The following is a 52,391-nucleotide window of genomic DNA, read 5'->3' on the forward strand; positions in this document are numbered from 1 at the left end:
ATAGACTCAGTACTGGTACACCGTGTGTTTATAGTCATGTCATTACCTGGTACCCCTGCACATTGACTCAGTACTGGTACACCGTGTGTTTATAGTCATGTCATTACCTGGTACCCCTGCACATAGACTCAGTACTGGTATACCGTGTGTTTATAGTCATGTCATTACCTGGTACCCCTGCACATAGACTCAGTACTGGTATACCGTGTGTTTATAGTCATGTCATTACCTGGTACCCCTGCACATTGACTCAGTACTGGTGCACCATGTGTTTATAGTCATGTCATTACCTGGTACCCCTGCACATAGACTCAGTACTGGTATACCGTGTGTGTATAGCCATGTTATTACCTGGTACCCCTGCACATAGACTCAGTACTGGTATACCGTGTGTTTATAGTCATGTCATTACCTGGTACCCCTGCACATAGACTCAGTACTGGTATACCGTGTGTTTATAGTCATGTCATTACCTGGTACCCCTGCACATAGACTCAGTACTGGTGCACCATGTGTTTATAGCCATGTCATTACCTGGTACCCCTGCACATTGACTCAGTACTGGTATACCGTGTGTTTATAGTCATGTCATTACCTGGTACCCCTGCACATAGACTCAGTACTGGTGCACCATGTGTTTATAGCCATGTCATTACCTGGTACCCCTGCACATTGACTCAGTACTGGTATACCGTGTGTTTATAGTCATGTCATTACCTGGTACCCCTGCACATAGACTCAGTACTGGTATACCGTGTGTTTATAGTCATGTCATTACCTGGTACCCCTGCACATAGACTCAGTACTGGTATACCGTGTGTTTATAGTCATGTCATTACCTGGTACCCCTGCACATAGACTCAGTACTGGTGCACCATGTGTTTATAGTCATGTCATTACCTGGTACCCCTGCACATAGACTCAGTACTGGTATACCGTGTGTTTATAGTCATGTCATTACCTGGTACCCCTGCACATAGACTCAGTACTGGTATACCGTGTGTTTATAGTCATGTCATTACCTGGTACCCCTGCACATAGACTCAGTACTGGTATACCGTGTGTTTATAGTCATGTCATTACCTGGTACCCCTGCACATAGACTCAGTACTGGTATACCGTGTGTTTATAGTCATGTCATTACCTGGTACCCCTGCACATAGACTCAGTACTGGTATACCGTGTGTTTATAGTCATGTCATTACCTGGTACCCCTGCACATAGACTCAGTACTGGTATACCGTGTGTTTATAGTCATGTCATTACCTGGTACCCCTGCACATAGACTCAGTACTGGTATACCGTGTGTTTATAGTCATGTCATTACCTGGTACCCCTGCACATAGACTCAGTACTGGTATACCGTGTGTTTATAGTCATGTCATTACCTGGTACCCCTGCACATAGACTCAGTACTGGTATACCGTGTGTTTATAGTCATGTCATTACCTGGTACCCCTGCACATAGACTCAGTACTGGTATACCGTGTGTTTATAGTCATGTCATTACCTGGTACCCCTGCACATAGACTCAGTACTGGTATACCGTGTGTTTATAGTCATGTCATTACCTGGTACCCCTGCACATAGACTCAGTACTGGTATACCGTGTGTTTATAGTCATGTCATTACCTGGTACCCCTGCACATTGACTCAGTACTGGTATACCGTGTGTTTATAGTCATGTCATTACCTGGTACCCCTGCACATTGACTCAGTACTGGTATACCGTGTGTTTATAGTCATGTCATTACCTGGTACCCCTGCACATAGACTCAGTACTGGTATACCGTGTGTTTATAGTCATGTCATTACCTGGTACCCCTGCACATAGACTCAGTACTGGTACACCGTGTGTTTATAGTCATGTCATTACCTGGTACCCCTGCACATAGACTCAGTACTGGTATACCGTGTGTTTATAGTCATGTCATTACCTGGTACCCCTGCACATAGACTCAGTACTTGTACACCGTGTGTTTATAGTCATGTCATTACCTGGTACCCCTGCACATAGACTCAGTACTTGTACACCGTGTGTTTATAGTCATGTCATTACCTGGTACCCCTGCACATTGACTCAGTACTTGTACACCGTGTGTTTATAGTCATGTCATTACCTGGTACCCCTGCACATAGACTCAGTACTTGTACACCGTGTGTTTATAGTCATGTCATTACCTGGTACCCCTGCACATTGACTCAGTACTGGTATACCGTGTGTTTATAGTCATGTCATTACCTGGTACCCCTGCACATAGACTCAGTACTGGTATACCGTGTGTTTATAGTCATGTCATTACCTGGTACCCCTGCACATAGACTCAGTACTGGTATACCGTGTGTTTATAGTCATGTCATTACCTGGTACCCCTGCACATAGACTCAGTACTGGTACACCGTGTGTTTATAGTCATGTCATTACCTGGTACCCCTGCACATAGACTCAGTACTGGTATACCGTGTGTTTATAGTCATGTCATTACCTGGTACCCCTGCACATAGACTCAGTACTTGTACACCGTGTGTTTATAGTCATGTCATTACCTGGTACCCCTGCACATAGACTCAGTACTTGTACACCGTGTGTTTATAGTCATGTCATTACCTGGTACCCCTGCACATTGACTCAGTACTTGTACACCGTGTGTTTATAGTCATGTCATTACCTGGTACCCCTGCACATAGACTCAGTACTTGTACACCGTGTGTTTATAGTCATGTCATTACCTGGTACCCCTGCACATTGACTCAGTACTTGTACACCGTGTGTTTATAGTCATGTCATTACCTGGTACCCCTGCACATAGACTCAGTACTTGTACACCGTGTGTTTATAGTCATGTCATTACCTGGTACCCTGCACATAGACTCAGTACTTGTACACCGTGTGTTTATAGTCATGTCATTACCTGGTACCCCTGCACATAGACTCAGTACTGGTATACCGTGTGTTTATAGTTATGTCATTACCTGGTACCCCTGCACATAGACTCAGTACTTGTACACCGTGTGTTTATAGTCATGTCATTACCTGGTACCCCTGCACATAGACTCAGTACTTGTACACCGTGTGTTTATAGTCATGTCATTACCTGGTACCCCTGCACATAGACTCAGTACTTGTACACCGTGTGTTTATAGTCATGTCATTACCTGGTACCCCTGCACATAGACTCAGTACTTGTACACCGTGTGTTTATAGTCATGTCATTACCTGGTACCCCTGCACATAGACTCAGTACTTGTACACCGTGTGTTTATAGTCATGTCATTACCTGGTACCCCTGCACATAGACTCAGTACTTGTACACCGTGTGTTTATAGTCATGTCATTACCTGGTACCCCTGCACATAGACTCAGTACTGGTATACCGTGTGTTTATAGTCATGTCATTACCTGGTACCCCTGCACATAGACTCAGTACTTGTACACCGTGTGTTTATAGTCATGTCATTACCTGGTACCCCTGCACATAGACTCAGTACTTGTACACCGTGTGTTTATAGTCATGTCATTACCTGGTACCCCTGCACATAGACTCAGTACTTGTACACCGTGTGTTTATAGTCATGTCATTACCTGGTACCCCTGCACATAGACTCAGTACTGGTATACCGTGTGTTTATAGTCATGTCATTACCTGGTACCCCTGCACATAGACTCAGTACTGGTATACCGTGTGTTTATAGTCATGTCATTACCTGGTACCCCTGCACATAGACTCAGTACTGGTATACCGTGTGTTTATAGTCATGTCATTACCTGGTACCCCTGCACATAGACTCAGTACTGGTATACCGTGTGTTTATAGTCATGTCATTACCTGGTACCCCTGCACATAGACTCAGTACTGGTATACCGTGTGTTTATAGTCATGTCATTACCTGGTACCCCTGCACATAGACTCAGTACTGGTATACCGTGTGTTTATAGTCATGTCATTACCTGGTACCCCTGCACATAGACTCAGTACTGGTATACCGTGTGTTTATAGTCATGTCATTACCTGGTACCCCTGCACATAGACTCAGTACTGGTATACCGTGTGTTTATAGTCATGTCATTACCTGGTACCCCTGCACATAGACTCAGTACTGGTATACCGTGTGTTTATAGTCATGTCATTACCTGGTACCCCTGCACATAGACTCAGTACTGGTATACCGTGTGTTTATAGTCATGTCATTACCTGGTACCCCTGCACATAGACTCAGTACTGGTATACCGTGTGTTTATAGTCATGTCATTACCTGGTACCCCTGCACATAGACTCAGTACTGGTATACCGTGTGTTTATAGTCATGTCATTACCTGGTACCCCTGCACATTGACTCAGTACTGGTATACCGTGTGTTTATAGTCATGTCATTACCTGGTACCCCTGCACATTGACTCAGTACTGGTATACCGTGTGTTTATAGTCATGTCATTACCTGGTACCCCTGCACATAGACTCAGTACTGGTATACCGTGTGTTTATAGTCATGTCATTACCTGGTACCCCTGCACATAGACTCAGTACTGGTACACCGTGTGTTTATAGTCATGTCATTACCTGGTACCCCTGCACATAGACTCAGTACTGGTATACCGTGTGTTTATAGTCATGTCATTACCTGGTACCCCTGCACATAGACTCAGTACTTGTACACCGTGTGTTTATAGTCATGTCATTACCTGGTACCCCTGCACATAGACTCAGTACTTGTACACCGTGTGTTTATAGTCATGTCATTACCTGGTACCCCTGCACATTGACTCAGTACTTGTACACCGTGTGTTTATAGTCATGTCATTACCTGGTACCCTGCACATAGACTCAGTACTTGTACACCGTGTGTTTATAGTCATGTCATTACCTGGTACCCCTGCACATTGACTCAGTACTGGTATACCGTGTGTTTATAGTCATGTCATTACCTGGTACCCCTGCACATAGACTCAGTACTGGTATACCGTGTGTTTATAGTCATGTCATTACCTGGTACCCCTGCACATAGACTCAGTACTGGTATACCGTGTGTTTATAGTCATGTCATTACCTGGTACCCCTGCACATAGACTCAGTACTGGTACACCGTGTGTTTATAGTCATGTCATTACCTGGTACCCCTGCACATAGACTCAGTACTGGTATACCGTGTGTTTATAGTCATGTCATTACCTGGTACCCCTGCACATAGACTCAGTACTTGTACACCGTGTGTTTATAGTCATGTCATTACCTGGTACCCCTGCACATAGACTCAGTACTGGTATACCGTGTGTTTATAGTCATGTCATTACCTGGTACCCCTGCACATAGACTCAGTACTGGTACACCGTGTGTTTATAGTCATGTCATTACCTGGTACCCCTGCACATTGACTCAGTACTTGTACACCGTGTGTTTATAGTCATGTCATTACCTGGTACCCCTGCACATAGACTCAGTACTTGTACACCGTGTGTTTATAGTCATGTCATTACCTGGTACCCCTGCACATTGACTCAGTACTTGTACACCGTGTGTTTATAGTCATGTCATTACCTGGTACCCCTGCACATAGACTCAGTACTTGTACACCGTGTGTTTATAGTCATGTCATTACCTGGTACCCCTGCACATAGACTCAGTACTTGTACACCGTGTGTTTATAGTCATGTCATTACCTGGTACCCCTGCACATAGACTCAGTACTGGTACACCGTGTGTTTATAGTTATGTCATTACCTGGTACCCCTGCACATAGACTCAGTACTTGTACACCGTGTGTTTATAGTCATGTCATTACCTGGTACCCTGCACATAGACTCAGTACTTGTACACCGTGTGTTTATAGTCATGTCATTACCTGGTACCCCTGCACATAGACTCAGTACTTGTACACCGTGTGTTTATAGTCATGTCATTACCTGGTACCCCTGCACATAGACTCAGTACTTGTACACCGTGTGTTTATAGTCATGTCATTACCTGGTACCCCTGCACATAGACTCAGTACTTGTACACCGTGTGTTTATAGTCATGTCATTACCTGGTACCCCTGCACATAGACTCAGTACTTGTACACCGTGTGTTTATAGTCATGTCATTACCTGGTACCCCTGCACATAGACTCAGTACTGGTATACCGTGTGTTTATAGTCATGTCATTACCTGGTACCCCTGCACATAGACTCAGTACTTGTACACCGTGTGTTTATAGTCATGTCATTACCTGGTACCCCTGCACATAGACTCAGTACTTGTACACCGTGTGTTTATAGTCATGTCATTACCTGGTACCCCTGCACATAGACTCAGTACTTGTACACCGTGTGTTTATAGTCATGTCATTACCTGGTACCCCTGCACATAGACTCAGTACTGGTATACCGTGTGTTTATAGTCATGTCATTACCTGGTACCCCTGCACATAGACTCAGTACTGGTATACCGTGTGTTTATAGTCATGTCATTACCTGGTACCCCTGCACATAGACTCAGTACTGGTATACCGTGTGTTTATAGTCATGTCATTACCTGGTACCCCTGCACATAGACTCAGTACTGGTATACCGTGTGTTTATAGTCATGTCATTACCTGGTACCCCTGCACATAGACTCAGTACTGGTATACCGTGTGTTTATAGTCATGTCATTACCTGGTACCCCTGCACATTGACTCAGTACTGGTATACCGTGTGTTTATAGTCATGTCATTACCTGGTACCCCTGCACATAGACTCAGTACTGGTATACCGTGTGTTTATAGTCATGTCATTACCTGGTACCCCTGCACATAGACTCAGTACTGGTATACCGTGTGTTTATAGTCATGTCATTACCTGGTACCCTGCACATAGACTCAGTACTGGTATACCGTGTGTTTATAGTCATGTCATTACCTGGTACCCCTGCACATAGACTCAGTACTGGTATACCGTGTGTTTATAGTCATGTCATTACCTGGTACCCCTGCACATAGACTCAGTACTGGTATACCGTGTGTTTATAGTCATGTCATTACCTGGTACCCTGCACATAGACTCAGTACTGGTATACCGTGTGTTTATAGTCATGTCATTACCTGGTACCCCTGCACATAGACTCAGTACTGGTATACCGTGTGTTTATAGTCATGTCATTACCTGGTACCCCTGCACATAGACTCAGTACTGGTATACCGTGTGTTTATAGTCATGTCATTACCTGGTACCCCTGCACATAGACTCAGTACTGGTACACCGTGTGTTTATAGTCATGTCATTACCTGGTACCCCTGCACATAGACTCAGTACTTGTACACCGTGTGTTTATAGTCATGTCATTACCTGGTACCCCTGCACATAGACTCAGTACTGGTATACCGTGTGTTTATAGTCATGTCATTACCTGGTACCCCTGCACATAGACTCAGTACTTGTATACCGTGTGTTTATAGTCATGTCATTACCTGGTACCCCTGCACATAGACTCAGTACTGGTATACCGTGTGTTTATAGTCATGTCATTACCTGGTACCCCTGCACATAGACTCAGTACTGGTATACCGTGTGTTTATAGTCATGTCATTACCTGGTACCCCTGCACATAGACTCAGTACTGGTATACCGTGTGTTTATAGTCATGTCATTACCTGGTACCCCTGCACATAGACTCAGTACTTGTACACCGTGTGTTTATAGTCATGTCATTACCTGGTACCCCTGCACATAGACTCAGTACTTGTACACCGTGTGTTTATAGTCATGTCATTACCTGGTACCCCTGCACATTGACTCAGTACTTGTACACCGTGTGTTTATAGTCATGTCATTACCTGGTACCCCTGCACATAGACTCAGTACTTGTACACCGTGTGTTTATAGTCATGTCATTACCTGGTACCCCTGCACATAGACTCAGTACTGGTATACCGTGTGTTTATAGTCATGTCATTACCTGGTACCCCTGCACATAGACTCAGTACTGGTACACCGTGTGTTTATAGTCATGTCATTACCTGGTACCCCTGCACATAGACTCAGTACTGGTATACCGTGTGTTTATAGTCATGTCATTACCTGGTACCCCTGCACATAGACTCAGTACTGGTATACCGTGTGTTTATAGTCATGTCATTACCTGGTACCCCTGCACATAGACTCAGTACTTGTACACCGTGTGTTTATAGTCATGTCATTACCTGGTACCCCTGCACATAGACTCAGTACTTGTACACCGTGTGTTTATAGTTATTGTTACTTAGTGTATTTATTCCTCTTGTTATTATTTTTCTATTTTTCTCTCTGCATTGTTGGGAAGGGCCTGTAAGTAAGTACGTCACTGTTAGTCTACACCGGTTTATGAAGCATTTGACTTGTGTTGAATGCTGTAGTGGTGCGTGAGTAAAATCAGTGGGGAAGCCAAGTATATTGTATTATTGACTGTATGTTTGTTTTACTCCATGTGTAACTCTGTTGTTGTTGTTTGTGTCGCACTGCTTTGCTTTATCTTGGTCGCAGTTGTAAATGAGAACTTGTTCTCAACTAGCCTACCTGGTTAAATAAAGGTGAAATATATATATTTTTTAAAAGTCATATTACAACCGATGTGTTGTGATAATTGCGTTGTTTGTTCTATAACCTCTCCGTTCATATGCCACCGTGATATAGAGGTCTAAAGGCAGAGACAAGAAGAAGACACAGTGGTAGAATAAATTCAACCACACCTTTGTTTGTTCTATAACCTGTTAGTCCATATGCCACCGTGATATAGAGGTCTAAAGGCTGAGACAAGAAGAAGACACAGTGGTAGAATAAATTCAACCACGCCTTTGTTTCATTACAAAACCAGAGAACATCTGTCTGATGAAGTCCACAAAGCAAATATTGCAGATAACAAACAGCTACATGACCTACTGCAGGGGTCAAGAAATGTAATGTTTCTGACATTTTTCAGACTTCAAAACAACTTGATTTAGAACCACAGAGAATTTTACCGCAAGTCGCCAAAAACGTTTCCTCCACTCCTCGGGCACCATTTCAACTTCAACACTGTAATGAATAATCAGGGAGAGAAAGGTGTAGATTCACGCGCAGAGCGCCGCAGGTGTTTATTTCACCCCCACGGGGTGCGTGCAAGTTGAAAAAAGGTCGCAGTTACAAATGAGAACTTGTTCTCAACTAGCCTACCTGGTTAAATAAAGGTGGAATAAATTAGTTCAGGAGATCTACATGGAGTTTTGAGAGAAGGCGTTCCACCTTTCCAGTCCAACGGCCTGGTGTAGTATCATCTAGAGGGCCAAAGTAGTGGGATGGGTGTAGGGTTAGATCGTGGTGCAATTTAAATGCCTCCCCCTTTTTTTTGTTAGAAATGTGCAATCTGCACTCCGACCTGCGAAAGGCAGCAATACGCAACACGGGGTCTAGTCAGCCGGAAATGAACACGAAGATAAAGGAGGGATCCGCCATTTCAGTAGCTACGATGAGACCCACTTCTAGTAAACATTGAAGGGGAGGGGGGGTGCATCATTTTAACACATTTTTTTGCTAAATAAGTATTTAGTTAGCTATCGGGTCACTCGTGAGCGAAGGTAAAAACGAGTCCTCTAAAGGTTAGCGGAAAGCAGGGAAAGGGGCGGAAGATGGCGGTCGACAAACGAGATGAGAAAGGTACGTAACGTTAATCGCAGTAGTTTATGGGCTTATTTTTTTGGACCTACACTTGTCCCCTAGCCTTCCCGACTCTAGGATGACTCCCATTGTTAGGGCGGAGACATGAGCATCATTATATACATCTCTCTGGCTGTGTTTCTAACCATCCTTTGTGCCAGGTGATATATATCCCTCCTAAATAGCTCGGGATAATCTTCCTATAAACTCAGTAAGGCCAGCAGGCTCGTCTTTAAAATAAAACATATATATGTGTGTGTAACTGTTATAGAAGTTTTATTGTCCATTTTTGTTTTGTATTTAAACGCCACTTTACACGTGTACATGATACTGCAACAACATTCCCCCATGGGGACAATGAAGTCAGTAATGAATGAAGTTTTGTCAACGACGCGAGTTTCTCCCAACTGTCTTTTTGGAATGGCCAGTCAGTGAGTTCATTTAAATATGCTAATATTAATTTACACAAAGCCAGGTTAACGTTACCACGTTTCGATAGCTAGTTAACGAGTTATAATACTCATTTGGTTACTAGATACTAGTCTTACTGTTATAGCTAATTAGCAAAGAAAACAGCACCACAGTTTCTAAAAACCAGATGTGCGAGACTACCGGGAACGCTGGCCAAACAGACCAGGGCAAACAATGTGCAATTCTGGGCCCCTTAACACCCCATCGCCTATCCCATTGGTTCCTTCATTAACACCCCATCGCCTATCCCATTGGTTCCTTCATTAACACCCCCCTCGCCTATCCCATTGGTTCCTTCATTAACACCCCATCGCCTATCCCATTGGTTCCTTCATTAACACCCCATCGCCTATCCCATTGGTTCCTTCATTAACACCCCATCGCCTATCCCATTGGTTCCTTCATTAACACCCCATCGCCTATCCCATTGGTTCCTTCATTAACACCCCCGCCTATCGCCTTCATCCCATTGGTTCCTTCATTAACACCCCCTCGCCTATCCCATTGGTTCCTTCATTAACACCCCATCCTATCCCTTCATCCCCCCTCGCCTATTGGTTCCTTCATTAACACCCCATCGCCTATCCCATTGGTTCCTTCATTAACACCCCATCGCCTATCCCATTGGTTCCTTCATTAACACCCCACTTGACTGTCCCATTGGTTCGAATGCGAAAATGTATGCACTCACTACTGTAAGTTGCTCTTGATGAGAGCGTTCGCTAAATTACTGAAATGTGTGAACTTCCTCCCCTCAAGCACCCCATTGGTTCCTGCATGAACAACCCCCCCATCACCCCTGTCAACAGAACTATGGGAAAACGTTGCCTGACGGGCGGGGGCGAAGGACACTGTCTGGCGGTCACCCCCGCCTCCGACTAGCACAACACTGTGTGTTAGCTGCTAGCTTGCTAGTTAAGGACACCCTATGTTAGTTAGCATGCTTGTTAGCCAACAGTGTCGACACAGATTTGGTCTCGCCCCTGCCTACTGTGTACCGGACAAGCTGGCTAAGCTAGCACACCGTGTCCTAAGCTCCCACCTGCCCTTGCTGTCATTAACATAACTGCGGGAAAGCAGTACCAGACACGTGGGGACGAAGGACACGGTCTACCGGTGCACAGCCAGCTAGCTACTGTTGTCGCCCCCGCTCCTACTGTTGCCCACATGTAGGAACGCCCTAGAAATGCAGGCCGCAATTTCACCCTTCTAGACCAGGTCGGGGTTTAAGGTTTAGAAATCACAGCATGAGGCTGCATTTATTGTAGCTGGAGGTGTTAACAATGCAAATTTGAGGAAAACGTTACCAATTGGCCCAGGGTCGTCCGGGTTTGGCCGGTGTAGGCCTTCATTGTAAATAAGAACAACTTCTTAACTGACACGTCTAGTTAAATAAAGGTTATATTTTAAATGAAAAAATTAATACAAATAATTTGAAACCATGGATAGATGGGGCGGCAGGGTAGCCTAGTGGTTAGAGCGTTGGACTAGTAACCGAAAGGTTGCAAGTTCAAATCCCCGAGCTGACAAGGTACATCTGTCGTTCTGCCCCTGAACAGGCAGTTAACCCACTGTTCCTAGGCTGTCATTGAAAATAAGAATTTGTTCTTAACTGACTTGCCTAGTAAAATAAAGGTAAAAAAAATAATTAAAAAGATGGCAGCATTCGCGCAAAACTGAAAGCGTGAACCACTGCATTTAACCATGGCAAGGTGACTGGGAATATGATCGAATACACAGGAAATAACTAACATTTTTGTAAGGCAATCAAACAGCCAAAATGTCAGTACAAAGACCGTGGGAGTCGCAATTCAACGGCAGGTAGCCTAGTGGTTAGATCGTTGGACTAGTAACCAAAAGGTTGCAAGGTCGAATCCCCGAGCCGACAAGGTACAAATCTGTCGTTCTGCCCCTGAACAAGGCAGTTAACCCGCTGTTTTGTGAACGTGACCCTTAGCTAAAGTTTAAAAGCTAAAGTGTTTTTATAAAGAGTGCAGGGGCTATTTGAGTTAATGTGCACAGAGAAGACATGGAAAACAACGTCAATGAACTGTCTGGGTTAGTTATTAGTGATGCACCAATATCACAGTTTTGGCCGATACCGATATCCAATATTTTCCTTGCCAAAAAACCCACAATACCGATATTAAACATTTTAGCAGCCTTTTAAACATTCTAGGACAGTTAAATAGTTAACACACACACATGGACGCAGCGGTCTAATGCACTGCATCTCAGTTCAAGAGGCGTCACTACAGCCCCTGGTTCGAATCCAGGCTGTATCACATCCGGTCGTGATTGGGAGTCCCATAGGGCAGCGCACAATTTGCCCAGCGTCATCCGGGCCATCATTGTAAATAAGAATTTGTTCTTTAACTGACTTGCCTAGTTTATAAGACAGTTCTTATTTGATTAACGGTGCTTCGGACCCATCTGTGAAGCTAGCCACAATAAGGATTACCCACAAGTGGACTTTGCAGTTAGCCTTCAAAATAAAAGTATGACATAATTCTACTATTTATTCTTTTGCATCACTGTCAATGACATTCTTTTATTTTGAAGGCAAACCGCAAATTCCACTTGTGCCTAATTCTTATTGTGGCTAGCTTCACAACCTGGTCCGTTCGAGCCTCACTAGCCAGATGAAGCTAGCTGGCTGCTTCTAACGTTAACTTTGGGCAACAGGGTTAAGTAGCTAGCTGGCTAGCTATTTATTTTTCATGAACTGAAGTTCAATTTCAATAGTCACAACAAGTGGCAACCTAGCTAAATCTTACAAGGATTCCTAAATCATTGCTAAGAATAATGAAAAGGACTGCAGTTTTCAGGCTGGTTGTATTGGTGCTAGCTAGGTACCAAGCTAAAGCTAGCTACCCCAGAAGTTTACGGTCGAACAATTTATGCTTTATTACCAACGCGGTATTGTAAAAACATCGTTCGGGGCCGGTGTTTGCAGACTTTTTTTTTTGTACAGCTTTGACAGCGCTACTGTATCTTTTTTGACACGCAAAGATCCAAACAGAGTTCCATAGTATGTATGTTGTGAAGGTGATAGCAGTGACGCTATTACTGTGTAACTCCGGTAGGGCAACATCTGAAAAATAGCGCACTTGGTAGTGTGTACCGGTCCGCGACCAGTCGGCGAAAGCCAACATCACCCTCGACAGAGAACGGTTGATTGTCAAGGGCAATGAATTCCATTTTCTTGGCGTTAATGGATTTCGCCTTTTGAGTTATCTTGCTGAAGTGTTCTTACTCTTTCAAATGACCGCCGGACTTGTTGACTGGTTGATCCACACAGCAGACGTTGTGGGCGAGGTTAGGAATGCTGTGTTGTACTGCTGGACCTGTTGACTACTCGATCCACACAGCAGACGTTGTGGGCGAGGTTAGGAATGCTGTGTTGTACTGCTGGACCTGTTGACTACTCGATCCACACAGCAGACGTTGTGGGCGAGGTTAGGAATGCTGTGTTGTACTGCTGGACTTGTTGACTACTCGATCCACACAGCAGACATTGTGGGCCAGGTTAGGAATGCTGTGTTGTACTGCTGGACTTGTTGACTACTCGATCCACACAGCAGACATTGTGGGCGAGGTTAGGAATGCTGTGTTGTACTGCTGGACTTGTTGACTGGTTGATCCACACAGCAGACATTGTGGGCGAGGTTAGGAATGCTGTGTTGCACGTGTAGCGCTACATTTTACGTGGCGTCATTACTCCATGTACCTTCGTTATATAGGTCAGCTTTGGCATCGGTTTTGTACATCGGGCGTTAAACTAGACATCGGTGATGTTGGTATTTTTAGCTAATATCGGCCGATACCATATGTTCACCGATATATCGTACATCCCAATTTGGTTATATATATTTTTGGTTTTTGCCCTCTGGCCATAGCTAGCTATTCAGTTATTAGTTAGCTAGCTATTAGCTAACTAACTAAGCTACAGAGATGGTTAACAGAACCAATCGCGTCTCATTAGCTAGCTAAAGTTAGCTAAACGAGATCTAGCAGAACAGTGCAACTCGATTGTGCACCCCCTAGCTCTAGCTGAGACCAGAGGCTTGGATGACTTGTCTCCTGTGGCGCTATCTAGTTTGATGATGATAATAATATCTAAAAACCATTGATTAGCCCTCTACGCAGGCAAGAAGGCCAGTCCAAACATCAGCTCACTAGGCCATAGGTGCTTAACTGTTGTGCGCACACTAATACTACTAATTATAAACCACTAATGCTACGTTCCAAATAGCATCCTGTTCCCGTAATCTGGGCTGCCCAATCCAGGTCCTCCTGTTTTTTTCTTTCTTTCTACTAGTAGTTAATTGCACTCACCCGGTGCCCCAGGTCTGAATTAGTCCCTGGTTTTAGAAAGCGAGGATGAAAACCAGAAGTGTGGGCAGCCCTGCTCTACATAGGGCACTAGTTCTGACCAGAGCTCTATGGGCCTTGATCAAATGTAGTAGATTTTCTATTAAACATAGTGTGGTTGAATCTGTCGTCCCAGACGGAGAGCTCAACGTGCTGGATGACATCCTCACCGAGGCCCCGGACCAGGATGATGAGCTCTATAACCCTGAGAGTGAACAGCACGTCAACCAGAAAAAAGGTACCTTTTTTTTTTTTTACCACACAGTTCTGAGAATTGGCAGATTTAAAAGCCTATTGGTTAGAGTCTGTTTGTGCCGTCAATGCTAAATGCACTCATAGTTCCGGTTTGTAATGGCGCTGGCAAGAGCACAAACGGATGGTTGAATGAGGGTGCACACGTAAAATAAAAAACCTGATGCTTCTTACTACTTTTAGCTTTTATTGAATTCAGTATCGAATCCCAAATAGACCCAAGAGCACTAAACAGACCAGGTTAGATGTTGACCTTTTTTAATATTTGAAGATGACTGACTTTTCCCGCCCTCCAGGGTCTAAGAGGAAGAACAACCGAGGGGATAACCACGTGCTGAAGCGTCTGCGACCCACGGCTCACACCACCGCCAGACAGGCTACTAAGAGATCAGCCCCCTCGGCTGGGGCCAGCGGGAAAAAGCCAGTCAACTCCAGGAGGGGACGGCACCCCTCCGAGTACGATACTGATAGTTACTATGAGGACAGGAAGACCCATCCTATAAGAGATGGTGGGGTGCAGAGAGGGGAGCCTCCCAAAGCAGCCCACCCTGACAAGCCCCTTGGCCGCAGGAAGACCCATCCTATGAGAGATGGTGGGGCGCAGAGAGGGGAGCCTCCCAAAGCAGCCCATCCTGACAAGCCCCTGGGCCGCAGGAGAGAGCCAGACAGACACAGGATCATGCCTGAGCTCACCACCGAGGTAGGAGCTGCTTTACCAAGGATTATGGGGGGGGGAGGGTTACTTTAGCATAGCTGCAGGGCTGTTCAATTCTGATCCTGGTGGGCATGAATTGTTTCTACCTGGTAGATATTGGCACTCACCTACTGTCCACAAGTGAAAACCTTCCAGGGTAGCCATTGAACAGCGCATAGTATTTAACTTAATCCATGCCACACATTGTTTCTGTCCCAACATCAAGTAGTAAATGGCTTCATTTTCATCCGGTGATCACGGAAGTTCAACGCTATTTGGCCGGGAGCCACAAGTATATGAGCTTACAATGAAAAAGCAAGATGCTCGGGGACGATGGCCTTTTAGGCAGAGTTGCAAAGAAAGAGACATATTTCAGACTGGCCAATTAAAAATAAAATATTAAGATGGGCAAAAGAACACAGACACTGGACAGAGGAACTCTGCCTAGAAGGCCAGCATCCCGGAGTCGCCTCTTCACTGTTGACGTTGAGACTGGTGTTTTGAGGGTACTATTTAATGAAGCTGCCAGTTGAGGACTTGTGAGACACTCTAGACACACTAATGTACTTGTTATTTCGCTAGCTTTAAATTCCGTAATTTTACTCCCATCTTGCATTAGTGAACTCTCACTCCACTTGCTACACATTGAGCCGCTTTGATTGGCCAACATAACCAACAGGCTACACACATGTAGGCTACCAGTCAGCTACCAGTTTTTTTTTTTTTTATGGGGTGCTCATCATAAAAACAAAAGGCTAAATTGAAAAGTTTGTTTTTATTAAATTAATAATTTGAAATGTTATGTCCTTGTATGTAACATTGTCACATGTTTTATGCCTATAGGAAAGTTGGACGCTACCGGCATCTTCTCACATTTCAAAGTGTTTTAGTCTGTAATTAACATTGTTTTGCGAACAGTAATTTAACAGATTCAACATTTCTACATGCCGTGTTGCGTTATTCAAATGTGTTAACTTTATAACATGAGTGGCGCTAACATGATACAGTCCAGACTCCCAGTGGTTCCCCGGGACAGACTCCCAGTGGTTCCCCGGGACAGACTCCCAGTGGTTCCCCGGGACAGACTCCCAGTGGTTCCCCGGGACAGACTCCCAGTGGTTCCCCGGGACAGACTCCCAGTGGTTCCCCGGGACAGACTCCCAGTGGTTCCCCGGGACAGACTCCCAGTGGTTCCCCGGGACAGACTCCCAGTGGTTCCCCGGGACAGACTCCCAGTGGTTCCCCGGGACAGACTCCCAGTGGTTCCCCGGGACAGACTCCCAGTGGTTCCCCGGGACAGACTCCCAGTGGTTCCCCGGGACAGACTCCCAGTGGTTCCCCGGGACAGACTCCCAGTGGTTCCCCGGGACAGACTCCCAGTGGTTCCCCGGGACAGACTAGAGTCAGAATGAGAGAGGAGATAACATGATACAGTCCAGACTCCCAGTGGTTCCTCAGGACAGACTCCCAGTGGTTCCTCAGGACAGACTAGAGTCAGTATGAGAGAGGAGATAACATGGTACAGTCCAGACTCCCAGTGGTTCCTCAGGACAGACTCCCAGTGGTTCCTCAGGACAGACTAGAGTCAGTATGAGAGAGGAGATAACATGGTACAGTCCAGACTCCCAGTGGTTCCTCAGTCCAGACTCCCAGTGGTTCCTCAGTCCAGACTCCCAGTGGTTCCTCAGTCCAGACTCCCAGTGGTTCCTCAGTCCAGACTCCCAGTGGTTCCTCAGTCCAGACTCCCAGTGGTTCCTCAGTCCAGACTCCCAGTGGTTCCTCAGTCCAGACTCCCAGTGGTTCCTCAGTCCAGACTCCCAGTGGTTCCTCAGTCCAGACTCCCAGTGGTTCCTCAGTCCAGACTCCCAGTGGTTCCTCAGTCCAGACTCCCAGTGGTTCCTCAGTCCAGACTCCCAGTGGTTCCTCAGTCCAGACTCCCAGTGGTTCCTCAGTCCAGACTCCCAGTGGTTCCTCAGTCCAGACTCCCAGTGGTTCCTCAGTCCAGACTCCCAGTGGTTCCTCAGTCCAGACTCCCAGTGGTTCCTCAGTCCAGACTCCCAGTGGTTCCTCAGTCCAGACTCCCAGTGGTTCCTCAGTCCAGACTCCCAGTGGTTCCTCAGTCCAGACTCCCAGTGGTTCCTCAGTCCAGACTCCCAGTGGTTCCTCAGTCCAGACTCCCAGTGGTTCCTCAGTCCAGACTCCCAGTGGTTCCTCAGTCCAGACTCCCAGTGGTTCCTCAGTCCAGACTCCCAGTGGTTCCTCAGTCCAGACTCCCAGTGGTTCCTCAGTCCAGACTCCCAGTGGTTCCTCAGTCCAGACTCCCAGTGGTTCCTCAGTCCAGACTCCCAGTGGTTCCTCAGTCCAGACTAGAGTCAGAATGAGAGAGGAGATAACATGGTACAGTCTAGACTCCCAGTGGTTCCCCAGGACAGACTAGAGTCAGAATGAGAGAGGAGATAACATGGTACAGTCCAGACTCCCAGTGGTTCCCCAGGACAGACTAGAGCCAGTATGAGAGGGGAGATAACATGATACAGTCCAGACTCCCAGTGGTTCCTCAGGACAGACTAGAGTCAGTATGAGAGAGGAGATAACATGGTACAGTCCAGACTCCCAGTGGTTCCTCGGGACAGACTAGAGTCAGTATGAGAGAGGAGATAACATGGTACAGTCCAGACTAGAGTCAGAATGAGAGAGGAGATAACATGGTACAGTCCAGACTCCCAGTGGTTCCCCAGGACAGACTAGAGTCAGTATGAGAGAGGAGATAACATGGTACAGTCCAGACTAGAGTCAGAATGAGAGAGGAGATAACATGGTACAGTCCAGACTCCCAGTGGTTCCTCAGGACAGACTAGAGTCAGAATGAGAGAGGAGTCTACGTGAGACACATTTTGACATAAGTACAAAAAGTTGAGTACCGAACCGTTTTAATGTTCTAGTATCGAGAAGAAAGATGAGCTTTGGTGTACCATGCAACACTAGTCCATCTGTTCTGTAGAGACTGAGGGTTAGGTTACTGATGTCCATCTGTTCTGTTGTCTAGAAGCAGAGTCCTCCCAGCGAGGAGGTCAGCCCCTCTAAGGAAGCAACAGAAGAAGAGGAGGCATCAGACCAGGAGACGGGCAGCACGGCCGAGTCCTCCGAGGGACACCGATCCAACATGGAGGGAGAGGAAGATGAAGAGGAGGGCGAGGAGGAAGAATATGAGGTGCAGGAAGTGGATCAGAGAGCCAAGAATGCTCCAAATGATTACGACATTCGCAGTGAAGTCAGCGACTCCCAGTCTGAGTCTGTGTCCTTCTCTGAGGGGGAGTCTGTTCTCTCCGGCTCTGCCTCTGAGGCTTCAGGTAAAACACACCTGCTCAACATCTGACGTGGGCTATGTTCCAATTTATCTGTCCCTCTTCCCAAGTGTGCACTTGTTCACTTCCCTTCATGGATTAAGAAGGAAATGACTGGAATAAGAAAGTGGTGGGAACTCCCCTCTAGTCTGAATTGGTGTAAGCAAATAATGGTCAATACATTTGTATGAAGTAGTGAACAAGTGTACAATTCAGGAAGAAGAGATTATTGGGACACTCTCTTAGGCTTTATGAAAATTCTGAAATAACACCTTTTACACTTCTGATGTAAAAATGACCCAATGCCCTGACTTTTTTAAACCAGAACTACCAAAAACATATTTAGTAAGGTGAACCTGTTAACGGAAAAGCCCCGGTCAGCAGTTCGATGTGAGTTGTTCACTCCGGTAACCGACACTGCTCTGCCTGTTTAAAAAAAAAACTCTTACATTTCCAGCTAATGATACTGGTTGTCCCTCAATGAATAACGCCTATCATTTCCCATGCAGATGTAGCCTACCGATATTAGAACAGGGAATAGGGTAGGTCTACCTCTCGTTGGCCTCGGCAGATCCGTCTCCCGCACTGGTAGGACAGTTATATGACTTGTAGGTCCGTGTCAGACTCTGTTACATGCAGACAAGTTTGATAAGGCTGAGGGAGAGGACTCATCAATTCAGTCACAACAGATGAGAGGAATAAGGCTGAGGGAGAGGACTCATCAATTCAGTCACAACAGATGAGCGGAATAAGGCTGACGGAGACTCATCAATTCAGTCACAACAGATGAGAGGAATAAGGCTGAGGGAGACTCATCAATTCAGTCACAACAGATGAGAGGAATAAGGCTGAGGGAGAGGACTCATCAATTCAGTCACAACAGATGAGAGGAATAAGGCTGAGGGAGAGGACTCATCAATTCAGTCACAACAGATGAGAGGAATAAGGCTGAGGGAGAGGACTCATCAATTCAGTCACAACAGATGAGAGGAATAAGGCTGAGGGAGAGGACTCATCAATTCAGTCACAACAGATGAGAGGAATAAGGCTGAAGGAGACTCATCAATTCAGTCACAACAGATGAGAGGAATAAGGCTGAGGGAGACTCATCAATTCAGTCACAACAGATGAGAGGAATAAGGCTGACGGAGACTCATCAATTCAGTCACAACAGATGAGAGGAATAAGGCTGACGGAGACTCATCAATTCAGTCACAACAGATGAGAGGAATAAGGCTGACGGAGACTCATCAATTCAGTCACAACAGATGAGAGGAATAAGGCTGAGGGAGAGGACTCATCAATTCAGTCACAACAGATGAGAGGAATAAGGCTGAGGGAGAGGACTCATCAATTCAGTCACAACAGATGAGCGGAATAAGGCTGAAGGAGACTCATCAATTCAGTCACAACAGATGAGCGGAATAAGGCTGAAGGAGACTCATCAATTCAGTCACAACAGATGAGAGGAATAAGGCTGAAGGAGAGGACTCATCAATTCAGTCACAACAGATGAGAGGAATAAGGCTGAGGGAGAGGACTCATCAATTCAGTCACAACAGATGAGAGGAATAAGGCTGAGGGAGAGGACTCATCAATTCAGTCACAACAGATGAGAGGAATAAGGCTGAAGGAGACTCATCAATTCAGTCACAACAGATGAGAGGAATAAGGCTGAAGGAGACTCATCAATTCAGTCACAACAGATGAGAGGAATAAGGCTGAGGGAGAGGACTCATCAATTCAGTCACAACAGATGAGAGGAATAAGGCTGAAGGAGACTCATCAATTCAGTCACAACAGATGAGAGGAATAAGGCTGAAGGAGACTCATCAATTCAGTCAATTCATAACATTGGAATCGTTAGCCATGCAAACCTTTTGGATCGGTCTGGGCTCCCGCGGACTGATGCACTAGCGCCTTAAACATTAGAATCGGGGAACAATGCTTATCTGTGAGTGCTTATATCCTTAAAGCACACTGTCCATTTTTTTTGTCTTTCATTGCTGAAGAATCAATGTATCGATCTTTCTCTTGTTCTGCGTGTTGTTTTGTCGCTGTGCCATGTGCTATGAGTTATTTGCATGTATTTGAAAACTGTGTGGTGTTCTCCAGGTTCTGAGAAAACGCATGAGAAACTGTCGTCGTCGGTCCGCGCTGTCCGCAAGAACCAGAACAGCAAGCTGAAGTATGTCATACGAGACGCCCGTTTCTTCATGATCAAGAGCAACAACCACGAGAACGTGTCCCTGGCCAAGGCGAAGGTATCTTAAAAGGGATGCTGGGAAATTCTAGCACACATATACCAGTGTTCTACTTCCCCGGAGTCAGATGAACTTGTGGATACCATTTCCATGTCTCTGTGTGCAGTATAAAAGAAGTTAGCAATGTTACCGTATCTATAGACTTCCAGTCGTTGCGCTAGCGCTAGTTAGCATTGGCTCGTGAAACTACTACGGACTTTGTATGTCTGTGCGTGCACTATAGAATGCTAGAAGTAGAACAGGGGCCTTTGTATGTCTGTGCGTGCACTATAGAATGCTAGAAGTAGAACAGGGGCCTTGGTATGTCTGTGCGTGCACTATAGAATGCTAGAAGTAGAACAGGGGCCTTGGTATGTCTGTGCGTGTACTATAGAATGCTAGAAGTAGAACAGGGGCCTTGGTATGTCTGTGCGTGCACTATAGAATGCTAGAAGTAGAACAGGGGCCTTTGTATGTCTGTGCGTGCACTATAGAATGCTAGAAGTAGAACAGGGGCCTTGGTATGTCTGTGCGTGCACTATAGAATGCTAGAAGTAGAACAGGGGCCTTTGTATCCCTTTAACTCAGAAGCTACGCACCAAATGGCACCCTACTCCCTACGTAGTGCACTGCTTGTGACCGAAGGTATTGCCGTGGTTAAAAGTAGTGCATCATATAGTGAATACGGCGCCTGGGGAGGTCGGGTGGCGCCTGGGGGAGGTCGGGTGGCGCCTGGGGGAGGTCGGGTGGAGCCACGGACGTAACCATAGTCTCTTAGGAAGACTGTACAAAACACTGTCAAATGCCTTTTGAACTGCAGGAAATGTACCGAGTAAAAGTTGGTATGAAAATGTTTCACCATGTTGAATACAAGCAAAACAGTTGGATGTTGACTTTGTTATTTCCAGGGTGTGTGGTCCACTCTGCCTGTGAATGAGAAGAAGCTGAATGCCGCCTTCCGTTCCGATCGCAGTGTCATCCTGGTCTTCTCAGTCAAGGAGAGTGGCAAGTTCCAAGGTGAAGTTCATATGGTTAATATGTACATACATGTTTCATTCATCCAGCTCCAGCAGAAGTGTCGAGGCTCCCCCAGGACTGGAGTTGGCTTTCCCCATGTTTCATTCATCCAGCTCCAGCAGAAGTGTCGAGGCTCCCCCAGGACTGGAGTTGGCTTTCCCCATGTTTCATTCATCCAGCTCCAGCAGAAGTGTCGAGGCTCCCCCAGGACTGGAGTTGGCTTTCCCCATGTTTCATTCATCCAGCTCCAGCAGAAGTGTCGAGGCTCCCCCAGGACTGTAGTTTTCCCAATGTTGTGTAAATGTTGATCGCCTTTTTGACTCCAGAAAGCGGTAAGATGGCGAGACGAAGTCTCGTGAACTGAATGTGTTGTCCTCCTGTGTGTGCAGGTTTCGCCAGGCTGTCCTCTGAGTCTCATCATGGAGGGTCTCCCATCCACTGGGTCCTGCCTGCTGGGATGAACGCCAAGATGCTGGGTGGGGTGTTCAAGATCGACTGGATCTGCAGGTAAGGCCTAAACCATACCTTTTTTATAATGTGGTAGCTAGAATTCAAATGTAACTTCAGACAAAATTAATTACAGGACGATTTTCCCAGTCTGAAAGATCTCTATGGATAATCTCCATATAATTTTTATTTAACCAGGCAAGTCAGTTAAGAACAAATTCTTATTTACAATGACAGCCTAGGAACAGTGGGTTAACTGGTCTAGGAACAGTGGGTTAACTGGCCTAGGAACAGTGGGTTAACTGGTCTAGGAACAGTGGGTTAACTGGTCTAGGAACAGTGGGTTAACTGGTCTAGGAACAGTGGGTTAACTGGTCTAGGAACAGTGGGTTAACTGGTCTAGGAACAGTGGGTTTAACTGGTCTAGGAACAGTGGGTTTAACTGCCTGTTCAGGGGCAGAACAACAGATTTGTACCTTGTCAGCTCAGGGATTTGAACTTGCAACCTTTCGGTTACTAGTCCAATGCTCTAACCACTAGGCTACCCTGCCACCTCTACACTCTAACCACTAGGCTACCCTGCCACCTCTACACTCTAACCACTAGGCTACCCTGCCACCTCTACACTCTAACCACTAGGCTACCCTGCCACCTCTACACTCTAACCACTAGGCTACCCTGCCTCCACTCTAACCACTCTAACCACTAGGCTACCCTGCCTCCTCTACACTCTAACCACTAGGCTACCTGCCTCCTCTACACTCTAACCACTAGGCTACCCTGCCCCCTCTACACTCTAACCACTAGGCTACCCTGCCACCTCTACACTCTAACCACTAGGCTACCCTGCCACCTCTACACTCTAACCACTAGGCTACCCTGCCACCTCTACACTCTAACCACTAGGCTACCCTGCCACCTCTACACTCTAACCACTAGGCTACCCTGCCACCTCTACACTCTAACCACTAGGCTACCCTGCCACCTCTACACTCTAACCACTAGGCTACCCTGCCACCTCTACACTCTAACCACTAGGCTACCCTGCCACCTCTACACTCTAACCACTAGGCTACCCTGCCACCTCTACACTCTAACCACTAGGCTACCCTGCCACCTCTACACTCTAACCACTAGGCTACCCTGCCACCTCTACACTCTAACCACTAGGCTACCCTGCCACCTCTACACTCTAACCACTACCCTAAAGAGCTTTTAACCCCTTGGTGTTTTGTCATCCCAGACCTGTTTTTAAGACTTCTGCTCTAAACCATTTTTTGTTTTCAGACGGGAGTTGCCGTTCACTAAAACGGCTCACCTCTCCAACTCGTGGAACGAACACAAGCCTGTAAAGATCGGCCGAGACGGACAGGTAAACATTATTGATTAATAATTTATATCAGAGTCGGGGCCCAGTCGCAGTGCTGTGTGCTCCGGACCGCGCATTGGACCCCTGGGCATGGCTTCAAAGCCTCTAATTCACCTCCTATATACACTACATGACCAATAGTATGTGGACACCTGCTGTGTCGAACATCTCATTCCAAAATCATGACCATTAATATGGAGTTGATCCCCCTCCCCTTTGCTGCTATAACAGCCTCCAACTCTTCTGGGAAGTTTTTCCACTAGATGTTGGAACGTTGCTCCCGAGTGGCTCAGCGGTCTATGGCACCGCATCTCAGTGCAAGAGGCGTCAATACAGTCCCTGGTGAAGTGTGATTCATCACTCCAGAGAAAGCGTTTCCACTACTCCAGAGTCCAATGGCGGCGAGCTTTAAACCACTCCAGCCGACGCTTGGCATTGCACATGGTGATCTTAGGCTTGTGTACGGCTGCTCCGCCATGGAAACCCGTTTCATGAAGTTCCCGACAAACGGTTCTTGTGCAAAAGTTGCTTCCAGAGGCAGTTTGGAACTCGGTAGTGAATGTTGCAACTGAGGACAGACGGTTTTTACACACTATACGCTTCAACACTCTGCAGTCCTGTTCTGTGAGCTTGTGTGGCCTACCATGGATCCTGAGTTTTGTTCAGTGACTGTGTTGCAACCGAGGACAGACGATGTTTACGCTCTTCAGCACTCTGCGGTCCCGTTCTGTGAGCTTGTGTGGCCTACCACTTCGCGGCTGAGCCGTTTTTGGTCCTAGACGTTTCCACTTCACAATAACAGCACTTGCGTTTGACCGGAGCAGCTCTAGCATGGCCAAAATTTTCCAAACTAACTTGTTGGAAAGATGGCATCCTATGACACATTAACAGTCACTGAGCTCTTCTGTAAGGTCGCTGTTTTGTCTATGGAGATTGCATGGCAGTGTGCTCGATTTTATACACCTGTCAGCAACGGTTGTGGCTGACATGGCCCAATCCATTAATTTGAAGTTTAAATATATCTGTATCTATCGGTCTCGTCTAATTCACCTCTTTAGACAGAGCCTTCACGATGTATTCACACCCCTTGACTTTTTCCACATTTTGATGTGTTAAAGCCTGAATTTATAAAAGATTAAATGGACATTTTGGGTAACTGACCTACACACAATACCCCATAATGTCTAATTTGTTATTTAGAAAATGTATTAAAAATGAAAAGTTGAATAAGTATTCAACCCTTTTTATTATGACAAGCCTCAATAAGTTCAGGAGTAAACATGGAGTAAACATGGAGTAAACATGTACATAATAAGTAGCATGGACTCACTCTGTGTGCCATAATAGTGTTTTAATATGAGTTTTGAATGACTACCTCATCTCTGTACCTCACACATATACAATTAGTCTGTAAGGTCCCTTAGTCAAGCAGTGAATTTCAAACGGATTCCACCACAAAGACCAGGTAGATTTTTCAATGCTTTGCAAAGAAGGGTACCTATTGGTAGATTTTTTTTTTTTTTTATAATACCAAAAAAAGCAGATATTGAATATCCCTTTGAGCATGGTGAATTACACTTTGGATGGTGTATCAATACACCCAGTCACTGCAAAGATACAGGCGTCCTTCCTAACTCAGTTGCTGGAGAGGAAGGAAATCGCTCAGGGTTTTCGCCATGAGGCCAATGGTGACTAAAACAGTTAGAGTTTTATGGCTGTGATGAGACAAAACTGATGATGTATCAACAACGTTGTAGTTACGCACAATACTAACCTAAATTACAGAGTGAAATTAACCTGTATAGATTAGAAAATATTCCGAAACATGCATCCTGTTTGCAATATATTGACCAATCCAAATATTGACCAATCCAGGAGTGCAACTCTCTAAGAGATTTACCCAGAAAGACTCACTGCTTATATCACTGCATTGAAAGGTAGATTGAAAATGTATTGACTCAGTGGTGTGATACTTTGTATTTCATTTCTAAAAACTTGTTTTCACGTTTTTTTTTTATTTAAACCATTTTGAATTCCGTCTATAACACGACAAAAAAGTGGAATAAGTCAAAGGGGTATGAATACTTTCTGAAAGCACCATCTGGCCAATATAGAGAACATACTATCCATCCTCCTGAGGTGCTGACCTGTTGCACCCTAGACAACCACTTATGATTATTATTATTGGACCCTGCTGGTCATTTATGAACATTTGAACATCTTGGCCATGTTCTGTTATAATCTCCACCCGGCACAGCCAGAAGAGGACTGGCCACCCCACATAGCCTGGTTTCTTCCTAGGTTTTGGCCTTTTTCTAGGGAGTTTTTCCTAGCCACCGTGCTTCTACACCTGCATTGCTTTCTGTTTGTGGTTTTAGGCTGGGTTTCTGTACAGCACTTTGAGATATCAGCTGATGTAAGAAGGGCTTTATAAATAAATACATTTGATCCCTTGTCTCGCTAACTATTCACTGTCATGCAAATCACCCTGAAGAATGACTGGCGGCTAACCAATTAACGGTTAACTGTTAATAGTTTGGAGTGAATAGTTAAGACTAACTAACTTGAACTTAGATTCACAGAGAGATTCTATGGGTTGATCTACTAATCTGTCCCCCCCCCCCCTTCCGGCCCTGCAGGAAATGGAGCCAGAGTGTGGGATGCAGCTGTGCGTGACGTTCCCCCAGGACGAGAGTATTAACTTGTATCAGGTTATTCATAAAATGCGACACAAGAGGAGGACGCCTTCGGAGCCGCGCTCTCGAGGACGCCCGCCGCACAGAGAGCCAACCCGAGGCCACCTGGGAAGGTTAGACATTGTTATTTAGACTGCTAGTGTGATGACGGAGCGGTTCTCATATGATCATCTAACCGTCCTTCCCAGAGTTCTCTGCTCTCATCACATCCCCACGAAGAGGGGTACCTGAAATTCTCTGGGCTGCTGCCTAGGACTGTTTACAGCAGCTCTGAGGAGGATAGATTCATTTAGTTGGATTCGTTTAGTTGGATTCATTTAGTTGGATTCGTTTAGTTGGATTCATTTAGTTGGATTCATTTAGTTGGATTCATTTAGTTGGATTCATTTAGTTGGATTCATTTAGTTGGATTCATTTAGTTGGATTCATTTAGTTGGATTCATTTAGTTGGATTCATTTTCCTATTATCCCACCGATCTCAACAAACCATTTCTGTGTGGACCTGGATTTGTGCACTGGGGGGCATGTTCATGCTGAAACAGGAAAGGGCCTTCCCATAACTGTTGCCACAAAGATGGAAGCACAGAATCGCCTAGATAAGATAAGGGGCCCGAACCATGAAAAACAGCCCGAGACCATTATTCCTCCTCCACCAAACTTTACAGTTGGCACTATGCATTGGGCCCAGCGCTAACTAACCACGGTGTCTCTGTGGCCCAGCGCTAACCAACCACGGTGTCTCTGTGGCCCAGCGCTAACCAACCACGGTGTCTCTGTGGCCCAGCGCTAACTAACCACGGTGTCTCTGTGGCCCAGCGCTAACTAACCACGGTGTCTCTGTGGCCCAGCGCTAACTAACCACGGTGTCTCTGTGGCCCAGCGCTAACTAACCACGGTGTCTCTGTGGCCCAGCGCTAACTAACCACGGTGTCTCTGTGGCCCAGCGCTAACTAACCACGGTGTCTCTGTGGCCCAGCGCTAACTAACCACGGTGTCTCTGTGGCCCAGCGCTAACTAACCACGGTGTCTCTGTGGCCCAGCGCTAACTAACCACGGTGTCTCTGTGGCCCAGCGCTACTTGGGAACCTGGTCATGTAAGGGGACTTGGGAACCTGGTCATGTAAGGGGACTTGGGAACCTGGTCATGTAAGGGGACTTGGGAACCTGGTCATGTAAGGGGACTTGGGAACCTAGTTGGTCGGTCATTGCCCCCCCACACACACACAACTGGACTGAGGAAATTAATGTTGTTAAACCTTATCTTCATCAGGAATGAATGTTATCTGTTGTCAGTTAGGTGGTTAGGGAAACCTAAAGGACTAGGACAGGAGTGTTTCCATACCCCGACCTAAAGGGCAGGAGTGTTTCCATACCCCGACCTAAAGGGCAGGAGTGTTTCCATACCCCGACCTAAAGGGCAGGAGTGTTAGTTAGGAGGTGACCCAGAGGCAGAGTGTTACAAACCCACCTCTTTCCCTTTTTTAAGGCCTTAATGAACTGAGAATGACACCACAAGGAATGGAAATTCTAAGCCAAAGAGGGTCGGTCACCTTTTGGTTTTATAAAAAGTTTTATCCTCCGTTTTTTGTTTTGTTTGCAATGGACTGACTCAATCAGCCCCTTCTTTGCCCTCTCAGCCAGGCCCCTCCTTGTCATGTATTTGTGGCTGTAGACCCTAAACCATAAGATGGACTGACTCAATCAGCCCCTTCTTTGCCCTCTCAGCCAGGCCCCTCCTTGTCATGTATTTGTGGCTGTAGACCCTAAACCATAAGATGGACTGACTCAATCAGCCCCTTCTTTGCCCTCTCACATGTATTTGTGGCTGATGGAGATAAATGTATTTGTGGCATAAGATGGACTGTCTATGTGAACTTTTGATTACTTAACGAGCAACGGTAACACAACTACAAGAAAGCGGTATGTTACCATTTTAACCAGCTCTTACTAATTTACCTGGTGACAGGTAACTCGGCTGTTTAATTATTATTTTTTTTTACTGTATCTGGTTGATTTTTAATTGAACATGGAAGGTGTAGCGTTTCAGTGCGTACTTTGTTTTATGTTGATGACTAGTCAGAAGCAGTGACTAAGGGATAATCAACTCAGGGCTTTATGGACTTATTTTCCAGAGAACGTATAGAGCCCCGAGTCGATTATCCCTTTTTATACCGTGGCTATATAGAAATGTCTTCCAACATCCACTGAAGTAGCTAGCAAGTTTACTAGATAGTTACAGTAGTCGCCGTGGTAACCAAACACTCGCTAGTTTACCTAACCAAACCATCAGTACTATTACGAAAATCGAATTCAACAATAACAATACTGTTTTCAATTCAACTTTTACTTTCAAAAAACTGCTCAAACAAAATATGTAAAAGTGAACTATAGCCATTGAATTCCACCATGCAAATATACTGTGCGTTATAGGGAAATAATGCACGCTCTAGAATGCCCTTCAAGCCAATCAGAAAGGAATATTCAACAATGCCATGATATAAATGGGTTTAATTGTTATATTGATTGCTAGTCAGAAGCAATAACTGTACTGGTTTAATGCAGAGAATACAGTGTCTAGCTCGTCATTGGATAACATAGAAATCGACTTTAAAACTGTCACGAGAATTTTCATAATCAGGCCGACTCGGCTTATGAAAAAGATTAGTACAGTTTGTTCAGAGAACGTTCTAAAGTCCATTACACAAAGACCTCTATTTTATAGCTACGCACAAACAGTAGGTATCCTACGCACATACTTCCACACAAACAGTAGGTATCCTACGCACATACTTCCACACAAACAGTAGGTATCCTACGCACATACTTCCACACAAACAGTAGGTATCCTACGCACATACTTCCACACAAACAGTAGGTATCCTACGCACATACTTCCACACAAACAGTAGGTATCCTACGCACATACTTCCACACAAACAGTAGGTATCCTACGCACATACTTCCACACAAACAGTAGGTATCCTACGCACATACGTCCACACAAACACCGTAGGTATCCTACGCGCACATACGTCCACACAAACACCGTAGGTATCCTACGCGCACATACGTCCACACAAACACCGTAGGTATCCTACGCGCACATACGTCCACACAAACACCGTAGGTATCCTACGCGCACATACGTCCACACAAACACCGTAGGTATCCTACGCGCACATACGTCCACACAAACACCGTAGGTATCCTACGCGCACATACGTCCACACAAACAGTAGGTATCCTACGCGCACATACGTCCACACAAACAGTAGGTGAGTTTTATCCTTCTCCGTAGTTCTCACCACTGTGTATCACTACCCAGCCGACAGTTCCATTCCCCCGAGATGAGGGAAACCTTGAGAAGTACTCCCTATGCTCTCATAGGTTCCTCAGAGGCCTAGCCAGGTTGGTCCAAACACAGTTTAACTGTTCTCGTTTTTTTTTCTTCGACACACGCATACAAATCCTGAGCTACGCCTTGCTCAGACAGTCTGTTTTTCCACTAATACAGATACATTGTTTAACCGAATTCTGACTAAAACTACACACATCATCAAATTATAATTTTATGATTCTAATCAATTTCATACAATTATAAGGTTTCAGAGTGGAATTATTTAATCATTATCTTTCAACATTAAAATAATTTGATCAAAAACTTGGGCCAACTCCCAAAGATGGATGCCAAGGAGGTAAATAACAGATGCCCCAAACATCTTTTTATTATCTCACAAGGATGTACCTCATAAGTTAAGCTACTGTAAACATCATGCTTAAGATGCATGGAACTAACTGGTGAATTAGCTGCATGGAACTAACTGGGAATTAGCTGCATGGAACTAACTGGGGAATTAGCTGCATGGAACTAACTGTATGGAACTAACTGGGGAATTAGCTGCATGGAACTAACTGGTGAATTAGCTGCATGGAACTAACTGGTGAATTAGCTGCATGGAACTAACTGGTGAATTAGCTGCATGGAACTAACTGGTGAATTAGCTGCATGGAACTAACTGTATGGAACTAACTGGGGAATTAACTGTATGGAACTAACTGGGGAATTAGCTGCATGGAACTAACTGGGGAATTAAATTAGCTGCATGGAACTAACTGGGGAATTAGCTGCATGGAACTAACTGGTGAATTAGCTGCATGGAACTAACTGGTGAATTAGCTGCATGGAACTAACTGGGGAATTAGCTGTCTACAAGCAGTAAAATGTCATTGAGAATATAATGGGTGATAGTCCACACACAGTAGCCTAACCCTAACCCTATATAATGAGTGATAGTCCACACACAGTAGCCTAACCCTATATAATGGGTGATAGTCCACACACAGTAGCCTAACCCTAACCCTATATAATGGGTGATAGTCCACACACAGTAGCCTAACCCTAACCCTATATAATGGGTGATAGTCCACACACAGTAGCCTAACCCTAACCCTATATAATGGGTGATAGTCCACACACAGTAGCCTAACCCTATATAATGGGTGATAGTCCACACACAGTAGCCTAACCCTATATAATGGGTGATAGTCCACACACAGTAGCCTAACCCTATATAATGGGTGATAGTCCACACACAGTAGCCTAACCCTAACCCTATATAATGGGTGATAGTCCACACACAGTAGCCTAACCCTATATAATGGGTGATAGTCCACACACAGTAGCCTAACCCTATATAATGGGTGATAGTCCACACACAGTAGCCTAACCCTATATAATGGGTGATAGTCCACACACAGTAGCCTAACCCTATATAATGGGTGATAGTCCACACACAGTAGCCTAACCCTATATAATGGGTGATAGTCCACACACAGTAGCCTAACCCTATATAATGGGTGATAGTCCACACACAGTAGCCTAACCCTATATAATGGGTGATAGTCCACACACAGTAGCCTAACCCTATATAATGGGTGATAGTCCACACACAGTAGCCTAACCCTATATAATGGGTGATAGTCCACACACAGTAGCCTAACCCTATATAATGGGTGATAGTCCACACACAGTAGCCTAACCCTATATAATGGGTGATAGTCCACACACAGTAGCCTAACCCTATATAATGGGTGATAGTCCACACACAGTAGCCTAACCCTATATAATGGGTGATAGTCCACACACAGTAGCCTAACCCTATATAATGGGTGATAGTCCACACACAGTAGCCTAACCCTATATAATGGGTGATAGTCCACACACAGTAGCCTAACCCTATATAATGGGTGATAGTCCACACACAGTAGCCTAACCCTATATAATGGGTGATAGTCCACACACAGTAGCCTAACCCTATATATATGGGTGATAGTCCACACACAGTAGCCTAACCCTATATAATGGGTGATAGTCCACACACAGTAGCCTAACCCTATATAATGGGTGATAGTCCACACACAGTAGCCTAACCCTATATAATGGGTGATAGTCCACACACAGTAGCCTAACCCTATATAATGGGTGATAGTCCACACACAGTAGCCTAACCCTATATAATGGGTGATAGTCCACACACAGTAGCCTAACCCTATATAATGGGTGATAGTCCACACACAGTAGCCTAACCCTATATAATGGGTGATAGTCCACACACAGTAGCCTAACCCTATATAATGGGTGATAGTCCACACACAGCCTAGCCTAACCCTATATAATGGGTGATAGTCCACACACAGTAGCCTAACCCTATATAATGGGTGATAGTCCACACACAGTAGTCCACACACAGTAGCCTAACCCTATATAATGGGTGATAGTCCACACACAGTAGCCTAACCCTATATAATGGGTGATAGTCCACACACAGTAGCCTAACCCTATATAATGGGTGATAGTCCACACACAGTAGCCTAACCCTAACCCTATATAATGGGTGATAGTCCACACACAGTAGCCTAACCCTATATAATGGGTGATAGTCCACACACAGTAGCCTAACCCTATATAATGGGTGATAGTCCACACACAGTAGCCTAACCCTAACCCTATATAATGGGTGATAGTCCACACACAGTAGCCTAACCCTAACCCTATATAATGGGTGATAGTCCACACACAGTAGCCTAACCCTATATAATGGGTGATAGTCCACACACAGTAGCCTAACCCTAACCCTATATAATGGGTGATAGTCCACACACAGTAGCCTAACCCTAACCCTATATAATGGGTGATAGTCCACACACAGTAGCCTAACCCTATATAATGGGTGATAGTCCACACACAGTAGCCTAACCCTAACCCTATATAATGGGTGATAGTCCACACACAGTAGCCTAACCCTATATAATGGGTGATAGTCCACACACAGTAGCCTAACCCTATATAATGGGTGATAGTCCACACAGTAGCCTAACCTAACCCTATATAATGGGTGATAGTCCACACACAGTAGCCTAACCCTAACCCTATAATGGGTGATAGTCCACACACAGTAGCCTAACCCTATATAATGGGTGATAGTCCACACACAGTAGCCTAACCCTAACCCTATAATGGGTGATAGTCCACACACAGTAGCCTAACCCTATATAATGGGTGATAGTCCACACACAGTAGCCTAACCCTATATAATGGGTGATAGTCCACACACAGTAGCCTAACCCTATATAATGGGTGATAGTCCACACACAGTAGCCTAACCCTATATAATGGGTGATAGTCCACACACAGCCTAACCCTAACCCTATATAATGAGTGATAGTCCACACTGGTATACCCTGGTATAATGACTGGTGATATGACTGGTGATATGACTGGTGATATGACTGGTGATAACCCTATATAACTGGGTGATAGTCCACATGACTGGTGATATGACTGGTGATAACTGGTATATGACTGGTGATATGACTGGCGATATGACTGGCGATATGACTGGCGATAACCCGATATAATGGGTGATAGTCCACTGGCAGTAGCCTAACCCTATATAATGGGTGATAGTCCACACACAGTAGCCTAACCCTAACCTATATACTGGGTGATAGTCTGGCACACACTGGCCTAACTGGCTATGACTATATGACTGGGTGATAGTCCACACACAGTAGACTGGCCCTATGACCCTATATAATGGGTGATAGTCCACTGGCATATGACTGGCGATATAATGGGTGATATGACTGGCACAGTAGCCTAACCCTAACCCTATATAATGGGTGATAGACTGGTGATATGACTGGTGATATGCCTGATATGACTGGCTATATGACTGGCGATATGACTGGTGATAACTGGTATATAATGGGTGATAGTCCACACACATAGCCTAACCCTATGACTGGTGATATGACTGGTAGCCTAACCCTATATAACTGGCGATAGTCCACACACAGTAGACTAACCCTGGCGATATGACTGGTCGACCTGATATGACTGGCGATATGCCAGGTAGATAACCTAACCCTATATATGACTGGTGATATGACTGGTAGACCTATGACTGGCCCTATATGATGGGTGATATGACACACATATGACTAACCTAACTGGTATATAACTGGGTGATAGTCCACACACTGGCCTAACCCTATATAATGGGTGATAGACTGGCGAGTAGCCTAACCCTATATAATGGGTGATATGACACACAGTGATATGACTGGTGATATGACTGGTGATATGACTGGCGATATGCACAGTAGCCTAACCCGATATGACCCTATATAATGGGTGATATGTCTGGCACATGACTGGCCTATGACCCTATATAACTGGTGATATGACTGGTGATATGACTGGTGATATGAATGGGTGATATGACTGGCATATGCCTGGTGATATGACTGGGTGATAGTCTGGCATATGACAGGCCTAACTGGTGATATAATGGGTGATATATGACCATATGACTGGTGATATGACTGGTGATATGACTGGTGATATGACTGGTGATAGTCCACACACAGTAGCCTAACCCTATATATGACTGGGTGATAGTCCACACACAGGTAGCCTAACCCTATATAATGGGTGATAGTCCACACACAGTAGCGATAACCCTATATAATGGGTGATATGTCCACACACAGTGATAACTGGCGATATAACTGGGTGATAGTCCACACACAGTAGCCTGGCCTATATAAGGGTGATAGTCCACACATATGCCTAACTGGCGATATGACTGGGTGATAGTCCATATGACAGCCTAACCCTATATAATGGGTGATATGACTGGTGACACAGTAGCCTAACCCTGATATGACTGGGATATGACTGGCGATATGACAGGTGATAGACTGGTATATGACTGGTGATATGACTGGTGATATGACTGGTGATATGACTGGTGATATGCCAGGTGATAACCCTATATAATGGGTGATATGACTGGTGATAACTGGCGATATAACTGGCGATATGACTGGCGATATGACTGGCGATATGACTGGGTGATATGACTGGCGATATGACTGGCCCTATATGCCAGGGTGATAGTCCACACACAGTGATAACTGGTGATATAACTGGGTGATATGACTGGCATATGACTGGTGATATGACTGGTGATTGACTGGTTTAAACTGGCGATATGAAAACCTTCAATGGCGATATGACTGGTGATATGACTGGTGATATGACTGGTGATATGACTGGTGATATGACTGGTGATATGACTGGTGATATGACTGGTGATATGACTGGTGATATGACTGGTGATATGACTGGTGATATGACTGGTGATATGACTGGTGATATGACTGGTGATATGACTGGTGATATGACTGGTGATATGACTGGTGATATGACTGGTGATATGACTGGCGATATGACTGGCGATATGACTGGCGATATGACTGGCGATATGACTGGCGATATGACTGGCGATATGACTGGCGATATGACTGGCGATATGACTGGTGATATGACTGGCGATATGACTGGCGATATGACTGGTGATATGACTGGCGATATGACTGGCGATATGACTGGCGATATGACTGGCGATATGACTGGCGATATGACTGGCGATATGACTGGCGATATGACTGGCGATATGACTGGCGATATGACTGGCGATATGACTGGCGATATGACTGGCGATATGACTGGCGATATGACTGGCGATATGACTGGCGATATGACTGGCGATATGACTGGCGATATGACTGGCGATATGACTGGCGATATGACTGGCGATATGACTGGCGATATGACAGGCGATATGACTGGCGATATGACTGGCGATATGACTGGCGATATGACAGGTGATATAGCCTAAATCACCTTATTTCTCAATCTGTTAATTGTGTTATGGAATAATCTGTTCAGATTGCTTCAGAAATGTTTGTATTAGGATATTAAAGGGCTGTGCTCTATCTGTTATAGGGCTACTAGGATGTTGAGCTGTATCTGTTATAGGGCTACTGGGATGTTGTGCTGTATCTGTTATAGGGCTACTGGGATGTTGTGTTGTATCTGTTATAGGGCTACTCGGATGTTGTGCTTTATCTTGTGTTTCCTTGTCTCAATTGTTTGCCTAATTCATGTAGGGGTCGGCCAGAGGAAAATGCCATTCACAACAGGAAACGGCCGAGGATTGATTATCCAGCAGAGTTCCCACAGAGACCAGGTTACTATTACTACCATATGAATTGGTACAGTATGAAAATGATCTATGTCCCTAATGTCACCCTATTCCCTATATAGTGCACTACTTTAGACCAGAGCCCTATGGAACCCTATTCCCTATATAGTGCACTACTTTAGACCAGAGCCCTATGGAACCCTATTCCCTATATATAGTGCACTACTTTAGACCAGAACCCTATTCCCTATATAGTGCACTATTTTAGACCAGAACCCTATTCCCTATATTTAGTGCACTACTTTAGACCAGAGCCCTATGGAACCCTATTCCCTATATAGTGCACTACTTTAGACCAGAGCCCTATAGAACCCTATTCCCTATATATAGTGCACTACTTTAGACCAGAGCCCTATGGAACCCTATTCCCTATATAGTGCACTACTTTAGACCAGAGCCCTATGGAACCCTATTCCCTATATATAGTGCACTACTTTAGACCAGAGCCCTATGGAACCCTATTCCCTATATTTAGTGCACTACTTTAGACCAGAGCCCTATGGAACCCTATTCCCTATATATAGTGCACTACTTTAGACCAGAGCCCTATGGAACCCTATTCCCTATATAGTGCACTACTTTAGACCAGAGCCCTATAGAACCCTATTCCCTATATATAGTGCACTACTTTAGACCAGAACCCTATTCCCTATATAGTGCACTATTTTAGACCAGAACCCTATTCCCTATATTTAGTGCACTACTTTAGACCAGAGCCCTATGGAACCCTATTCCCTATATAGTGCACTACTTTAGACCAGAGCCCTATAGAACCCTATTCCCTATATATAGTGCACTACTTTAGACCAGAGCCCTATGGAACCCTATTCCCTATATAGTGCACTACTTTAGACCAGAGCCCTATGGAACCCTATTCCCTATATATAGTGCACTACTTTAGACCAGAGCCCTATGGAACCCTATTCCCTATATTTAGTGCACTACTTTAGACCAGAGCCCTATGGAACCCTATTCCCTATATATAGTGCACTACTTTAGACCAGAGCCCTATGGAACCCTATTCCCTATATAGTGCACTACTTTAGACCAGAGCCCTATAGAACCCTATTCCCTATATACAGTGCACTATTTTAGACCAGAACCCTATGGAACCCTATTCCCTATATATAGTGCACTATTTTTGACCTGCGCCCGCCCACCATTTGGGCACATAACTACTTATTGTATTGGGTACAGTATGTTTGTTATAAGGACAGGAAATGCCAACCCGATGGTCAGTCATGAGCAGTAGATCTGTTAGGAACAAACCATGGGGCTGAAACGTCGTCGTTTATCAAACATTCCTACATACATTACTAAATTATGCCGTATGTAAATTATTGGGATTTATTTAACTGTCGTACACAACATATATAAATAAATAAAATGTTTTCATTCAGAGCCGTATTATATCTGTAAGGGTGTGTACGAGCACCACAACCCCTGAAGATCTCCACATACTGTGGTAACAAAAACACCCTCCGTTCACCCTCTGTGGTAACACAAACGGCCTCCGTTCACCTTCTGTGGTAACACAACACAAACGCCCTCCGTTCACCTTCTGTGGTAACACAAACACCCTCCGTTCACCCTCTGTGGTAACACAAACGGCCTCCGTTCACCTTCTGTGGTAACACAACACAAACGCCCTCCGTTCACCCTCTGTGGTAACACAACACAAACGCCCTCCGTTCACCTTCTGTGGTAACACAACACAAACACCCTCCGTTCACCTTCTGTGGTAACACAAACACCCTCCGTTCACCCTCTGTGGTAACAAAAACACCCTCCGTTCACCCTCTGTGGTAACAAAAACACCCTCCGTTCACCCTCTGTGGTAACAAAAACACCCTCCGTTCACCCTCTGTGGTAACACAAACACCCTCCGTTCACCTTCTGTGGTAACACAAACGGCCTCATTTGCTGTATGGTTTGTAGATGTTGGAAGGGGGCCATGATCGTTCAGATAAGAAAGTGAAGAATGGCAAATTGATGACATTTCTGTAGAGCTGTGGGCAGAATGTTGTATTTTTCAATGATTCTGTTCAAACCATTAGACTGATGTTTTTATGGCCTGCCTTGGTTTAGGCTCTGAGATCAATAGATTGATGTTTCTATTCTCTGCCTTGGTTTAGGCTCTGAGATCAATAGATTGATGTTTCTATTCTCTGCCTTGGTTTAGGCTCTGAGATCAATAGATTGATGTTTCTATTCTCTGCCTTGGTTTAGGCTCTGAGATCAATAGATTGATGTTTCTATGGCCTCTGCCATTATTACAATCCCGGGTGCGTCAAACACCTGTTTTGTGATTTGCCGTCAACTTCAAAATGTATAAATCCCGACCTTTGGACAACTGGCACCAGGTTTGGAGTATTTGTGTGTGCGCACGCACCTTGATAAATGTGTCCACGGGAAATAAACAGAAAATGATGGCCGACGTTCTGCGGTCAGAGGTGATTGGACGGCCACCTGCTGCGCATGGCCAACGTTGGTGTTGGTCTGTCTTGTCCTTTTATTGGTAACAGGATCTGAACGATAAAACGTGGTCTTGAAAACTACGTGGAGTTTCAAATGAAAGCTCAGTGGATCCATTCATGCAACCATATGGACAAAAGGTTGAATCCAGATGAACGATTGTGTACTGTTACAACTATGGGTACAAGTGACTGACTGCTGTCTGAATGTCTACTGTTACAACTATGGGTTACTATGGGTACAAGTGACTGACTGCTGTCTGAATGTCTACTGTTACCACTATGGGTTACTATGGGTACAAGTGACTGACTGCTGTCTGAATGTCTACTGTTAGAACTATGGGTTACTATGGGTACAAGTGACTGACTGCTGTCTGAATGTCTACTGTTCCAACTATGGGTTACTATGGGTACAAGTGACTGCTGTCTGAATGTCTACTGTTACAACTATGGGTTACTATGGGTACAAGTGACTGACTGCTGTCTGAATGTCTACTGTTCCAACTATGGGTTACTATGGGTACAAGTGACTGACTGCTGTCTGAATATCTACTGTTACAACTATGGGTTACTATGGGTACATGTGACTGCTGTCTGAATTGCATTTCATATGGTACTATGGTATTTGGTATTGTAATGTTTTCCACTCTTTGGGGTGGTATTGTTATTAATCAGAGTATGGTTTTATAGCACACAATGTTAAGTAGTATATTATGTATTCTTTGAAGTATGTGTTCATAAGTACTGATTCAAGATTGTGACTGACTATATCAGGACCAAACGTTTAGGAAACCAGAGCTAGTATATCTACTGGTGACTGACTATATCAGGACCAAACGTTTAGGAAACCAGAGCTAGTATATCTACTGGTGACTGACTATATCAGGACCAAACGTTTAGGAAACCAGAAACCAGAGCTAGTATATCTACTGGTGACTGACTATATCAGGACCAAACGTTTAGGAAACCAGAGCTAGTATATCTACTGGTGACTGACTATATCAGGACCAAACGTTTAGGAAACCAGAGCTAGTATATCTACTGGTGACTGACTATATCAGGACCAAACGTTTAGGAAACCAGAGCTAGTATATCTACTGGTGACTGACTATATCAGGACCAAACGTTTAGGAAACCAGAGCTAGTATATCTACTGGTGACTGACTATATCAGGACCAAGGACCAAACGTTTAGGAAACCAGAGCTAGTATATCTACTGGTGACTGACTATATCAGGACCAAACGTTTAGGAAACCAGAGCTAGTATATCTACTGGTGACTGACTATATCAGGACCAAACGTTTAGGAAACCAGAGCTAGTATATCTACTGGTGACTGACTATATCAGGACCAAACGTAGAGAAACCAGAGCTAGTATATCTACTGGTGACTGACTATATCAGGACCAAACGTTTAGGAAACCAGAGCTAGTGTATCTACTGGTGACTGACTATATCAGGACCAAACGTTTAGGAAACCAGAGCTAGTATATCTACTGGTGACTGACTATATCAGGACCAAACGTTTAGGAAACCAGAGCTAGTATATCTACTGGTGACTGACTATATCAGGACCAAACGTATAGAAACCAGAGCTAGTATATCTACTGGTGACTGACTATATCAGGACCAAACGTTTAGGAAACCAGAGCTAGTATATCTACTGGTGACTGACTATATCAGGACCAAACGTTTAGGAAACCAGAGCTAGTATATCTACTGGTGACTGACTATATCAGGACCAAACGTAGAGAAACCAGAGCTAGTATATCTACTGGTGACTGACTATATCAGGACCAAACGTTTAGGAAACCAGAGCTAGTATATCTACTGGTGACTGACTATATCAGGACCAAACGTTTAGGAAACCAGAGCTAGTATATCTACTGGTGACTGACTATATCAGGACCAAGCGTATATCTACTGGTGACTGAAACCAGAGCTAGTATATCTACTGGTGACTGACTATATCAGGACCAAACGTTTAGGAAACCAGAGCTAGTATATCTACTGGTGACTGACTATATCAGGACCAAACGTTTAGGAAACCAGAGCTAGTGTATCTACTGGTGACTGACTATATCAGGACCAAACGTTTAGGAAACCAGAGCTAGTATATCTACTGGTGACTGACTATATCAGGACCAAACGTTTAGGAAACCAGAGCTAGTATATCTACTGGTGACTGACTATATCAGGACCAAACGTTTAGAAAACCAGAGCTAGTATATCTACTGGTGACTGACTATATCAGGACCAAACGTTTAGGAAACCAGAGCTAGTATATCTACTGGTGACTGACTATATCAGGACCAAACGTTTAGGAAACCAGAGCTAGTATATCTACTGGTGACTGACTATATCAGGACCAAACGTTTAGGAAACCAGAGCTAGTATATCTACTGGTGACTGACTATATCAGGACCAAACGTTTAGGAAACCAGAGCTAGTATATCTACTGGTGACTGACTATATCAGGACCAAACGTTTAGGAAACCAGAGCTAGTATATCTACTGGTGACTGACTATATCAGGACCAAACGTTTAGGAAACCAGAGCTAGTATATCTACTGGTGACTGACTATATCAAACGGACCAAACGTACTTGACTGACTATATCAGAAACCCAGAGCTAGTATATCTACTGGTGACTGACTATATCAGGACCAAACGTTTGAGAAACCAGAGCTAGTATATCTACTGGTGACTGACTATATCAGGACCAAACGTTTAGGAAACCAGAGCTAGTATATCTACTGGTGACTGACTATATCAGGACCAAACGTTTAGGAAACCAGAGCTAGTATATCTACTGGTGACTGACTATATCAGGACCAAACGTTTAGGAAACCAGAGCTAGTATATCTACTGGTGACTGACTATATCAGGACCAAACGTTTAGGAAACCAGAGCTAGTATATCTACTGGTGACTGACTATATCAGGACCAAACGTTTAGGAAACCAGAGCTAGTATATCTACTGGTGACTGACTATATCAGGACCAAACGTTTAGGAAACCAGAGCTAGTATATCTACTGGTGACTGACTATATCAGGACCAAACGTTTAGGAAACCAGAGCTAGTATATCTACTGGTGACTGACTATATCAGGACCAAACGTTTAGGAAACCAGAGCTAGTATATCTACTGGTGACTGACTATATCAGGACCAAACGTTTAGGAAACCAGAGCTAGTATATCTACTGGTGACTGACTATATCAGGACCAAACGTTTAGGAAACCAGAGCTAGTATATCTACTGGTGACTGACTATATCAGGACCAAACGTTTAGGAAACCAGAGCTAGTATATCTACTGGTGACTGACTATATCAGGACCAAAAACCAGTAGTATATCTACTGGTGACTGACTATATCAGGAAAAACCAGAGCTAGTATATCTACTGGTGACTGACTATATCAGGACCAAACGTTTAGGAAACCAGAGCTAGTATATCTACTGGTGACTGACTATATCAGGACCAAACGTTTAGGAAACCAGAGCTAGTATATCTACTGGTGACTGACTATATCAGGACCAAACGTTTAGGAAACCAGAGCTAGTATATCTACTGGTGACTGACTATATCAGGACCAAACGTTTAGGAAACCAGAGCTAGTGTATCTACTGGTGACTGACTATATCAGGACCAAACGTTTAGGAAACCAGAGCTAGTATATCTACTGGTGACTGACTATATCAGGACCAAACGTAGAGAAACCAGAGCTAGTATATCTACTGGTGACTGACTATATCAGGACCAAACGTTTAGGAAACCAGAGCTAGTATATCTACTGGTGACTGACTATATCAGGACCAAACGTTTAGGAAACCAGAGCTAGTATATCTACTGGTGACTGACTATATCAGGACCAAACGTAGAGAAACCAGAGCTAGTATATCTACTGGTGACTGACTATATCAGGACCAAACGTAGAGAAACCAGAGCTAGTATATCTACTGGTGACTGACTATATCAGGACCAAACGTTTAGGAAACCAGAGCTAGTATATCTACTGGTGACTGACTATATCAGGACCAAACGTAGAGAAACCAGAGCTAGTATATCTACTGGTGACTGACTATATCAGGACCAAACGTTTAGGAAACCAGAGCTAGTGTATCTACTGGTGACTGACTATATCAGGACCAAACGTAGAGAAACCAGAGCTAGTATATCTACTGGTGACTGACTATATCAGGACCAAACGTTTAGGAAACCAGAGCTAGTGTATCTACTGGTGACTGACTATATCAGGACCAAACGTTTAGGAAACCAGAGCTAGTATATCTACTGGTGACTGACTATATCAGGACCAAACGTTTAGGAAACCAGAGCTAGTATATCTACTGGTGACTGACTATATCAGGACCAAACGTAGAGAAACCAGAGCTAGTATATCTACTGGTGACTGACTATATCAGGACCAAACGTTTAGGAAACCAGAGCTAGTATATCTACTGGTGACTGACTATATCAGGACCAAACGTTTAGGAAACCAGAGCTAGTATATCTACTGGTGACTGACTATATCAGGACCAAACGTTTAGGAAACCAGAGCTAGTATATCTACTGGTGACTGACTATATCAGGACCAAACGTTTAGGAAACCAGAGCTAGTATATCTACTGGTGACTGACTATATCAGGACCAAACGTTTAGGAAACCAGAGCTAGTATATCTACTGGTGACTGACTATATCAGGACCAAACGTAGAGAAACCAGAGCTAGTATATCTACTGGTGACTGACTATATCAGGACCAAACGTTTAGGAAACCAGAGCTAGTATATCTACTGGTGACTGACTATATCAGGACCAAACGTTTAGGAAACCAGAGCTAGTGTATCTACTGGTGACTGACTATATCAGGACCAAACGTATATCTAGGTGAACCAGAGCTAGTATATCTACTGGTGACTGACTATATCAGGACCAAACGTTTAGGAAACCAGAGCTAGTATATCTACTGGTGACTGACTATATCAGGACCAAACGTAGAGAAACCAGAGCTAGTATATCTACTGGTGACTGACTATATCAGGACCAAACGTAGAGAAACCAGAGCTAGTATATCTACTGGTGACTGACTATATCAGGACCAAACGTTTAGGAAACCAGAGCTAGTATATCTACTGGTGACTGACTATATCAGGACCAAACGTAGAGAAACCAGAGCTAGTATATCTACTGGTGACTGACTATATCAGGACCAAACTTTTACGAAACCAGAGCTAGTGTATCTACTGGTGACTGACTATATCAGGACCAAACGTAGAGAAACCAGAGCTAGTGTATCTACTGGTGACTGACTATATCAGGACCAAACGTAGAGAAACCAGAGCTAGTGTATCTTTGTAGACAGAGAGGTGTGACATCGGGACATACTCGCCAGTCAGTGAATCAGCTTCTCTCTCTTCGTACAGGCTTTACACTGGACCCTCGCAACCCGCCAGCTGACCGGTAAGTACCTCACAACAGACTCACCTTTGACCCCAAATCTAAACCCTAGCCCATAGGCACTTGTGTAGCTTGGAGAGGATTGGGTAGGGTATAAGCAATACAGTAAACCTTTCACCTGGCCTATCAGGGCAAGACAAAGCTGGTACCATATTGCTTCCATCAACCCAGTCCTCTTAGTGCTCCACAAGTGACAAGTGGTCGATTTTTAGGGCGTGGTGGTTCCTCTCCACCAATCATTCCCAAGTCTTCTTTCCACCAATCATTTCCTTGCCCTTCCTCTCTCCACCAATCATTCCCAGCCCCTTGCCCTCCCCCAACCAATAATCAGTCCATTTTTCCCCAAGGCGGTTCCCCACTGGAGTGAGGAGAGATGTTTTTCTCAATGGGGTGAGTTCAGGGGCACCCTGCTATTGATTTCAGTTGTATATTAAACTGTCATTGATAGTAACATGATGTGGTAATTTGATCCCCAGTCCTATTGATAGTAACATGATGTGGGTAATTTGATCCCCAGTCCTATTGATAGTAACATGATGTGGGTAATTTGATCCCCAGTCCTATTGATAGTAACATGTGGTTAATTTGATCCCCAGTTATATTGATAGTAACGTGGGTAATTTGATCCCCAGTCCTATTGATAGTAACATGATGTGGTTCATTTGATCCACAGTCCTACAATGATTACATGAGAGAGTTCCACCACACCATTGGGCAGCCTACTCCTTGGCAAGGAATGGTATGTTAAAAATGATTTAGAATGTACATGTTACATGTTCTAGAATCTACAGTAGATGCTAAATGTTCTAGAATCTACAGTAGATGCTAAATGTTCTAGAATCTACAGTAGATGCTAAATGTTCTAGAATCTACAGTAGATGCTAAATGTTCTACAATCGGGCCCTTTGTCCCTAAGCAATTTGTATGTCTAGTCCTAAATGTGGGACTTGGTAAAAATGTCCATCTGACGCTAGTGGGAATTTACCATACCATCCTGGTCAGCAGCATACCACCCTGCATCCCACTGCAGGCTTACTTCTGAAGCTAAGCGGGGTTTGTCCTGGTTGGTCCCTGAATGGGAGACCAGATGCTGCTGGAAGTGGTGTTGGAGGGCCAGTAGGAGGCACCCTTTCCTCTGGTCTAAAAAATATCCCAATGTCCCAGGGCAGTGATTTGGGACATTGCCCTAAGTAGGGTGCTGTCTTTCAGATGGAACGTTAAACGGGTGTCATGACTCAGTGGTCCCTAAATATCCCATGGCACTTAGCGTAAGAGTAGGGGTGTCAACCCCGGGGTCCTGGCTAAATTCCCAATCTGGCCCTCATATCATCACGGTCACCTAATTATCCCCAGTTTACAATTGGCTTATTCATCCCCCTCTCCCGTGTTGCTATAAATGAGAATGTGTTCTCAGTCAACTTTAAAAAATAAGGGTCAAATAAAATATCAATCTCCCTCTTGCCTTCATTATGTGCTTTCAGTAAATTGACCTGATGTCTAACTATGCTCAATCTGAATGACTGATTGCGGGTGATCTTCATCTAGATTGGTTGATGCCAGTATCTGATGGTATGAAAGATATTTGTACTGTGCTAGATCAAACTGTGCTGAGAATTAAAGCAACTCGCTGGCTTTTCACCCTGAAAAATCTACTATTTACATATTATTCTAACAAATGCCCCTCGTAAGTTTATAGCCAATGGGTTATTTGCCAACGAGTTCAGTAACCATTGTCCCGTTTCCTGTATAAAAAATAATGTTAAACTTCCTAAATCTCACTTGCGTGTTATTACAAAGAGACATTGTAGGAATTTTATCCTCTCTGGGATATGTGGGATGGTAGCGTCCCACTTGGCCAAAAGCCAGCGAAAATGCAGAGCGTCAAATTCAAATAAACTACTATAAAAATCAAACTTTCATGAAATCACACATGTAAGATACCAAATTAAAGCTACATCCAGCCAACATGTCAGATTTCAAAAAGGCTTTTCGGCGAAAGCAAACGATGCTATTATCTGAGGATACCACCTCCGTAAACAGAGAGAGAACCATATTTCAATCCTGCAGGCGTGACACAAAATGCAGAAATAAAAATATAATTAATGCCTTACCTTTGACGAGCTTCTTTTGTTGGCACTCCAATATGTCCCATAAACATCACAAATGGTCCTTTTGTTCGATTAATCCCAGTCCATATATATCCAAAATGTCAATTTATTTGGCGCGTTTGATCCAGAAAAACACCGGTTCCAACTTGCGCAAAGTGATGACAAAATATCTCAAAAGTTACCTGTAAACTTTGCTAAAACATTTCAAACTACTTTTGTAATAACTTTAGGTATTTTTTAACGTAAATAATCGATCAAATTGAAGACTGGATGATCTGTGTTCAATACAGGAGGAAAACAAACTGTAGCTTTCTGGTCACACGCCTCTAACAGTACACTACAAGTGACCCTCGTTCTGAACAGTGCTACTTCTTCATTACACAAAGGAATAACCTCAACCAATTTCTAAAGACTGTTGCCATCCAGTGGAAGCGGTAGGAACTGCAAGCAAGTCCCTTAGAAATCTGGATTCCCAATGAAAAAACATTGAAAAGAGAGTGACCTCAAAAAAACAAAATCTGGATTGTTTGTCCTCTGGGTTTTGTCTGCTAAATAAGTTCTGTTATACTCACAGACATGATTCAAACAGTTTTAGAAACGTCAGTGTTTTCTATCCAAATCTACTAATAATATGCATATCTTATCTCCTGGGGATGAGGAGCAGGCAGTTGAATTTGGGCATGCATTTCATCCGGACGTGAAAATACTACCCCCTGTCACCAAGAAGTTAATGAGCCACGGTTTTTTGTCTGAGCTGGGGTGGTTGTCGACTGTCATTGACTCGGATCAATCAGGCCCTTAATTGTTTTATTTCCCGTCTAACTATGTTGCAGAAAAACATGCACCGTACAAAAAAGCTAAGGGTAAAAGACTGATTTAATCCTCGGATTACGCATGACTTGCCTGAGAAATTACAGGAACGAAATATATCTTGGGTTAAGACTAGGACGGACTGATTCTACATCTGATTGGCAGCCTTTCGGACATTTGAGAAATAGATGTTCATCCCTGATTTAAAAACAATATCAACATATTCCTTGAATTGTATATCAGAGAGTGGGGGTAATCCAGCCAACTTCTGGAAAGTGGTCAAATATTTCACTGCCTCTGGTCCCATACCAGACATTTTGTGGTGCTTTTAATAACCATTTTTGCTTCAGCAGGCCACCTGTTTGAAATGATAGTCTCTGAAAATTCATCTCATTCCACTAGAGGGAGACCTTCAGTCACCTCAGAACAGATTGTACAGAATGATGCACTAACAGACTCACATTTTATTTTCACTTCAACCACTTGATGTCAAAGTGCTTTGGTACAGATTGATGTTAATTAAACCATAGGAGCTGATTCACTTGATTCCTTCTAACTGCAGTATAAAACCATAGGAGCTGATTCACTTTCTGCTCCAGTTACTGGAGAACCACTGAGCTATATATATATATATATTTTTTTTTTTACTTGACGATTGTTTATGGTGATATTCCTAAGATCTGTCTTTCCCCTACATAAAGGAGGAGATCCTTCTGACTTCGTTTATTTGGAATTTGGACGGTAGTTATCTTGCCTTTTCCAAAGTTTTAGAATCTCTGGCCAACTGATACCTAAGAACTTTTTTTTTTTTTTTTTTCACTTCCTGTATTCGTAATGTGCACCAATCCGGTTTTAGACTTGGACATTTCAGATCAGTGTCTGTACTGTATAAACCAGTCAGCAACGGGCGTGGCTGAAGTAGTCCAATCCACTCATTTTTGAAGGGGTGTCCACATACTGCTGTGTGTGTGTGTGTATATATATATATATAGTGTTGATACATCTCTATCTAGTTTCATATATCTACATCTCTATGGTTTGATTGATCAAAAGAAATATGCAGCTAAACGAAAGACCTGATTGGTCGAAACAGGTTGCCGTATGCGACCTTCTGTCATATAATAGGCTGATCTGCTCCTACACTTTTTTTTAAATATTTTTTTATCTGCATCACACTGACCATTTTATCAACCTGCCATTCAGAGGACTTGTTCTCCACTGACCTGTTCATCCATTAATTGTATAAATCAAATAAGATGCTCCTTTTCGTCTGTAGGCACAGTACCCTGGGATGGAGCAGCAACCTCCCCACCCGTTCTACCAGCACCATCCTCCTCCTCCCCAGTCACACCCACCCTATGCTGGGCAACACCCTGTACCACACGACGCCCGCTTCAGAGAACCTGTACCACACGACGCCCGCTTCAGAGAACCTGTACCACACGACGCCCGCTTCAGAGAGAAGAGACTTGTCCGCTCCTATAGCTCCAGTGTGGTAAACGCTTATTTCTGTCTGATGTGATTACTTGTTTTAAAAGAGGACATGGAGGGCAGTGGAAGTTGATTTTAAAAATGCAACAGAAAATTACAAATGAAGACTTAAGGGCTGAATTAATTTATTTTTATTTTATTTTTATCAATATAAAGAAGAGCTTTTATCAACTTCCACTGAGTGGCTGGATATCCTCGTCACTTCAGTTTACTCCTCATGCACCTTGTTTGGAGCGAGATGGTGTCAGTGTTCCCTTGTCTTATGTAGTGACCACTTGTTTTGCCATACGACAAAACTGGAAATGTTTCATTTAGTTACAATACAGGTGTTTATAAGTAGTTTGCTCCACTGAGCTCGTACTTGATAGGTGTCCAGTGCCCAGCCTACCCAACAGAAGGACTGCGCATTATCCATTCATATATCAAATGTTCACTTCAATGTGTTAATGTTTAACTAGTGAACACCACATCTCTCTCCCTCTGCAGCATGACTATGATATGCGCGTGGATGACTTCCTGAGACGGACCCAGGCCGTGGTGACCAGTCGCCGCAGCCGTCCACGGGAACGAGACAGGCAAAGGGAGCGAGAACGGCCCAGAGATGCCCGCCGGGACCGAGATCGTGGACGCGACCGGGAGAGAGACCGGATCAGGGACAGGGAGAAGGAGAGGGGGCACTACAGGAGATAATCAGGGACTAAAATCAAACAGCAAGTCCTCTGCAGTAGTTTATTTTACCACGTTCCCCTTTTTATAAATAAGCTGTGTCTTTTTAAGTGATTGTGTACTCTTTTTACGTTATGTTGTCAAGTCATCCGCTCATGTGTATCATAAATGCAGTGTAACTGAACAAAGGCAATAACAGGAGAAAGTGGTTTGGTCAAACTATTGCAGATGTTTATGTTAGTTTGTTTCGTTTCTTCCTGAGACCCAGACAGACAGTAATGACTTTGTAAATGTTTTTCATTGCCACATTGTCTTTTTATGTTGTTCATAATTGTACCTGGTTCACATGAAGATATTGCTACTTGAAGGGGTATAATTGAGTTGTACTGAATCTGTTGTAGTAAGTCCCTTTTTTGTTTTCCTGGTCTTTTTTAGTTTCAAGCCGTTGCATTTCTAGTGTTTTTAACCGGTCCAGAAGCAAAAAAAAACAATATCATCTGTCTAAATCTTGATTTTCTGAAGTTTAAATCCAGACTCTAATCAGTGCTGTAAGGCGATGAGAGAATGTTTGCTTGGGGGGGGGGGGTGTATAATGTTTTGAAGGTCTGTTTTGTACAACAAAAATACTGTGTATTTTACTACTGTCGTCTTGTTGATAAGTAAAAGACTGGTCTGGATTGATTCACCTTTATAGAAACTGTTTTTACTCAGAACTGAGTATATTTTTTAAGGCATTCAAACCTTTATGAAACCAGTCATAACACCTTTGTGTGTTGAAGTATAATAAAAAGCTTTACATCACGTTGAACATGATAATCAATGATTCGTATATATACACTGATAGGGTGGCGCTGTGTCGTTCATATATATACTGATAGGGGCGCTGTGTCGTTTATATATATACTGATAGGGGGCGCTGTGTCGTTCATATATATACTGATAGGGGGCGCTGTGTCGTTCATATATATACTGATAGGGTGGCGCTGTGTCGTTCATATATATACTGATAGGGGGCGCTGTGTCCATATATATACTGATAGGGTGGCGCTGTGTCGTTCATATATATACTGATAGGGTGGCGCTGTGTCGTTCATATATATACTGATAGGGTGGCGCTGTGTCGTTCGTATATATACTGATAGGGGGCGCTGTGTCGTTCGTATATATACTGATAGGGGGCGCTGTGTCGTTCGTATATATACTGATAGGGGGCGCTGTGTCGTTCATATATATACTGATAGGGGCGCTGTGTCGTTCATATATATACTGATAGGGGCGCTGTGTCGTTCATATATATACTGATAGGGGCGCTGTGTCGTTCATATATATACTGATAGGGGCGCTGTGTCGTTCATATATATACTGATAGGGGGCGCTGTGTCGTTCATATATATACTGATAGGGGGCGCTGTGTCGTTCGTATATATACTGATAGGGGGCGCTGTGTCGTTCATATATATACTGATAGGGGGCGCTGTGTCGTTTATATATATATACTGATAGGGGGCGCTGTGTCGTTCATATATATACTGATAGGGGCGCTGTGTCGTTTATATATATATGATAGGGGCGCTGTGTCGTTCATATATATACTGATAGGGGCGCTGTGTCGTTCGTATATATACTGATAGGGGCGCTACGTTCATATATATACTGATAGGGGCGCTGTGTCGTTTATATATATATACTGATAGGGGCGCTGTGTCGTTCATATATATACTGATAGGGGGCGCTGTGTCGTTCGTATATATATACTGATAGGGGGCGCTGTGTCGTTCATATATATACTGATAGGGGGCGCTGTGTCGTTTATATATATATACTGATAGGGGGCGCTGTGTCGTTCATATATATACTGATAGGGGGCGCTGTGTCGTTCATATATATACTGATAGGGGGCGCTGTGTCGTTCATATATATACTGATAGGGGGCGCTGTGTCGTTCATATATATACTGATAGGGGGCGCTGTGTCGTTCATATATATACTGATAGGGTGGCGCTGTGTCGTTCATATATATACTGATAGGGGGCGCTGTGTCGTTCATATATATACTGATAGGGGGCGCTGTGTCGTTCATATATATACTGATAGGGTGGCGCTGTGTCGTTCATATATATACTGATAGGGTGGCGCTGTGTCGTTCGTATATATACTGATAGGGGGCGCTGTGTCGTTCGTATATATACTGATAGGATAGGGGGCGCTGTGTCGTTCTATATATATACTGATAGGGGCGCTGTGTCGTTCATATATATACTGATAGGGGCGCTGTGTCGTTCATATATATACTGATAGGGGCGCTGTGTCGTTCATATATATATACTGATAGGGGCGCTGTGTCGTTCATATATATACTGATAGGGGCGCTGTTCATATATATACTGATAGGGCGCTTCATTCATATATATACTGATAGGGGCGCTGTGTCGTTCATATATATACTGATAGGGCGCTGTGTCGTTCATATATATACTGATAGGGGCGCTGTGTCGTTCGTATATATACTGATAGGGGGCGCTCGTTCATATATATACTGATAGGGGGGCGCTGTGTCGTTTATATATATATACTGATAGGGGGCGCTGTGTCGTTCATATATATACTGATAGGGGGCGCTGTGTCGTTCATATATATACTGATAGGGGCGCTGTGTCGTTCATATATATACTGATAGGGGCGCTGTGTCGTTCATATATATACTGATAGGGGGCGCTGTGTCGTTCATATATATACTGATAGGGGCGCTGTGTCGTTCATATATATACTGATAGGGGCGCTGTGTCGTTTATATATACTGATAGGGGGCGCTGTGTCGTTCATATATATACTGATAGGGGCGCTGTGTCGTTCATATATATACTGATAGGGGCGCTGTGTCGTTCATATATATACTGATAGGGGCGCTGTGTCGTTCATATATACTGATAGGGGGGCTGTGTCGTTCATATATATACTGGGGGCGCTGTGTCGTTCATATATACTGATAGGGGCGCTGTGTCGTTCATATATATACTGATAGGGGCGCTGTGTCGTTCATATATATACTGATAGGGCGCTGTGTCGTTCGTATATATACTGATAGGGGGCGCTGTGTCGTTCATATATATACTGATAGGGGGCGCTGTGTCGTTTATATATATATACTGATAGGGGGCGCTGTGTCGTTCATATATATACTGATAGGGGGCGCTGTGTCGTTTATATATATATACTGATAGGGGGCGCTGTGTCGTTCA

At 44.2% G+C, this 52,391-nt stretch overlaps 1 protein-coding gene across 6 annotated transcripts; it reads left to right on the forward strand.

The window, feature by feature from the left end:
- The first annotated feature begins 9,382 nt into the window (after window positions 1-9,382).
- LOC115116355 (YTH domain-containing protein 1-like) lies at window positions 9,383-49,960 on the forward strand. 6 transcript variants are annotated; one of them, XR_010460607.1, is made up of 16 exons: window positions 9,384-9,622; window positions 14,604-14,705; window positions 15,016-15,419; window positions 18,460-18,763; window positions 20,873-21,021; window positions 21,909-22,017; window positions 22,407-22,524; window positions 23,752-23,836; window positions 26,473-26,641; window positions 36,030-36,128; window positions 44,044-44,080; window positions 44,425-44,467; window positions 44,751-44,816; window positions 48,272-48,490; window positions 48,973-49,360; window positions 49,415-49,960. XR_010460607.1 is itself a non-coding variant. In XM_065007668.1 (15 exons), exons 1-15 carry the CDS (start codon window positions 9,595-9,597, stop codon window positions 49,174-49,176), a joined length of 2,136 nt encoding a protein of 711 aa, XP_064863740.1. In that variant the 5' UTR covers window positions 9,384-9,594; the 3' UTR covers window positions 49,177-49,960. The 6 variants fall into 6 exon arrangements, 5 of the variants coding, with proteins under 5 accessions (XP_064863744.1, XP_064863740.1, XP_064863741.1 ...); XM_065007668.1 differs by having other exon boundaries at window positions 48,973-49,960; XM_065007669.1 differs by having other exon boundaries at window positions 18,463-18,763; window positions 48,973-49,960.
- The last annotated feature ends 2,431 nt before the right edge of the window (window positions 49,961-52,391 follow it).

The sequence above is a fragment of the Oncorhynchus nerka genome, linkage group LG22 (assembly GCF_034236695.1).
Source record: "Oncorhynchus nerka isolate Pitt River linkage group LG22, Oner_Uvic_2.0, whole genome shotgun sequence".
Lineage (NCBI taxonomy): Eukaryota > Metazoa > Chordata > Actinopteri > Salmoniformes > Salmonidae > Oncorhynchus > Oncorhynchus nerka.

Bases quoted from the DNA above. Each gene is read 5' to 3' on its own strand.
- LOC115116355 (XM_065007668.1), top strand. From the start codon at position 9,595: ATGGCGGTCGACAAACGAGATGAGAAAG. The intron at 23,837-26,472 runs GTAAACATTATT...CCGGCCCTGCAG, and splicing joins AGATCGGCCGAGACGGACAG to GAAATGGAGCCAGAGTGTGG. The intron at 44,817-48,271 runs GTATGTTAAAAA...TTTCGTCTGTAG, and splicing joins CTACTCCTTGGCAAGGAATG to GCACAGTACCCTGGGATGGA.